Source organism: Symphodus melops, assembly GCF_947650265.1.
Source record: "Symphodus melops genome assembly, chromosome: 23".
Classification (NCBI taxonomy): domain Eukaryota; kingdom Metazoa; phylum Chordata; class Actinopteri; order Labriformes; family Labridae; genus Symphodus; species Symphodus melops.
In genome coordinates, this window is record NC_136713.1 from 9,557,732 (window position 1) to 9,629,442 (window position 71,711).

A 71,711-nucleotide genomic window follows, 5' to 3' on the forward strand; every position below is an offset into this window, starting at 1 on the left:
CCAAGTGAAATATCTGACAAACGATCCTTCAGAGTGTCTACTGTGCTCAACGCGTCATTATTCTGTGGTTGTTGATTGTTATTTCAAACAATCCACAATACTTCATTTTAATGGCTCCACATTCCCACTTTACACTTTAACACTGCATTCCCTACAACATACTGTCACGTCATTTCATTTTCACTTCTCTTTAAAGGAACATTTTGCCCGGTCGCACCGCCTGACATTTATCAGTTTGTCCCACCTGACAACATTTGTAAAAACAAGACAAGATCAGAGAGAATACTTTTTTTTTCAAAACACAATCTACACCAGGGTTTCTTAACCATAGGGCCGCGGCCCTTCAAAGGGCCGTGATCGTTGGCCTGCAGTATACTCTCCCACCACCAGAGGCAGTGTCATCAGTTAAAAGTAGTGGAACTTTACAACGCGACACTCGGCAGTATAACCACTTCCTCCACAACATCCTGTTTAGTGGCTAGCTCTCCCAGGTCTTACCTAAATGCTGCGTATGGTCGCCCTGTGCTCGGGTAAAGGTTCAACTATTTGCTGCAAGTATTCGTTGCTCTTTCGGCGGCGACACACAATGTCTCATATCAAGGTTCTGTTTTAAAAGACGATACAACGCCAATAGCTGCTGAAGCACATAGCCGCCGCCATAATTATTCACATTATGAATTTGGATGAACTGACAACGTCTGTGAAGAAATGGGAATTCCTTAAATACAAAACATGTCAATTTACTATATCTTTCAGTAAAAAACTTCAAAAAGAATTTCAAGAAAAACAATTAAACATTATCAGAGACCTAAATGTCAACTGCAATAAGCCTAACCCTACTGATTATGACAAACAAACAATACTGAATCTGCAATCCAAATTACATGAAATTTATACTCAAAGAGCACAGGGGGCGGGGGGACTACAGAGGGAGAGAAAAATTCGGCATATTTTTGTGGTCTTGAAAAAAGAAGGCAACAAAGAAATAATATAAAATCCTTAATGATCAATGACATCGAGGTCAATGATGAAAAAATAATCTCAAAAAAAGCCTGTGAGGAATTTTTTTAAGGTATTTCTAAATATATTCCAAAGGTAGATGACAAACATGTGAAAGCCCAATCACAGTTGAAGAGCTTGATGCAGTAATTGGTCGCCTCTCTCTGAACAAAGCTCCTGGTTCAAACGGTCTTACAGGAAACTTTTACAAATACTTTTGGGAACATATTAAAGTGTTGCTGCATCAGGTTTTCTCCAAAGTCTTTCAAACATGTTTACTTCCCCCCACAATGAGACAAGGGATAATCGTCTCAATCCCAAAGCCCAACAAAGACCCCAGACAATGACCTATTACTCTCAGAAACTCAGACTACAAACTACTAACCTACATCTTCAATACTCGTCATCAAACAGGGATCTCAGATCTTGTTTCAGAAACACAATCGGGTTTTTTAAAAGGCAGATCCATCCACAACAATATAAGGCTGGTATTAGACATTATTGAATATCGAAACTTCATTGAAGATGACAGATTTATTTTGTTCCTAGACTTTTACAAGGCCTTTGATTCTGTACAACACTTTTTTATTTTTTAAATTTAGAAATCTTATTAAAGAGCATATTGCAGGTTAAAATTTTTTTTGAATTAATATTTTATATAGTCTGTTAATGGCTGTAAAATAAGTAGGTTATTTTTTTAATATGTTCTACAACACACAAGTGCTCTAATTTAGAGGAGAAAGTGGCTGTTTTAGCATAGCCGTTTAGAACGTGCTTTTTTTTCAACAACGCGTCATATGACGTAACATAAGGGACTCCCGTTCTCTGACTCTGCTTTGATCGGCTTCATGCGTCTGTGTATGAATGAATGAATGAAGCCTTTATTGCCCCTGGGGGAACTTGTCTTGCACCGAGAGCATCAAACACTTTACAAACAAACATTTAGAAGGCAGCACAAAAGAATAAAAGCACAAAAAACAGGCTAAAACATGATTAAAGAGGTGTAATGACACGTGGTAGTGAGTGAGAACAGACAGGATGCCTCCCTGCAATAGTTTGTAATTTGCGCTGCGCACATTCAGGTGCACAGTGTAAGTGGCTTGATTATTCAAAGTGTTTTTTGGTGAATTATTCTCACAACCTCAGAAACGATCGAACAGACACGTTGAATATTTCGGCATCAGACGCAAAAACGTTTCCTTATTAATGATTTAAATCTCTGGCTGTTTAACATCAAATATTACATACGCAGACAGAAAGCGTTTAATGATTTGATCTGCTGTTATATTCTCTAGTGTGAGCGTAATAGACACCGGACAGTCTGTTTTAATATATGTAGTCATACTATTTATTATAAATCCAACTCTGTTACAACAGAGCGTGTGTGTGTGTGTGTGTGTGTGTGTGTTTGTGTGCGCGCAGTGGGGAAAGACGGAACGCGCGGTTTGGAAACAAACAGAAACACAAGCTTTACGTCTGTCGGTCCTCTATTCCATTAAAACTTTATACTTTTTGTAGTAGCCTAATATATGTGCACGCATTAAACTGTGGAGTGTGTGCGCTGTTGTGCATGTTTGTGTGGATTACGTGCGCTGTGAACTCACGTCAGGAGAATCCTGCAGCATACACTGTATTTTCTATAACAACGTGAGCACTGGGCTGCATGAGGAATAAACAACAAAGACATGGTGCTGCATTAGCACAGGCCGTGTAATCGGGTTCTATGTCTGTCTGTCTGTCTGTCTGTCTGTCTGTCTCTCTCTCTCTCGCTCTCTCTCTCGCGCGCGCACAGCGCGGCACCGTAATACGTTGTACAGATTTGCCGTTTTTACAAGCAACTCCCATACAATGTAAAGGTGAATGATCGGCACTTGCACCTTCTACAAATAGTTTTTTAATTGATTGAATGTGATTACAAACTTTATATATGCTGATGTGAACACAGCACGAGCCCATATATGGCGAGCTGACACCTGTCACTCAGCAGGACGCCTGCTCCGGGTCTCTCCTCACACCACAACTTCACTTCTCTCCTGAGGCCGTTATTCCTTTAATCCTGCCTGTTTCTGCTCTCTATCACATCTAAAAGGTTCAGAATAATAAGCCAGTGGACCATTATATGTAAAGGAATACATATTTTCTTCCCATTTATTGACGGGAGTGACACTCGGATCCATGCTTTTCTATGTTAAACAGACGGGGATTCAGCGGGACTCCCTCATGTTACGTCACAGCCGAATGCGGAAGTAAAAAGCAAAGACGTGCGAACACGTACTAAAACGTCTCCAGGAGACCCTGTGGGTTATTAATTTCAGATCATAATCATTTTCCTATGATTAGTTAAGTTTTGTCTTTAACCTGCAATATGCTCTTTAAAGGTTTATATCAGCAGCTGTGTCATATTACCTAAAGGCACTACTCCTAGCTTTAAGGTTAAGGTAGGTATCCCTCAAGGTTGCCCAATTTCACCACATTTATTTAAATTAGCTACTGAAATGTTAGCAATTCACATCAAAAACTGTAGTGACATTAAAAAATTAAATGTATTGGGTACAGATATTATTATCAGCCAATTAGCGGATGATACTACAATTTTTCTTCAAAATAGACATCAAATTCCACTAGCTATTGAAAAAGTAAAACTATTCTCCAATGCTTCTGGGTTCACTTTAAACCTGCGAAAATGCCACATTTTTCCAATACATGAAACAATACTTCAGGATATTTGTAACATTCCAATCAAGTCACAAATCAAATATTTGGGAATTCACCTTACAAAAGACCAAAAAATAAATCCATCAATTCTTGTCCACATGTATTTACCCAACTTACTCTATTGCTATCCCAAACAAATTAATTAAATCAATAAACCACATCAATATGAATTTCATTTGGAGGAACAAAGCACACTATATGAAGAAAAGTCATATGGTTAAAGACTTTAGGGATGGAGGCCTGAAAGTTATTGATTTTGACTGTCTTAATGGAACTTTCAAAATAAACTGGATAAAAGCAACTCCTTCTGGTTCTGTATTCCAAATCATTTATTTAGTCAAATTGGAGGGTTCAAATTTCTTCTTGTCACAGATTTTGACATCAACAAACTTCCTATTTCTTTATCAGAGTTCCATAAACAAATATTATTGTATTGGAAATTGTTATATGTCCATAACTTCTCACCCCACTCCACTGTACTCTGGAATAATAGATATGTACTATACAGAAAGAAATCTTGGTTTTTTCAACATTGGTTTAGAAAAGGTATATGGTCCCTGGTTGACTTGATGGATGACAATGGTCACTTATTAAACTATGATCAATTCTGCACAAAACATCACTTCAACCCAATGAAAGCTGATTTTGATAAGCTACAAAAAGCACTTGCTCAAGAATTTGTCTTCCTGACGAAAAATATAAAGACACATCAGACTATTCAACCGCGATTGGCTCCACTTTCAATTCAAGGTATTCTAATATGGGATAAAAAGTGTAATAATTCCTTCATAAGAAAATCATTCACGGACAAATCATTCCCAGGAAAGCAAAACAAAAATAACATCTTCAATAAATTTCATGAAGGTTCTGTTGGCAAACTAAGATCTTTCTATCTCAAACTACCTTTACCCCCTAAAACTAAAGAAATACATTTCTAAATCATGAATGACATCTACCCATCCAAACAATTACTTAGGTTACGCTTCAGTATTGAAGATAACATCTGTTCATTCTGCAAAAGTGACATAGAAACCACGGACCATATCTTTTTCTCATACATTCTGGGTTGAGATCCATAAATGGATCGCAAAGGGAATATCGTCACGTCTGCCTTCCATCTCCAGAGATGATATTACATTTGGAATCTCAAACAATACAAATGAGGAACTTTGTCTTAATTTGATTCTGTGTCTGGCAAAATTCTTTATTCACAAGAATAGATTTTTAAAGTCATCCCCCAATTTTGTCTCTTTTCTGAATGATTTCAAACTTTATCTCAAGTCCTTCAAACTGATTAATGGAAAAAAAGCAAAAATGATATAAGATGTTTTGAAAAACTTTCCCAAAGTATTAGACAACTAACATTACATACCCTTGTATATTTCATTTACTATTTATTTCACCTTAATTTCCTTTTTCTTCTCAGTTCAGACCTCATTTATTATTTCTTAAGATTGTCATTTATTTTCTCGATTTTGAAATAAAGTGCTGGATGTTGACGTTGCAATTCTGATGTACTTGTTTTCTACGTTTGTACTAAAAGAAACGTTCAATAAAGTTTTGGAATGAAAAAAATAAATAAAACATAGCCGCCGCCATTGTTGTTTGTTGTCGACTACTGCGCATGTCCAAATGTTTCTTACTGTCACAGCGTCTCCGTGTAAACGGCGCCTGAATCTGAATGGAAACATAATGGAGAGGTTCTTAAAACAAAAAAATAATGACAGCAACGGGGGCAGCGCTACACAAAACAGAATGCTCTTTTTCATTTCAACAAATCTACCTAACTTCATTGAGCACCTAATTTTATTGCTTTTGTTGCTAACTTTATATTGTGTTATTTATTTGACAAACGTGCACTAAAACATGGTTTTATACGAGCAAAATTCATTAAATGATCTTAACTTGTGCAACGTTTTATGCATAATTAGCCAATGTATAGGTTGATATATTGATTAAAAAACATACAAATGAACAACAGTATTCATTATTACTACATAGTGACACAAATAGCTATTAAATACAAATGACCGCAAAAGTTAAATCAGAACCATTCACTCGATTGGGCCCCAGACTAGCTTGCCCTGAAAATGTTGGGCCCCAAGGTCAAAAAGGTTAAGAAACCCTGATCTACACTGTATTTGACCAAGTACTTTCAGTTAAAATAATACACTGATCAAAGGCAGTCAACGCCTGAGCTTACTTGGCATTTAACAACAACAACAACAATGCAATCCACTTACTGTCTAGCCATTGAACTTACACAGATACCTTTGTGACTGAGGTCACCTTTTAAAATCAACGGCTGAAATCCTCACTAATCTGGCTGATGGAAGTCCAGATTTGTAGTAACGCTCAAAATTTAAGCGGAAAAACAACAGTCCAAATGACTTTTCTTATAATACAACAATTTTCTTCATCAAATGTTGCTGGACCAGCTGACTTGAAAAGTTTCACAACACATGTGACAGTTACAAGTGGCTGTATTTGATCAATATTTCAGACAGATGCACACCTTTTCACTTTGCCAGTTGATAAAACGCTAATTCTTCTGGCTGATGTGACATCCTGTTTGTAGTTAGCGCAACTGCGCTTCAAAATAAAAGTCCCATGATTACACTTCTGCCACCCTGACATTTTAGAACATGCAATTGTTATGTTTTTAAGTCATATTAATGTTTTCACAACAACATTTATTTGTGCAGGCGGCTTCTTTGAGGTTTAAAACAATCAATGATGCCGTCACATTTCAAGTTTCATTTGGTTTTATCAAAGCTAACATTTTAAATGCACTTTAGACCATTCATTTGCTCAGACAGTTGCGCCACCTGACATTTTGGAGGTTTCACAAGATAAAACGTGACAATGCGTTTCATACAATAAAATGATACCCATCGTTAATTGATTCAACTATTTTTATAAGGACATAATCCACTCAGACTCAAAAATATGCACGTGAATTGGATATTTCAAACTGTATTAACAAATAAAAAACGGCGGGCAAAATTATTCAGCCCCTTTACTTTCAGTGCAGCAAACTCTCTCCAAAAGTTCAGTGAGGATCTCTGAACAATCCAATGTTGACCTAAAGGACTAATAATGATAAATAGCATCCACCAGTGTGTAATCAAGTCTGCTCTGTGATAGTCTCAGAGGTCAGTTTAAAGCGCAGAGAGCATCGTGAAGAACAAGGAACACAGCAGGCAGATCCCAGATACTGTTGTGGAGAAGTTTAAAGCCGGATTTAGATACAAAAACATTTCCCAAGCTTTAAACATCCCAAGGAGCACTGTGCAAGCGATAATATTGAAATGGAAGGAGTATCACACCACTGCAAATCTACAAAGACCCGGCCGTCACTCTAAACTTTCAGCTCATACGAGGAGAAAACTGATCAGAGATGCTGCCAAGAGGCCTGTGATCACTCTGGATGAACTGCAGAAATGTACAGCTGCGGTGGGAGACTCTGTCCACAGGACAACAATCAGTCGTATACTGCACAACTCTGGCCTTTATGAAGAGTGGCAAGAAGAAAGCAATTTCTTAAAGATATCCATAAAAAGTGTCGTTTCAAGTTTGCCACAAGCCACCTGGGACACACACCAAACATGTGGAAGAAGGTGCTCTGGTCAGATGAAACCAAAATTGAACTTTTTGCCAACAACGCAACACAGCTCATCACCATGAACACACCATCCCCACTGTCAAACATGGTGGTGGCAGCATCATGGTTTGGGCCTGCTTTTCTTCAGCAGGCTCAGGGAAGCTGGTTCAAATTGATGGGAAGATGGATGGAGCCAAATACAGGACCATTCTGGAAGAAAACCTGATGGAGTCTGCAAAAGACCTGAGACTGGGACGGAGATTTGTCTTCCAACAAGACAATGATCCAAAACGTAAAGCAAAATCTACAATGGAGTGGTTCACAAATAAACATATCCAGGTGCTAGAATGGCCAAGTCAATGTCCGGACCTGAATCCCATCGAGAATCTGTGGCAACAACTGAAAACTGCTGTTCACAAACACTGTCCATCCAACGTCACTGAGCTCGAGCTGTTTTGCAAGGAGGAATGGGCAAATATTCCAGTCTCTCAATGTGCAAAACTGATAGAGACATACCCCAAGCGACTTACAGCAGTAATCGCAGCAAAAGGTGGCGCTACAAAGTATTAACTTAAGGGGGCTGAATAATTTTGCACGCCCAATTTTTCCGTTTTTTTTTTTGTTAAAAATGTTTGAAATATCCTATAAATTTTGTTTCACTTCATGATTGTGTCCCACTTGTTGTCGATTCTTCACAAAAAAATACAGTTTGAAATCTTTATGTTTGAAGCCTGAAATGTGGCAAAAGGTCGAAAAGTTCAAGGGGGCCGAATACTTTCGCAAGGCACTGTATGTCAAAAAAAATCCACACGCATATCCATGTGGAAAAAACAAACATGTATAGCTATATCAAAAAAATATTCCACATGCATACCTATGTCTCTTCATCTATTTCATAAATGTCTTCGTGTTTATGTCTAACGATACGTGTGCTACTGTGTGCGTGTTTCTTTGTGTGTATCTATACATGTATACTTGTATACTTGTGTGCATATAAACATCTCTATCTCGACATGTATCGATATGCATTTAGATATCAATATATACATTTCAAAACACATTACTGAACATGTCCGTGCCTCTCCACAAATCTCCAAAAACCTACATCCATATAAATAAATCAAACACCCCTTTCCAAAAAACAACATGCATACCTATGTCCAAAAAATCCACATTCATACCCATGTCAATACAAAATTCACACACATTGCCATGTCGTCAAAAAATCCACATGCTTACCCATGTCGAAAAATGCATGTCAATAAAACCAACATACACTTAATTCCATACAAAATCCACACGCATACCTATGCCGAAAAAAACAATATACATACCTATAGCCATCAAAATATTCACATGCATACCCGTGTCCAAAAGACAAACAGATACCCATGTCAAAACCCAACATGTGTACCTATGTCCATTAAAAAAATCAGACTCAACCTCAGTAGCTACAGAATATCTTTGTGTGCAAACATCTCATCCTGCATTCAGAAGCTCAAACACAAAACAGACACCTCTGTCTATTAACTAACACAGACTGTCTTCAACTCAAAACCCAAACCGCCACCACGTCCGTCTGTTTACATTCAACAAAGCACACTGAAACCTAACCAAACACTCAACAGGCAGCTAGAAATACAGCTCATTCAAAGCAGCACAAATCACCATCCTTCACCAACATGCCAAACATTTCTCTCACTCTCTCAGTCTTAAACACAGTCAGAGTCTGCACTCACCCTTCGTCCGGTGCTCTCCACACTTCCAGCTGCAGCCCAGCGTCTCCGTGGAGCCCCGCACGTTCAACGCGTCTGAAAAACAGAAAAACACACCCGGCCGTGTCATCGCTCGTACTTTGGCTTCGGCTCTTCATCCTTTAAAGCGTACACCGCAGCCACTGTGGCCCCCTACCCCTACTATGTCTGTCTATTGTTGTCATTACACACCTCACATGTTCCATGCAATCATCTCCTCGCCATCTCTCAGGTCATCTGCTCCGTCTCAGGCCTCTGCAGGTGACGCACAAAGAAACGGCTGTTATGACACACAGAAACACACACACGTACCTGCTGCGTATCAGAGCCCCCAACTCCTCACCTGTGTGACGTGTTGATGCGCAGCAGGAGGACGACCGGGCTGAATCCTCCTTCAGCTCCAACATGCACACACCGAACGACACGCTGCAACCGCCCCAACACACAGACACACACACACACACACACACACACACACACACACACACACACACACACACACACACACACACACACACACACGCACACGCACACACACAGTGAAACTCCAAAACTGCAAACTTCATCAACAACGTACAACTAAATCCAGGTGTAAGAGTGTGTGTACCTGTGCTGCTGCAGGTCGACCGGCACAACTCATGTGTTCTCATTCAAGAGCTTCAGCGGAGACTCGTTCAGTCAGGCTGCGGATCTGCAACACAACAAACACAGTCTGAACACCTTCGATTGGTATCCTCCAGCTGATCGCCGTTAAAGACCAGACGCCGGCTAACATTTCACAAATGCACTTTGGGACAAACGTCATCTTTTCTACCTCATCCTTAAGAACGACCTGCTTCATTTTAACGTACGATCTTTACAACAAAACATTTTTACATCTGTGCAGGTTTACCGGAATAAATCAAAAAACACAAACGCCGGGTGGACTCACCTCAGCAGTCCTCCACAGTCCGTGCACCTGCAGACACCTGTGCACACGTCACACCTGTATCGCGACACAATCCCACGTCTTCTTTTCTCATATTTCCATATGTTTAACACTTTTACTCCTCGACGACGACAACAACAACAACAACAACAACAAAAACAACGTCTTCGCTTCTCCATCTTTTTCCTCTTCGAAACACCTGCGTCGGCGTGAGGAGCGCAGGAGCGGAAGTGACGCTCTGACGTACTTCCGCTTGTCATTCTCAGGTAAACGGCTCGTCGACACAAATCAATCCATATTCTATGTATTTATTTTAGCAAGGATAAAATCGTGCAATCTAAATCATCTAAATCATCCTGACAAAAACGTTTTATATCAAAGTCTCTCATTTACCTGAACTTTGCCTCTCCATGTGTCGCCGTCATCGACTGATCGCGTCACCAGCGCCCTCTGCTGTCCACCAACAATAAAAGCATCACGTTCATCATGTACGACTCAACAACATATCCCTTTATCTGCTATATCTAGCAAATTAAATTGCTACATTTCTATAATGGAGTCTGGTGTGAAGAGGATGAAACAGGGTTTACTTAATTGCAGCAAGGAGGATTCAAATCTGCTGATCTAAAGTGTCCTTATTACACTGTCAATATTCAACAATGTCTACATATTCTGATTCTATATTCTCAAACTCATTCAAAACCATGAACACGCCTCACCTCAGACCCTGACCTGTTCCTGGTCCGGGGTCAGACCTGCTTAGTACTGGATGACCCTCGCACTTCTCTTCACAGGGCGCTGACAACCTGTAAATCAGCCAAACTCATTTTAAGAATAAAGACACTTGTTTATTCGATAACAATCACAGAAAGACTGTGTCCTTCAAATAAATGTCTTTATTTTCTCCTTTGGACAGTTATTAATGTGAGGCTAAAACGTGCAGAATTTGCAGCTACATAACCCTCAGTAGAAGCACGACATGTCGTGTTAACTAACAAAAGCAGTCCAGTGTCTTCATTCGTCTCTTTTCAAGGATTGTACTGCTGCTCAGGTGCATACTGATAGACTGCAGTGCATGAATTTAGAATGGATTCACCCCAACCCTTTGTAATGTACTGTTAGGAGAAAAACTATTTCCCCTCGGGGACAAAAAAAGTCCAAACTTCATTAATACTCTGAACGCTTACTGACTTACACGCGCGTAAACGCCTGCACGCATGTGCTCACATGTCATGCAAACGCTGCTAGATAGTGAAGCTCCTCTGACCAAAGTAGCTTCACTCTCGCCACCCCTGCGTCAACGTGTGACTAATACATTTTATTTTTGTCAGGTGTCATGCAAGTGTGGCGTAGCTGTGGCGTCTGCAAATGTGTTAAGGCGCATCGTGCGTTGTGCCCGTGTGACCATTCAGTCTTTGGAAAAATGTAGATGTGGTGTCAGGCGTTGGTCAGATCGCAGGCGTCTTCGCTGGCGCAGGGTACACGTTGGAATGACTGCGGTGCGTGAATTTAGAATTCATTCACCCCTCATATCCTGAGAGTTCTGATGAGATTAGGCACGCTCGTCCTCGGCTTACCCAACTACCCGGTATGTACCTATTGACTCCACACAATTTGAAGAACCTATACAAAGTTCTGAATAAGCAATACTGCATTTTTTTATCTCTCTTTTCTTTCCTCCGTCATGATGCCTTTGATGTCTTGTGTAAAGCACTTTGCCTTGTTGAAATGTGCTGTATAAATAAACTTGCCTAGGTCTTAAAAAAATAAAGGAAAAAAATGCATACCTTGAAAAAAAGAAAAAAACCACATGCATACCCATCAAAAAGCAAAAAACATCCATACCCATGTCAACATTTAAAAAAAACCCCCAACATGCATACCCACATGGAAACACCTACGTCAAAAAAATAAAATAAATGCATACCCATGTTGAAAAATCCACATGCACCAAACTATTGCCACGGCGCTGCGTGAATGAAAGACAATGAAGCGTCACAAACAGTCAGCTCTCGTATGTTTTATTAAAAGGGTCGCTCGCTCACGTTTACAAAATTGGCATCGTTTTGTGAAATGTCCAACGCAAAGTGCTACACGTACACCGTGAAACTAAAAGCTTCTATCCCCTTAATCCACAAACGCAAAACAAGTGCAAACGTAACACAATCTCAAACTTTATACAAAGTGCAACAACAGTTTCAGTAACGCTCATTTTAAGTGTAAATATGAACCAATTTATGTCGCTATAGTGGCAGTGCTGGAAACATTTTCATCACATTAAAAACTAAATCATATTGCATCGATAAATATAAATACATGTACATTAATAATCGGCTTTCCACATGAATACATACTTTTAATAGTTCACTTGTTAAAAAAACCCAGTTTGAATCAAAATCACACCAAATGTGCCAAAACTCACAAGGACCGATTACATTTTAGCAGCGTCGTTGGCCGGTGCCTCTTCCCGGAGGGAAAACACCCGATTAGTCAAAACGTGTTTAAAATAAATATATAAATAACAGTGTTGAGGCTCAGAAAACTGCCAGCCCTCTTTAACAGGCAAATATTATTGGTAGCCTAAAGTTAGTGGCTTATTGCACAAGAGTGACGGGGAATGACACCCCCTTGGCACGGACCCATGACGTAAAAACAACCCGCCTTCCCCGAAACTAATTCTGCATAGAGCGTGGCCCCCTTTTAATTGACGTTATTTTCTCTTTGCAGAATCTCAGATTTAGGGTCAACTTTTTGGTTCAAACGCCCCCTCGGGAAATTTCCTCCAGTCCAGATGTGGTGCGTTACCCCAGCCGGCGGGGCGCCGCTTGCGCGGCTTCGCCTGTTGGTCAGTAGCAGCCGTCTCGCCAGGCGCTGTCACGAAGAGCACTGAAGGTGGACAAACTCTTTGGAGGCGTCAGTAAACTGCAGGGAGACGATATAGGACCGTATTATTGAAACTTCAAAGTCACTAGCATAGCATTTCTAACAAGAAGGTTCGTCAGTCTGTACTGTTCAAACACTGACACTGGGTAACTCCAGCTCTGCTAATCCTTTTATTGTCACACATTTCACCCACTATAATGAGCTCATTCATAAAGCATCATTATTCTACTTCTACTTCCATTGTTTTTATCCAACTCTAACATCACAATCGGGTTTATTAGCAGCTGGTCCAACAATAAAGTCGCAGCTGGTAATGACATGAATACAACTGACTCAGTGTAGGATTGTACATGCCGTCGTGCGAGTCATAATAATCCGCTCGCAAGGTGACATGACCTAGATTAACTGACTCACTCTCATCAAGTCTACTCAATATTTCCATTTTCTTTCTGTGGAGACGTAAAACTTCTGACAACTTCTCTCACGAACCAAACAATTATTCATTTCTTCCATCTTGTCGTGAACAAGCGTCTTTGTGTTTACCTTCGTGCCGGTTGGCCCATCTTACTGCGCGATGCGGAGCTTGAAGGGCCGATGAGGGAGGCGGGCCGGGGCAGGCCGCTGCGTGGCGAGGTCGAGGTGGAATTGGGCGCGGCTTGTTTACTGAGCAGAGGGATCCCGCTGTTAACCGCCGCGCTCGCACACTGGAGGCTGGTGGAGGCCGGCGTGGACGGGGAGCCCTTGATGGTGGGACTCACGTAGGCCGTGGCTTTTAGCGGTTGCCGTGATAAGGAGGTGAAGTTCCCGACGCTCTGGACCCTGTTCTGCAGCTGACCTGGGGAGGGGACTGGACACGGACAAACCACATGAGCGGACCGTCTTCCTGAACGTCGACCAAGAAGAGGATGGGCGACTTACTCGAGGACTGCAGTCGAGCCAGCCCGCTGGAACAATCGAAACTCTGGCTGTTACGAAGCAAAGTAGGGGAAGCGCATGGAAACGAAACGGGCACGCTTGGCATGCTGGGAGTTCTGACCAGGTTAGGCATGCTCCTCCGCAGCTTATCTAAAACACACACAAAGATAGATTTCAATCAATAACTCCACTTTCAAATCAGACGTACCACACTGATGCAGAATTGTCGGCCCCGCCTCTTCCGTTGGGCCGACTCGCCGTGATCTCCTTTAGCGTTCCCGCCCCCCTCGGTCGCTCCTAACTGCAAATCCCATCAAAGTCCCTCCTCGTCTCAGAGCGCCAGCGCACGGCAGTCTGAGAGCTTAAAGGGTTGTACAAGAGGCTTAGGCAGAGTTATTATTAAGTGTCGAGGACGTGTGCTGCTCACTCTGTGCTCCGTTAGTTACACCGGTACTAAACCAGTTAAACGAGAACATGTACAGCTCTGCTCCATTCGTCTGTCAGCAAACAACCCAGTTAACAGTTCGATGCTTAGTCGTCGTCCACTTACTCTCATGGAGTTTTCCCCCCGGACCAAAATGGACGACGACAACACAGATATAGAAATACAGACGTACGAAACGTGAAAACAGAGAGATCGTCGTCGGCAGCAATTACTGAGGGAAATGTTTAAGATGACATTTTTATATTCACTATTCCACACCAATAAGATACAGTCATTGATTAAGAGGGCCAGTTGCATCATGGGAAATGTAGGCCTTATAGGACTCGCCTGATCCTGCTCTGAAGCCCTGCGACTCGGCCGTGCACAGGCTGCCCGGTCCCGACCCGAGTCCCGGTCCGAGTCCCTGCGGCTCCGTTTGCGGCTGAGCTTGAAAGGCGAACCCGGCGGAAGGGTACGGAGGAGTCGAGGGGGTGGAAGGAGGGGTGCACAGGGAGCTTGTGCTTCTTCGCCAGTCTCGGATGCTGGAGAAGGTGTGGGAGTGCGGGAGGCGGGTGAGGCGGGGCTGCGGCGGCGGCAGGAGGCCGTAGTCTTCGTCGTCCTCCTCCTCGTCTTCCTCCTCCAGGTCGGGCCCGGCGCTGAGCTGGCTGAGCTGGAAGGTGAAGCTCTGGCTGCGGCAGTTGGCGAGGACGCTGGACGTGCTGGCAAAGTCCTGTCTTAGACCTGGGGGAACGAAACATGAGGAAGAGCGTGCAACACACACACACACGCAGAGAGAGAGAGAGAGACACACACACACAGACACATCACCTCCTGGGGTTAATGAAGCTGAAGTAGCGATGAGCTCTGAGATCTGTTGATTGATGTTAAAATATTAGAGGAGGAGGGAACAACAGAGAGAGACGTCAATCAAGACTAAAACACCAATCCACGACAGTCATTTAACGCAACGTCAGCTGTGACAAGTTTGAGGAATAATCACTGGAATCACAAACCCTTCTGCTCAAATGCAGATTGCCAAATAATGCTCAATTTATAATTACATATTCACTCCTTTTTTCCCCCTCAGACACAAGTTCTATAACTTACTCTCCTCCTGCAGTCGGGCCATGACCTGGACGTCCGTCAGGTCCTGCAGTTTGTATCCCAGGGCGATGGAGTCCTCCTCCACCTCGAAGGCGCAGAGGTCGCTGTCTACGGATGACTGAGGACTGAAGGTCATGCGTCGGAGGCTGCGACCTTCAAAAGGAAATCAATAGAAATCAAACAACCTGTACGTGTCCACTGACTCCAGCTTCAATGCTTGACGCTCCCGAAAACTCCTCGTACGTTATTTGAGATTTAAAAAAAAAAACATCCACAAGACCACGTGATCTAACTTTAAATGTCTAAAATCCACTCAAAACTTATTCATCCAAACATGTAGGAAAAAAATTAGATGAAACGACGTCAGCTCTCTACCCGTCCTAATCAAGTCCACAAACCCCTCCCACTCCCACGTCCAATTAACTACTATTTTTTTGGCATCTTAAAATCTAACATGATGAGCAATACGGGTCCTGCAGCTTATTGGCCCTTCAGGAGTCGTTTTTAACTTCATGGTTATCGTCATTCATTGAAGGAAAACTGCATCAAACCACATTACACAATACTTTAAGATCTTCAGTTATCTGGACCGTCTCCGGACTATACATTTTAAATAATAATGTCATATTTGTCAATGTCTCCATTCTCGGCAGGCACAAGAAGTTATTAAAAATCAATAAATCAATTTTTTAAACTTTGCATTCAGAGCAAAGGCAAGAATCAGACGTCTGCGACAAACCTGTTAAATACCTAACAGGGACAATCTGGAGGATCACACACGCGTTCTGATAATTCTAAAAAATTAAATTTCCAGGTCTAACAATGTTGTGACTCACTGACTCTACCTCTGAGTTTGGTCTGTGTAGCACTCCAGATCTGCCGCGGCGTTCATCGCTCGACGGCCGACAGATGGAGACAATCGGCGATCGTGATCATACTGAACCCAGATTAAGGGATTTGTTTAAAGTGCTTTGCAATGAGGGGAATTTTGAGACTTTTTACTCCGTCAAATAGCTGTAAGATGGGTCTACCTCAAACACACAGTGTTGGTTTATACACATTTTGAACACTGGATTAAATGCCCTCAACTAAACACAGCTTTGAGACAGATGGTGCTGATTGACATCACTGATGTTTTACAGTTGAAGCCACATACAGCACCGTCATGGAACTCAGCCTTGAACATAAACCGCAGATTACATGCAGGGCTGCCTTTCTCTCCCTCTCTCTCTCGTTCCCTGCAGCTTCGCCCTCTGCTGAGTCCGGATCATGCATTTCCTTCCATCAAAAAAAAATAAAAACAATCTGTGCCACACTTTCACGTGCGAAAGTGAAGCGCTGCAGAGATCATTTATTCTCTCCCTCCCAGACTTATAATCCTATTTTACAATCTTGACCCACTTCTGCACCGACCGTCTTCACCTGCACGTTCATATTCCTGCATACGTCAACCAGTGTTCACTTGTGCTCTGTGCCAGGGAGGGAGTCTAAGAACAGATACTGAGGCTTACTGCGGCTGTGAGGGAAGAAGGTGGGAGTCCGCTCAGCTACTGGGGAGAGAGAGTCCTTCCCTACAGGACTCAGGGTCCGCTGCGCGACACAGTGGAGCGGGGAAGAGGAGAGGGGAGGAGCTAAAGGGAGGAGAGGAGTTTTTAAAAAGAAAAGCCAAAATCAGTCAAAACTTTACAGACGCGCTGTAAAAGAGTGGACGTTGTGTTTACCAGGTCGGTCTGTCGACTGCGGGGTGGAGCAGGGTCTGGCAGCAGGGGAAGCACTGATGGGGGAAACTCCGGCCACTCGACTCAGAGGAGGCCCGGGAGAGGAAGTGGAGGAGGAAGGGGAGGGGCCGGAGAGGGAGCTACGCCACCGGGACACTGACGAGACAGACAAATCACAAACATTTACACCAAACTGCAGTACAATACACATCTTCAAATAACCCATTAAAAAAACCTACTGAACTGGCTCCTACCCACACACACACACACACACACACACACACACACACACACACACACACACACACACACACACACACACACACACACACACACACACACACACACACACACACACACACACACACACACACACACACACACACACACACACACACACACACACACACACACACACACACACACACACACACACACACACACACACTGCAGCCGTTACCTCACCAACTCTGTGACTGTCACCAAATGCTCTATTCAGCAGCTCCACAACAAAGCTTTGTTAAACGCCACAACAAAGAAGCACACACTTCACACTGCAGCCGTACCTGGCGCTCAGTGACACACACACACACACACACACACAGTTACTATTCATAGGCGCAGTGAAGCAGCAGAACAGAGACGATATGATGGGAACAAAGAGGGACTTCTCTCTGTTACCCGTCAACGCCGTTCAAAACCACTTTGATGCGAGAGGAGGCTGCGTTCCTTTTATGTAAACCGTAACCACGGCAACGGCTCCTCATTTCACTGTACTCGACCTCAGGGGGGGGGGGGGGGAGAACGCGGGGGCCGAGCTGGTGGGAGCATTCCTACGCCGCGTACGCTTTAAGACAGAGAGAGAGAGAGAGAGGGACGTTCAAGCTTGTGATGCAACAAGCTGCACAGCTGCTGGAAGTTCACGGGGCCGAGACAAAGCCAGACGGCGACCGGCTACTTAACCCAGATACATACCGAGTGAGAGCACGGCGTGAAAGCCGCACAAACAATGTGGACAGTCACGATGGAGGTCCTACTTCATCGACTTTGACTCCTTTCATTTCATCTCATTCATCATATTTCACTTTGGATCTTTCTCGCTCTGTCTTCCTGCGAGTGGCCATCTTGTCATGGTAGAATTCAAGATTTTCTCTCTTTTTTTTTTTTAAATCACAGCTCTTTGCTAATTTTACATTCAGACGGAGTTATGTAAAAGAAGATACGTTTATAAATCTAACAGCATGAAAGACATCAATGCACCGGTAATTTCTCATTTTCCTTCAAAAAACAGAACCGCTATTTTTATAATTCCCTCAATAAACATGTCAGGCAGCTCAGCTTGCAGCCCCCTCCACTTGTTCTTCTCCAACGTTTCCCCTGGTTTTTAAAAGTCTTGAAGAGTAATGTTGGAAAACTTTAACCAATGTTTTACCATACATTTACCTTTAACTCCTCAAACTGTTTTCCATTTCATACATGGACTTGGTTCAATATGCTCTGTGAGTAAACTTCCTTCTACACCAGAGAACTCTGACTGGCACCTAAAATGAAGAAGCTTTCATAAAGTGCAAATGACTCGTGTTTCAAAGTGCGACAACAGAAGAAACGCGCCGACGCAGGTTCTCCTCTTATTAAGCTTCAGCGTGATAAGCCGTCTGTTTTGCTCAGCCCGTGGGCGCTGTCACCTCCTTTCACACATAACACACAACTGTATCCTCTACACACCACACACACACACACACAGAGGACACTGAAGCCTACAAAGACACTCATCGATCAGACATCGAGACAGAAACGTGATCTGCTTCTTCCAAGTCGGCTGTCGATTGGCTCAAGATCCAAAATCTATTCTTAAAAAGTCAATTCAGGTGCATGAGGTAACCGTGGCAACGCTGAACACAAACCAAGTCTCAGATACCGAGTCATATGGGTTTTTTTTTTGTTTTTTTTAGATAACTGTGACAGCTGATGTGTTTTAAAGACGCTGCTCGTCCTTCTGGATTTCTTCAAACGTCCGTCTTTGGGTTCATTTGACTGAATGTCTGCCATGATCACGCAGATCATGGCAGACATTCAGAGGTCATGTGACCTCGACCAGATCTGCTTAATGCCATTAGAGATGTACAGATTAGCCCCTGTAAGTTCTATTGTCCTCATTGAGCCACATTAGTCACATTGAAGAGATGAAGGTGATCCAACCTTAAACTGCTTACTTAGGACGCACACTCTCAGGATGCCTGGAGACAACTACGCTCCCTTTGGATCGTCATATCAAATCAACGCTTTACAAAAAGCGCTACAAATACACAAGAAGAAGAAGAATACAAACGGTGGTGACAGACTGAAAGCAAGATGAGACTCAGTCGTGGGTGACTTGTTCCTGGCAGAGATTTGTTTCGTGGCAGTCAGTGAGCTCCTGTGCTTACACTCTGCATCGCTTTAAGATCGCCTGAAGGAGAACGGCCGCCTTCGTCTGTAACACAATCCGAATGTATGTGGCTTGTGAAGTACAGAAGACGACTAACTTATAAACTATGACAGGACAGAGACGAGGATATAAAAGAGCGAGCTCAAAGAAAAACACCAGAGACTGAAGTCCAGCTGAACTCCAGACAGACGTTTCCAGAATCTTCTATTTGACAGTGAAGCCGAGGCTACGAACAGCTCCCCTACTTTGGACCAGAGCAGGACGATCACAGAACTGCTTCTTCCCGACGCCTCAGTTAAACACCACACGTGTCTCTTGTTGTGCAGCGTTTACCTTTCCTGCACAATAAAACAACGTTAAATAAGCGTCAAAAACTAAATCTGTCACGTCATACCTTGTTCCAGTCGGAGAGACAGCGACCTCCTGGCATCCTCCACCTCCGACTTTGGACAGTCTAGAGCTTTCCGGCACCACTGCAGAGTACTCGTGGAGTCTTCCGAGGACCCTGTGGCTTTCGACGACGTGTACAACCTGCAAACACAAACATTAGCATTGAAATGCTAAATGTCCAGAAGATCCCTCTGTGGTGTCGGCTACCCTTCAGGTTTTACGCCACAAAGTGGGAACCTATAAATGTAACATTTATAGCAAGCTTGAACTTCATCAGGCTGCAAAATAGTTTCAAATAAAGCCAAACAAACCATTAAAGCCAGAGCTCCATCCAAATGACCAAACCTAAATCGCTACAACGATTCTTCCAAAAACAACAACAGTGACATTGTGGTCAACTGTGACATAGAGATACACGAAGGCATCGCTGCTGAAAACATGCAAAGCAGAAAATACACTTCAACATGTTATTGAGACGCCATCCTAGAACGAGATGATTTCCACAACCCTCCAAACGCGCACAAAGTCAGTCATTCTCCAACTGTTGAACGCTGCATTACACACTCGTGCTTTATCACTTTTCAAAGTCCCATTCGTACGACAAAGGTTCCCACGAGCGAACCGGCGCTGTTTCAGCTTTTTGCATTTTAAGAGGAAACTTTACGAAATCTGATTCTTTTCTCAATCTGCTTCCTTTGTGCCTCCAGCTCATCTCCTCACGTCACTAACGCATCTCTCTCTCTCTCTCTGTGGCTTAAAGGTTCTGCAAGAGCCTGGAGATGTGACAGACGAGCTGCTGCGGAGAGAGAGAGAGGGAGAGATTATTGTGAACTCTGAGGTTCCAGGCAACATGGAGCGATCTGAATTATAGATTATAAAACGTCCGCGGACATCAGGTGACACACCTCAGATACTATTTTAGACGTGGCTGCAGTGTGAACGCGCCACATGTAAGGTGAGTGAGTGTGCTGCAGTAAAATCAGCATCAGCATCGCTTTGATGTCACAGTGCGCCCTCACTGACATAAAAAGATGTCCCCAACATTAACACTGCACCAACAGGAAGTTCAAAACGCCAAATTATTGCATCCAAACACTTTATGCCAGGTGCGCTGGATCAAACTCATCATTTCAAATATTTTCTGCTGAGCTTCGTCGTCATCACTTTTTCGATACAAACGACCCACTGAGTCTCTGAGCAGGCGTGTTCTCGTCTAAGCCGCCACAATGGACACTTTGTTTCATACCCCGGCGTTTGAACTCTCGTCGTTCAGGGTTGGATCTGTGAAAGACAAATATGATGTTAAAGCAGCCGGTAGCTCTTCCTGCAGAAACAACATCATCAATGAGGCGTTCCTGAGAGACTCTGTGCACACCTCGTGTTGATTTTGCACAGACAGGATTGCTCTGCTGTGATTGGTTGGTTCATCGATACATCTATTGACAGAATAATAACTCAATCGTTCAGTTAGAAGACAAACTCTGGGTTGATTTAGTGGAACGTTTTCATGACACATTTATAACACCGTTTGTGGTGACCCTTTTAAACCACTTTCATTTCCTATTGGTGCGTTTGCACAAGGTTGTTTCCTTCAGATTCATCGTCTCTTAATGAACTTGTGACACCCTGGACAAAGATACGTCACTGAACTTCTCTGCCCCAGTGTGGCTCTGTTGTGTCTCAACCTCCGCATGTAAACAAGTTCAGATTAAAGTGGTTAGTAGGGTCATGGATATGTCTATTAGCTGACAATAACATGATTATTTTACTGCTCATTCATTTCAAACACTGACACTAATTACAGCCCGTTTCTCATCCCCATCGACTGATTACAACACTTTCCTTTGGCTCTATTCACATCACCGATAACATGAAACTTACTGATTATCCGTCAGTCTCTGACTTATAAAACTTTTTTTCTGTCCAGCAAACAGCCAACTAGTTCCTGTTTGGTTGGTGGTTGCTGAAAGCTGCAACGAAAGCAAAATGATTGCACATCTTCACTTTTCAAAGGACTTGAAAGACAAGTTTAAACTAAAGCTTATTCCTCCACATCAACTTTATCACTTTATATTACATACAGAAAAAAACTCAAATATAACTTCACATTTCAGATTGCTTGGTTCACTTATTACACATTCATACCTTGTTGTCCATGTGTTTCTTTGCAATCACCACACAGAAGAGAAAAAAAAACAAGCTTCTTTTCATAGTCTTCCACTGAAAAATGATGGATGCAAAAGTTTTACTGTTTTCTAACAGGATTTTTCTTTTTCTGTCATTTTTATGGGAGAAATCAAGCTGACATATTCATGCCATCTTTTGCACACTTTGTATTTTAAAAACATTAAGGATAATTGCTGTTCCTTGTGTTGCAGTGCGGACAGAGCAATGCAATCTCAATACAGCCTGGAAATGACAGTGAAATTAATGTCTCCTGCATACAGGAAGTTAAAAATGGCAGCTTTACGCAGGCCTGATGACAAGTAGCCTCTCTTTCTCTCATCGTCCAGGTGTGCTGCTTTGTGTTGGAGGATGCAGGACTAACATGCTCAAACCCCACAAACAAGGAGCAGCAGCATCTGTGGCCTCAGTGTGCAACATGTCACGCTCTAAAGGTGGGCAACAAATGGTTGAGACTGAACCCAATAGTACATACTTACCAGGTTTCATCAGACTGATCCGAGCAGGACAGACAGTCCAGGTCCAAAAGTTCCAGCTCGTCCAGAACCGACGGTGGGGATCTTTCGTCCTCTTCCTCCCCCGCTCCATCACCCCCTGTGTGAGGGTACAAGTACTGGAAAGGCTCCTCCGTGGGTGTGAATGAGCCCAAAGACGGCTGACAGAGCAGTGAAGGCAGCGGGCTGGGCCGGTGGCTCTTGTACGCCGGAGCCGGCGGCAGCACATGCGGCCCGCCGCCGCCGCCGCTGCAGCCGCTCGCCCGGGTCCGAAGCTGCTCGTTCTGCCGCTCCAGCTTCCGCACCAGTTCCTGCAGCTTCTTCACCTCCAGTTCGGCGTTCAGGGTGTTGCTGTTGCAGTCCACCTCCGGCATCATCGCAGGATTCAGAACCGCTGCCTCCATTGGAAGAGAAAAATAAACAATGAAATCACGCCGAATTAGCTGCTACCTTCCAAAACCTCCAACGTGGAAGAGAAATGGAGGACAGGTGGCTCCACGCTCATCACACGCCCTCACACTGTTGGCTGTCTGCTGATGGCGGTACTCCTCTGTCTAGTATATCCGTCTAATCTGAACTAATGAGACTGTAAGACTCCACCCATCCTGCACACGCACACGCACACACGCGCGCGCGCCTCCACCCAATTAACCAAGCAGCTTAATTACAGGTACATGTGCGCCTGTCTGGGCTTCCATCAATAAATTCTACTTTACTACAATTTATATCATGTCCAATTTGACCAAAATCATTATTTAATAGCTGTTTTCCCCCATGTGTAGAGTTAATATTGTACAAATAATTTAAACATTTTATCTATAAACTAACAACCAATTCATTGGTAATCTAATTAATTTAAACTCATTAAGGTTAAAAACAGAGCAAAGGTACCGAGGTACGCTCATGCACACTTGGCGACATCTTGTGGCCAACGCTAGTCATTACAGGCAGTGATTAATACCTTTATTTAAAGTTTAGTTTTTTTTGCTCATAACCACACCACGTGGCCGGAAACTTCTCAGGTGTTTAAAAATTGCCATTTACACTTTGCCTACCACATTTATTTATTTTGCAGAAACACTCATTTAAACATCTTTGTCTCCAAAAATATTTCACAACACATCATTATCCAATCAGATTGCGCTCACTTACCCACATCCGACAGCTCGTCATTACTCACAAGGGAAATGTTCCATTTGAAATGAAAATATAAATAAATCAATGTTTGATGGTGATTAAATATTGACTGATGAATAATAAATAAATTGTGTTTCAATGACTACACGTTCTACAAATGAAATGGAATAATTATTTATCCAAAAACGCCAAATTGTTTGTATCAGGTCAATCACATTTTATTTGTAAGCCACCAATCTTTTATGTCAAAAAAACCTTTTAATGATTCATACACTGATCTGCACACACTGCCCTCTGCTGGCCTCCCACGCTCACTGCAGCCTGTACAGTCTAGGCTCCACGTGTGAAGCACGGCTTTGTTCTCCTAAGATTATAAATAAACGGAACGGAAACGGCGAGCCAAAGAGGACGAAAGTGAGGAGTCTGCACGCGTGGACTCCACGAGTCAGTCATAATGTTTCATTTCTGAATTCAGGCGAGACCTTTATTCAGCGTTTCTTCCAGGTGAATTTCTTTCGTGCACCCTCCTGGCCCGGCTTCTTCCGCTCCCTCACTCTGGGGTCTGGAGTCAACAAACCAGCTGGAGGGAAACACAAACAAACTAATGAAAGTCATGAAGTAACAGATTCTATTAAAGTGACTTTTGGAATAATTTATGTTCACATTTTCTTCAGCTGCCTCGTCCGTCTCCGTCGTAAACATCAGGATGAACATCTAAAGCCTTTAGGTTTTAAGTAAATGACCACGTTTACCTCTATGAGACAGACATTAAGAGCTTAATCAGAGGAAGTCAATCAAATGATACAAACTTTTTTTTTTCTGCTTGGAGCGTAAAATACGTTTAATGATTTCCCTACACTTGACATCTTTATCTAGTTTCTGCTCAGACACCCTCTGTGATGCGTTCACGGATATCTCAAATGTTTAGCAGTCCTCACGAGTATTTGATTGAAAGGACAAAATCTCACCCACCTTGTCTCACGCTCTCCACCTCCCCCTCAGACAGGAAGCTGCACATCGCTCTGGAGACCGCCAGCCGCAGCGCCCCCGCCTGGCTCGACCGTCCTCCCCCGCTGACGCGGCACTCCAAGTCAAAGCGTCCCAGCATGCCCATGAACTGCAGCGGAAACATCAGCTGCTCTCTGAGGATGCAAGAAGAGAAGTGAGAAGAAGAGAGTGACGTAGAGATAATGAAACGCGAGCTAACGCGCCAGCTAACAGATCGTCGTATCACAGCGCCAGAGGAGCTCATTTAGTGTGTGCATGAGCGACTTTTCAGACGGGTAGAGACGATCCCGGCGTCGTGAAAAGCTTTTATTCCACAATCTCACTGCCGGATATAACGGAGGAAACTTCTGACTCAGCAGGAGCAGGATAAAACGTGTGTGTGTGTGTGTGCGCGTTGGTGAGAGCGAGAAAGTGTGTGTTCTGGATGGCGTCTCAGCCTGAATGACCTGCGGCTGCTGACAGAGTCAATTGTCACCTCTGTGCTCCAATTACAGCCCGTCTTCAGACTGCGTGACAACACCAGCTCAGGACATTTAGCACACGCACACACTCACACACGCCGTGTCCTCACACACTCACACTCACACACACACACACACACGACCACTGAACTGTGTAATTAACTCACAACAAGGAGATAAATAAAAAAAGAGAGGATGCTGTGAAGAGTGAAAAAGCTGCTTTTTAATTTCTTTTTTTTTTCTCCCCCCCCTAAGAGGACGGAGTGAAACACACGAGGTCGTGCATTTCAAAGGACACTGTTTCTGTGAATGGAGCAGCAGAGAGAGAGAGTACCTGTCCTGAAGGACGGTGAGGTAGTGCAGGTAATCCTGACCGTTGATGCTGATTCGTCCCGAGCCGCAGTCTCGTAAAACAACAGTGGCCTCTGACGTTTTTCTTCGTCCTGAGGGAGAGAGAAAACATTGATTTACTTTATGTGTTTGATTTAACATCTGGGGAGATATCGGTGAGATTTTTTACATCGACTGTTCTGCTTTGTGAATTAGGATTAGTCAGATCTTCTGAACCACCTAAACATGAGCTCATGCTGTTTGATTTGTCACTAGTCCGAGCAGCGGTAAAGTCCCTCACGGATATGAAAGAGGAATTGTGTTGGACATATTGAACGTGACCACATTGACCAAACGTACCCTCAGACGTGCTGAAGGCCACGCCTCTCTCGTCCTCCTCCAGAGGCGGCACCATTTGCTTCCTGGACTGAGCCTCCAGTTGCCGTCGGTAACGTAGGACGAACTCCTCCTCCGTGGCGCAGTACGGCATCGACAGCAGCCGCTCCATCAGCTTAATGAAGCGATCGTACTGAAACCCAAACGAGAAAGCGTTGAACGAGTACTGTAGACGTGTCGGTGGTGATCAGAGGAGAGGACGTCCTTACATCGTGAGGGGAGATGGTCTCGACCAGCAGAGCTTCCAGTTCATCCTTTGTGAGCCACCGACTCGTCCCTAAAGAGCTGATGGAGACGCACACGTCAACATCTTCATTTATCATTTCAAAGACACATTAAAGTGTCGACCTTTCCAAATATGTGCCGTTTAAACCTCCTCTTCGTTTACTCACATTTGCTTGACGTCCAGGCTGAAGAGTCCCTTCGCTCGAAGACGATCCTGGTACTTGTCGATGCTCAGGATTTTGTCGTACATTTCCTATAATGCATGAAATAGAAGGCAGTGTTCGGCATGAGACTGCTGCGGCTCTCTCTTCAACAAACAACCACACCAGTCAAATACAGCACAGAGCAGATAAGACTGACTTTTTCTGGGGGCAAACCCAGAGAGGAAAGGAGAGGACGGGGAAGACGGAGACAGATGGGTGGAGGGATGGATGGATAGAGGGATGGGGTGGGTCATGCTGGTCACATCCCCAAGGAAGAAGACAACCCCCCCCCCCTCCAGCCTCAGCCTCCCAGCAGCCCGGGGCGAGAACTCATTTCCCCGTCAATTATTCACCAGATGTTTGTTTAATTCCTTCTTGATAGAGTGTGCCTAATCTGCTGCCACTCCGACCGGCGACAGAGGGGTACGGGGAGGAGGAGGAGGAGGAGGAGGAGGAGGGGGGTGACGGGGAAAAAAAAGCAAACATGAAGCAAAAACCAATTTTCCTTCAAAGAAAAAAAAGAAAATTAATAGAAAATCTAAATTAAAAAAAAGGACAGGAGGAGAAGGGTCAGGTTTGAGCTTCATGTTTGCTAACACTTTGCACTACAATGGTGAGGAATAAATCGTATGGATGAAAAACAATAAAGAGGGGGATGTGTTCAAGGCAAGGAGAAAGCATGACTCTTTACATTTACGATGCAATACGGGGTCTTTAAACGCACCACGAGGCCTTTCAGTTCTGGTTATCGGTTTTTCGGGGGACGGAGGGGGAAAACGTGTGTCGGTGTCGCATTCAGGTTCCCCGGGTTCAAGAACGCTTAATGTAGCTGCCAACGACGGCAAGAGGAGAGCAGCCAAGCAGAGAGGCTGATTCACGCAACACTGCCCCCTCCTGGACACACTCAGGAGGTGTGTGACATTATTGGTGATAAAATATAAAGAAATTACAAAAATAATTGGTATAGACAGAAGAGAAGGAAGGGGGTAAAACAAGCGGAGAAAGGGGAGAGAAAACTCTGAGACATGTCTGACACGCCCTTTTAAAGAAACAGCAGGGGGTCAGGAGTGTGTCTGCAGGGCGCGTGTGTGTGTGTGCTTTTAAGAAACGCGCCGCTCATACGTCTTTGAACAAGGTCAGCGACAAAAGACAGAGGAAGGGAAGAGGAGGGGCTCAGAGGTGAGGAGGGGTATGCTTGGTGTTGCAGCCCCCTCCACCCCACAGAGGAGTCGCTCCCCGTGGAGGGGACAAAAGCCCGACGTGCCACACCTCAAACAGGATTTGGAACCTCGCACGCAGAATCCCTCGGATGTTTTCATTTTCACCCGTCTCCTGCGACACCTGAATGTTTTGAATGTTTACATTCAACATGCCTTCAAGCGTTTTTTTGTCTATCATGTTCTCACCATGATGAATGACTTTGGTGCCCCCTTCTGGTTATTTGGATTTTTTCTACTAAAACTTCAGTAAAAAAAAAAAATCGTTTTTATTTCTTTTTCCTGTTTTGTTTGCCAACCTTTTCTCCTTTTTATCTCATTAAAGCCCTCAACATCAACACGTCTAATATCCTGTCTCAATAAAGACATTAGAAATAATGTCTTCCTGTTCTTTCCTTCCTGCTGACCCACAAGTGAAGTACACTCAGGCCCTGGCATCGTCCTGGTGGTGTTTTCTGCACGTCAGCTCACCCCGACTTCATCATGCAGAAAATGTAAAAGGAGGGAAAAGTCCTGCGGAAGTTTCAGTTCTTTGATTTCTTTCTCTGTGCGGTGTGTGAAAACAAAAATACAGACTGACGGGTCGACTGTCTGTGAACGTATCAAAGATAATGATGGTGAGTAAATTACATGTTTTTACATGCTGTAATATTTTTGTTTGAGGTAAATAACCCCGTGATGAATCTTCGTGTGTTCTTTGTTCTGGTTGGCTCATTCCCCTGAAACCAAAAACAAAGGTAGGGAAAGGAGAAACATCAGCTGGCTGTGGAGCACAGGTGGATGCAGGTATCTCTCAGGACTACCTCGAACCCTCCCTCTCTTTTATCTCTCCCCTCTCTCTCTCTCTCCGAGTGTGTAAAAGAGGATCTGACGTCTCGTCTCCTCGGGGGACTTCACGCCTCCTCCCGACTCGGTCTGAATCAGATATGACCCGAGGGTGCAGGAGGCCGAGGAGGGGAAACTGGGGTTTTTGAGGTGGATGAAGATTTACCTCCACCTCCTCAGACAAAGAGCTGACAGCCGCCTGCAGTACTCACATGCATCAGGGAGTAGAAGGACTGTTTGCCCGTGTAGAAGAGGAAGTGGAACGGCCGGCCGTCCGCTCCCCACTGCACGGCTCTCTGCTTTGGGAAGATTTCCTCGGGATGCTGGAAAACAGCAGATTTGTTTTTTTTTAATCCAGTCAAACAGACGCACAGAAATGTCAGGAGCTGTGCTCGGGGTTATCTCCCAGATATTTGCACAACTTTGAAAAGAAAACAATGAAAGATGAGACATGAGCGCGCACGGTCGTACCTTCATGATGGGCCGCGCTCTCTTGTCAAACAGGCCGGAGGGGAAGAGGTATTCGATGCTCCTCTGTGTGCGGGGGAAGACGAACAAGAACAAACAAAACAAAAAAGTTAAATGACAGAAAGAGAGAGAACAGTTGGAGAGATGACAGCAGATCATGACGAACGCCGACACGTCCGAACAACAGAGGTCACGTCGACTGACGGCAGCGAAAAGTGACAGAGGAGGAAGCACAAGCTGCTGCCGGGTTCAAGGAAAGGCGAGCGTGACGTGCGTGTGTGTGTGTGTGTGTGTGTGTGTGTGTGTGTGTGTGAAAGACTGTTTTTCGAGGAGAAACCAGCAGTAAAAGGTACAAGCTTCTGGCTCGGCTTGACAGCGAGCAGAGGACACTGTGGACGTCCAACAGTTCACTCCAAGTTCAACCTCGCGGCGTGTGCGTCTGTGAGTTCTTCGCAGAGCTACAGATGGTGCTGGAAACTTGTGTGTACGTGAGAGAAAGGAGAGGGACACAAGAAGTGTGTTGGCCCCGCCACACGCATCGAGACAGTCTGTTCATCTCTTCCTCCTCCTCTCCGTCGGTTCAATTAGCGAGGCAGCAGGTGCAGCCGGAGCGAGCAGGTTTCCGCCTTCAAAACGACAGAGAGCAGAGAGAAAAAGAGCGGTCCAGAGGAGAGTGAGTGTGTGTGTGTGTGTGTGTGTGTGTGTGTGTGTGTGTGTGTGTGTGTAACACAGGAAGAGGTTGACAGTTGTGGGGAAGTTAAAGCGGCTGTGAGAAAAGAGGAGAAGACACAGACAGGCAAGTAACAGATGAAGACACACCTGTGTGTCCCGTGAGCTGCAGCAACGCTGAAGAATAAAAACCTCACATGTACACCCGAGCGCCACAACTATTTTATATTATTCTGATTTCATCGGGTTCAAGCCTTTTTTTGTTGGAAGTTTAAATACAAGAATGTACACCACTGATATGTGTCTTTAAGCCTTTTCTCTACAACATCATTCAATCATTTGGATGACTTTGTAAACAATCGGCTAACTTCTAACAATCCTGCAGAAAAACTCATTAGAAGGACCCGAGATACAAAGCCAGACAACACACGCCCCGGTTCAACGGGCGCTCGAGGAGATCACTTGTTATCTTATTTCTCAAAGTGTACTACAAACAGGAAGTCACACAGAGTTTCAAAATAAACATAGGGTACGAGCAGAAAGGGATTTATAAGAGAAACTGTTGAAGCTGAACAGGAAATATATTTTCTCCGTTGCAGAGTTCGTTTCTCTTCCTCGCTGTCTTTTTTATTTATCAGCTGCCTCACTGCAGTCCTCCCAGATGTTCCTCTTTCTCTCCACCCGTCGGACGTTCGCGCTGCTCGCCGTCACTCTGCCTTTCACAGTCTGACTCTAACAGCTCTCTTCATTATCTGTGAGGGACGCTGGGGACGGGATGAGGGGAGGTGGTTAATCAAACTAAATGGTCACAGCAGAGAGGACTAATGTTTGCCAAAAATCAGTCATCAGTGTGTGTGTGTGTGTGTGTGTGTGTGTGTGTGTGTGTGTGTGTGTGTGTGTGTGTGTGTGTTTGAGGGCCCTGATGCAGTGAATTAACCAGAGGTGGCCCCCACCTGCCTGCTGCTGGCCGAGCACTGAGACTAATAACGACGCTGATGTGACGAGACCACAGACATTTAAAACCCTTTGGCCTCCCCAGTCGGAACTACGGCAACAAATAATTGTTAAGATGCTTTAATTGCTTTTCGCTTTTCAATCCTCGAGCTGCTGGCAGTCCGAAAGTTTTTAAGAGAATACTGGGAAACGTCCTCGCGTTACAAAAAACATTTCTTGGTTTCAAAAGAGGCCAGTCCACTTCTGAGGTCAGAGAACAGATTTTAAAATCCTGCTGCTGCTGCTGTTTTATGAAGCGCTGAATGGTTCAGGGCCAGAATACATAAGAGACCTTTTGATTAACTACAAACCGTCCAGAGCACTCAGGTGGTCTGGTACAGGTCTGCTGTCTGTCCCCAGAATCAGAACCAAACGTGGAGAAGCGGCGTTCAGTTTCTATACTCTGTATATCTGGACCAAACTAAGAAAACTGCAGGTCTGCTGAAACTCTCAGCTCTTTAAATCCAGCTTAAAGAGTCACCTGTTTACAGTGTCAGCCTGTATCTGAACCATTTTAATAAAGATTTTAATCCTTCACTCTGCACTGTAATTTTAATTCTTTTTATATTCTTACTTCAATACATTTTATTTGAATTATTTGGACTTCAACATATTTCAAGCGGTAAAGTACATTTTCTATTGTAATGTTTATTTTCTTTCCACCGTCATGATGCTTCGGATGTCTTGTGTAAAGCACTTTGAATTGCCTTGTTGTTCAAACGTGCAACATAAATAAACCTGCCTTGCCATAGGGAAGACCGTATCTAAAAATAATGTAGTTTATGTCTCAGTATTTTCTATAAAATAAACCTGCTGTATACAGTTACATAAAACGTTTCTTTAACGGTAGATATTAGTACTCAGCACTATTTTAGACCAGGATGAATCCACCTGAATTGCCCGTTTTAAATCCTTAAAATCTAAATAGGCTTTCTTCAAGCTGACAGCAAATGGGAAAATTCACAACACATAAGACGGCTAAAGAACTTGAGCAATAATGTAATAATTACCAACTCAGACATAAAAACAAACAAGCCTGTTCTGCCTGCATCAACCCTGATGAGGCCATGTGGGCAAAATGCTTTCTCTGTCTGAGTCTGTAAGAAGTACACACCAGTATATAAATATTCAGTCCTCCTATGTGTGGTGAAACTTCCCCATTACTTTCTTTCTTTATTTCTCTCAGATTTTTGCTTGAGGGTTGAGGAGTAGCAGTGACAGCGTATCAAACTCAATGCATTGATTTGAATGCATGATCTCCGATCTGAACAGATTCAGCACAAAGCACTGGGTCAATAAGCGACAGATAATGTGCACTTTCATCTTTCCCTGTTTCTTACATCTATGTCCTCCTGGGTGAAGTTCTCCGGGTCTTCTCCCATCATGTTCGCCAGGTGTCGTTTCCCCACATTGTACTCCTCCACCTGCTTCTGGATGAACTCCGCGGTGAACTTTTCCGGCCCTTGAGCCGCCAGATTCTTTTTGTGGAGGGCAGAGCTCACGCATATCTGCCTGCTCAGGACCTGGAGACAACAGGACAGTCGTGAACTTTCATTTGTTTGGAGCTAACCAAACTCTGTGCACATTGTCTGCCGCATTACTCATCCACAGCTACCAAAAGGCAAGCCGAACGAGTGTTAAGAATCTTATCTGCCAAAGGAAATTATCAAACAGTCGTTCAAACACTTTCTAAACTGAATACATCGTCAGTGAAAGTACATTTAAAATATCCGTAAAGCAGGTTTCGGCTAATGTTAGCATGCTAACTCAAGGACGTCTGTGCTCCTGCATTTTAGTACATTAATGTGATTTTTTTTCATCTATTTAAGAAACGCAAATGGTCTCTTTCTAAAAGGCAAACGTAATTTTTACCTGTCGGCTCAACTGCGACGTTACAGTGTTAAAACCCGAGCTGCAATTCCCACATTTCCCGAGAAACGCTCCCACGGTGCGCACACAGGACGCCGCCATGACAGCAGGCAGTGGTGACGTCACGGCGGATGTTGTTTTCCGTCAGATACAAACTGTTAAAAACAAAAGACAATATTTATTAATTTAAATGTATTTTAAACCAAAACACATAATATCGATACCGTAATGGTTCTTTAAATGTATTATTAATGATATAGTGACTGTCCTTTTGTGTATTCATTTAAAAATTGATGAACTTTTACGACCATTTAAATATCAATATCAATACTAAGGGGGAAAAAAACATCTAGCTAATCTAGAGTTACATAAATTATAGATTAAACTGTAAAATATTTCCATAAAGAAACAAATGTTGACATGTAAATACTCTTGAATTCATATTGAAATGTGTTGTAAAGTACATCATTTCTATGGATAATCCAAGCCACATGACTCCACAAAGTTTCATAACCTGTCAGAAATGACACAATGCTTTTCAAACGTGTAAATCCAAACAAGGACTGAACCTTTTAAAACAATGGAGTGTACTGACACACACTTGCTGCTTCAATTACACTTTTTTTTTATTTTTATCTCAGCATCAGAACACATCACATCACATCAGTGTCACGGCTCATTGAAATCTGATGTTGTCAGTGATGTTGTCAGTGCGATCATGCAAACTCCAAACATGAAGGCCACATGCTGCAGCTGAAAGCAAAGTGATTGAGGACATTAAAACTGTTCCTTCTGTCCCTTTGAGAGGCTCTAAAATAACAACAGATATCCCATGGTATTCAAAATGTTAAACACGTTTGAACTGCCTCTACTTTACCAAAACAGGTCATGCGCAAGTTATTTGCGTGCAAAAAATAGTGACTCACACACAACTTTGTGCAGACCCCGGAGACCCTCTCACTTTGCACTCGTAAGGCTCCGATGCCCTGTCCGGTTTGCATGCGAGCACCATCTGTCCTCCATGTAAAATCACTGACAATAGGAGAGGCTGCTGTAAATGTCACGCCACAGGATTTAAGGCAGCCGATCCACATGACTTATCAGAAATAACACAATAAAAAATGCTCAGTCTCAGTCTGCCAAACACGCTGGCAAGGCTACACATAAAACAGATTGTTTCGCATATGTGGTGCAATCGGTGCCGGGCAGTGCAGAAATGGATTAACACAACGTTTTGTGAGGATTTCTTGAATAGATGAGCACAAGCTGCCACCTCAGACAAACTTCATGGAAAGATTAGGACCGTAATCTTTACTTCACATGCAGAAATCACTGAGAGCTTCTTGTTACAGTAGCCTAATATTTTCGTTTTCTTGTTATTCAGCTGCAGGAGGTCAAATGCCAAACTCAACCAATACATGTCTATGAACAGTTTGAAATGACTCAAAGCTTTATTTCCAGGAGTAAATTATTCAGATATGACCCGAGACAAACATCTATAACTAAAGTTTAGTTACGATAAAACTCTCCCAGCAGAAATCAGAGGTATTGATAGAAACAAGTGTATACAAATGGACACTGTGGTCAAGCTTTTTAAAGTAGCAGCACTGTTCCCCGATACTAGCACATTTCAAATGATCTTATTATTTCGCCAAATTTAATCAAAATGGGTTTGCCCTGTTCTCCTCTAATGTTCCCTTTAAATGTGAATCTTTTTTTTTAATTTTATTTTTTTTAAAGCTTGTTCTTACGTTTAATCTGAAGTAAAAACAGATACCTAAATTTTAAATGAAAGTTATATTTGGGTAAAAAAAAAAAAAAGTTAACGGTGGATTTTAATGGATGATACTGTATTGTTAGAGAGCAAATTAGAGCCCTCTGTTTTCTTATCTCAAGGCATCTACCATTTTGGAAAAACATGGTTTACATACTGGGATTTGACTATTTTCTATCTGCTAAAACGTTTGTTTTCATGTTGTTTAGAAAGCACTTTATGACTGAAAACAAAGCAAACTTTTAAAAGCTTGTTCCTTGGTTTAAAATAACTTGAGGTGTAGAGGTAAATGTGGCTTCTTCCCCTCTGAGTGTGTGTGTTTCGGGTACAGTACTATGCTGCGTTTACAGATCAATGCAGTGTGTCTTCACTTAGATCACTTTGATAGAGTTGGAACAGGAACTGGGGGAGATTAATCAAAGTGAAGGGGCACTGACTCCCGGCCCGTGCCAGTCGATACGGCCGCGTGGTTAATTTGCCCCGAGGAGGGCTGTCGTCGGGCGGATGATAAACTGTGTTTGCCCCGTTTTTTAGCCACGAGCGTGCTCCTGCTCACCAAGAAAAATAGTTTCGACCCGTGGCCTCTAATTTACAGTGGGGGGTGATAGGTGGGACATTAATCATGCTTCTGCTGTGGCCCGTCTCTGACATGCGGAGCCACCGTGGGTGTGCAGGGTGGAGATATTCATTTGGTGTTCGACGTGGACTTAGGTAAACCCAGAGACGCAACTTCAAATGTTCTGACTGCAAAGTGGTGCATTAACACACTTCTGACCTCACATATTTCTATAGACGTGTTAAACCTTTCTCAGGGTCCGGGTGAATACTCAAATCCGATTGGCTGCAGGGTGTCAATGAATTCTTGATAATGGACAGCAGCTCTTGTTCGACTGTGAGCTGGGCTAAATGGACGTGGTGTAAGGTCTCTTCAGCTTTTTGTAACCGTGAGAGTCAAACAACAAAACACGATTCATGTCATCAAGACTTCTGAACATTTCAGCCGAGCTTTTCCAGAAAACGACAGCTTTGACTATTTGGATGCAGCAAAAAAGGGAAAGCAAAACATCGACTTTCCGTGCATCAAATTTGGCAAGTACTAACGGATGAATCCCTAAAAACACTCTCACTGTTGGGCCACATGCCTGACTTAATGACTGACAGTTGCTGTGAACATGGTTATTGTAGTGCAAACAGTTGCCGTGACGTGAACGTTAAAGGATTTCATTTGGGGAACCTGATGGGCGTCTGTTTTCGTGTTTGGCATGTGCCATCGGTGCTTCATACGACGCCCGAGCATGGTGCCAAGCATTTAACAACTGCCAAGCTTGAAAAGCACCTTCTCAACAAAATGTATTATTACTATTGTTATTACTGGAGACTTGGCTCTCCTCCAGCTCCTCCAACAGATCTCCGTATGGACTACAAGGATTCCTGCGTCGTCTTGAAAAGGAAACAACCACAATAGGCGACGTTGACCTGCGCTAAATTAGCCCCGTCCCCAGACTGGGTGACTAAAACAGAGATGGAGCAAAGAAATAAAGGAGGATATCACACCGTGGAGCAGTGCCAAGTCCTTCCCCCTCTCCTCCCGAGGATGGAGCTCTGCAGAAATGAGGGCTTATAATACCATCGAGCTGAGGCTTTGCTCCAGTCATCATTTCCATGCTGCTTTACGCTGATTCCCTAATATCCTTAGCGCCGTGCGTAGGGATAAGCCCATCGTGCCGAAACATGGCTGTCATGCCTATAAACCGTTCACGGCTCTAAAGAATCCATTATGGCTGCTCCACAAACATGCAGACTCAAAGGGCCACTTTGCTCAAGCTCATTTACTCTTTTAAAGCGTATTTATTTACCCTTAGTGCTGCTGCGAGGGATCTCCAACACATCACAAAGCATCACAGCGGGCTGCAGAAACGTCTTACTTCAGTGTAAGCGGTCATTTAGGGCACAAATCGCAGTTTTTATATCCTCAGCTGCAGATCCAGCAGAAGTGATCCAGTAAGTCGTACACAGCGGCAGATCTCCTTTTGGGCAGTCTGACTTCTGGCATCCTGTCCTGTACACAATGTCTTTTTCTTCAAAGACGTTGTCCACAAACTTTCTATTCTTTCATTATCGTTCTTCCAATTACTTTAACATCATTTATTCTCTCTCCTCATCTTAAAACCCTAACCCGTCCAGCATCCCTTCACTGTTTTCATTTTATTCTCTTTATTCGATTCTCACCTGTGCGCCGACATGAGTGGCCGCACATTCAGTAGCTCCGTCCCTGTCGTACTCGTCTTAATGCGTTTTAGTTTATTTGGCTCTGTGCCGACTTCTACTTTTATGTACATTTATACTATATAAGTTTAAGTCTAATGCTAATGCTAACTGCACAGGTTTAACCTGTAATTATGTTACTCTTAGTCACATAGAGGCTGCTAAATCTTGTTTGGGGATTATTGTATACAGAGGGGAGGGGGGACAGCGGGTGTGTATTCTAACTAATGTCTTGTGTCCTGCCTGTCTGTATACTGCTACTGGATGCCTTGAATTTCCCTCGGGATCAATAAAGTATCTATCTATCTATCTATCTATCTATCTATCTATCTATCTATCTATCTATCTATCTATCTATCTATCTATCTATCTATCTATCTATCTATCTATCTATCTATCTATCTATCTATCTATCGTCCAGTGTCTATTTCAGTCATTTTCTCTGTCAAAATGTTCCATCTGTTGACTTATTGTTGCACTTTAAACAAAGCAGGGCCCTCTTTGGAGTCTATGCGTCATCATTTAGCGTCATATTGCATCACATGAAGAAAACTTCCAGGCAAAGAAAAACATATTTTTCTCGTCTCAGGGCAAAATGAGGGCTGGACTCACGACCATTCAACACTACGACCATGTTTCTAATGATACACAGCTTCATGCAAATGGGTGAAGTATCCCTTTAATCATTCGTGGTTCTTTGCGTTCTTTTGGTAGAAGTCACCATTCCTTTGTATTAATTCTCTACATCTTCTACCGTGTCTGTTGTTTCTATATTATGTGGTGCTTTTTAGTACCATGCAGCAAAACGGTCCGACGTGTCGTGTCAACACAGCTACATTTATCTTTGTGTGAGGTAAAGCCTGTTATATGCTGCCACACACACACACACACACACACCAATTTGCACATAATCAACAAGTATGGTCACTGAGTGGAAATTAATTTGCCACTCGTAATGGATAGAGACATTTTGCTGAGATGCGTAAAAACAGCTGAACTGCCAGCGATTACCTGCTGGAATCAGCCTTCATCAATATCAGGATAATTACAAAGCACTTCTGGCAGTGCGTGAAATGAACGGAGCGTGCAGCAGATTGGGCGGTGGCCATAGATGTCTGCAGATATTAGTCGTCCTCCACAGAGCGGCTCCACAGGGGAGGAAGATACCTGAACAGACTGGAGCTACTGCTGCTGCTCCAGCAGGTTCAGGAGGCGATCTGAAGCTGATTTATATTCAGACAGAAATCAGACAGACGAAGGCAGAGCTGACTGAACCTAAAAGAATCACACAGGCTTGAATGGAAATCAAAGGAGAACGTATTTGGATAGAAAGCACTCAATAAAAAAAGTGTGACGCAGAGAGAAATGCAGAACAGAACTGACACTGACTCGAGACTGAATCACACATGAAGAGATGAAATAAAAGTTACGTTTACGATGCAGAAGAGCATCAGCGAATAAAAGCAGAGTGCAACGAAGACAGAAAAGAAACTTCAGGGCAGTACTGAAAAGGATCACTGCAAAGTAAAGAGGAAAAAGGAACCCAAACGAAAGCAGCAGAAGACGTAATCTCCGTCAGCGAGAGATAGACAAAGTCTAAAACCGAGGATGGGACTCTGGGGACGGCTGTAAGGTGGTTGGAGCTGGAAAGAGGGCGAGTAAAAGGCGGGGAGTGTTCAGGGTGTTGATCTCTGTCGTTCCCAGACTTCCCTTCCTTCTCTCACATGGAACCACTTTGACTCCCCCCCCCCCCCCATGCCCTCTCCTTTCTGCGCTCTCAGACATCGAGCTGGAGGCAGTATTGGGTTTCCTCTCCAGCTGAAGGGTTACTTCAGTCCATCTCTGGGATGAAAAGATGACTATTTCCCTCTGCTGTCTTCCCTCCAACTCTTTTTTTTTTCAGGTGAGAGGCTCGGGGAGGAAGGAAACTATTACACGCGGGGTGAGAAGGGGGCCTAGAGACGCAACCGCCCGCCTTCCCCGGCCTGTCGAGGGGGGGAGGAAGAGGATCTGAATACAAAACTGGACGGTGGAGAAACTCGAGATCTCTGGAAACGGCTGGGAACGACCCAAAAACAACTTCCGCCGCCCCTCCATCATCCTCGTCGTGTCCTGCGCTGTCCGAAAGTGTTTCCCATAACGACTTCAGTCGATGAAGAATGGCAGGAGGGGGTTCCCTGAAGGCCCATACCTTTAAAACAGACGTGTGAAAGCTTGGAAACACAGAATCCACCTATGGGAACGCAGAAAAAATGAATTAGACTTTTTCTGTTTTTACAACACACTGAGGTTATTCCAAATAAAATATTTTAAACTATGAGCTTATGAGTTCAAAGCAGGAGTAAAGGCTTATGTAAACTTGTCTTGCGGTGTCTTCGACTCCTCAGATTTCTGTTTGGGCTGATCTGACACCTACGAGTTTCCAAAGGCCGATCCAAACCAGGCACAGCTGCTCGGCTGGCGTTAGACGCACATTTACATATCTGGGTGAATTTCTCAAATGCCGACTTCATCCAAGAAGTCAGCAGGGAATTCCATCCTTCACAGAGTGTTTCTCATATTGTTTCCATTTGTCTGGACGAACGCTTCCAGCAACCCTTGCATACTGTCGCGCATCAATCATCGCCTTATTACAGAGTGGGATTTGGCTGAAGATAATGCTTTTTATCCGAGGTCTGGGATTGTATAATTGCTGCTTGTTTGACCTTGAATTGGGATCAGGATGTGGAATGTCGGGCAGTTTGATGACATCTGCAACCTGCTGATTTGTCTGTGATTTGTCGATCTCTATCTGCTGCAGTGGAGCAAACTAACGCAGGGATCTTTCGTCTGTGTGACATTACAAGACTGAAGGAAAAAAAAAGCAAAAAAAAAAAGGATCTCACTTGTTCTTGGAAAAGTGGTTGCAATCAAAATTTCACCACAGACGTCTTTGTAGTTGGTTTGCAAACTATTTTGGTTGATGTTATAATTTGAGATGAGCAAAAAAAAAAAAAGGAATCTAATGATACAAGTGCTGTTTTCTCCACAAAGGATACAATTATATCTATTTCTGCACAATGATTATCTGACAGAGGGGGGTAAAGTACTCAGATTCTTTATCCAAGCAGACGCACAAATACTCAAAGTACTGATTTAACTCCTCGAAGGAAGTGAAGGCAGCACAACTTTACAAAGTAGTCTATAGGGAGACTTTATCCAAAGATGTATTTTGGGGCTTTTTTCCAATTTAGAGAGGACAGTGTATAGAGTAGGAAACTGGAGGGAGAGTTGAATGACAGATTTGGCCGTCGAACATTTCAGTTCAAACCGGTCTTGATTTTAAGGACGGGAGCACGCAATGATGCAAAATAAAAATAATGAATAGTCCTCTCAAAATGAAACGTACGAGTACTCGTTTCATTCTTATAACTGAGCACTTTGTAAATTCCTTTCACAAGGCTCTGAGGATAGACCTGTTTAAGTTGTTGTGTTCCCACCAGGTGACAAATTACTGGCGTGATTGAACAGAGGGACTACTCGCTAGGTTAATATCTACCATTGATCTCTGCATTGATCATTGGTCCTCTCTCTAATGACTGTGACTGGACTGATTTGAAATAATACGTCTCACTTGTAACCTGACATCAGAGGAGGGGATAAGGATCGCAGAACGACTGTTTCTCGGGGAAGGAAACCGCTGCGAAAAATCAGCTCAAAAAGGCCGGAGGAAATTGAGACAATATTGAAAAGAAAAGGGTTCAATCTGCGAGCTTTTTTCCCCCCCTGCTGATCAGAAGGCCTGTGGACTACCGCTGGGCTCCTTCACATCTGGTCGGGCAATTTACCCGGCTCTGACGACTGGAAAGGTTAAACCACTAAAATCTAATATTTGCCCAGAGGGGGTCAAGGCACTGCAATTACAAGGTACAATCGGCAGGGCTAATCAGCTAGTAGCGCGTACCAGGGGCTCGGCTGGGCAAATAAGCCCTGATCAGAAGCACTGTTCTCTGCCTCTCCTGTTTACTTATTAAACCCTGTTCTCATGTTCAAGGGCCCTGTCGCAGCCTCTGGCCCCACACACCCTGAGGCACAGGGGAGTAAATTTAGCTCCTGACGGTTTTTAAATGGGAACACATCACTTGGCTAGAAAGTATCCCCCCGTGTTAATCAGTATCTGCGGCCTTTGTTGCGAAATGATCTCAAATGACTTTCCTCCAATCTGGCAGGCATTAACACCTCGAGAAGGGACGGGGATAGGTCGGGATTTGTACCCTGAGGAGGAAAACAAAGTGCAGAGCCGTGTGAGACAGATGTGTGTGTGTGTGTGTGTGTGTGTGTGTGTGTGTGTGAGGCCACAAGTGATGCCGTCCGTGGAGTCTCAGAAGGACGTGTGTGTTCCTGAATGTTGTTTACATGATGGCTCTTTGACACACATTTCCTAATTGACTGAGTATCAAGTGCAGGATTAGTGTATAATATATCAGAACTGTGTGGCATGCAACACTTTTGAACAAGGCTCGGGGAACAATTACTGGTAATTAAATATGTGCCCGTTACTGGAAAAGATAATTATGTCCTTGGTGTATAACACCAATTAATTACTTTTATTTCAGCGAGCAAAGCTTTTAAACGGCAGCAGAAGCCATTCGATCGACAGCCGTGTTTGAGTGTAAGCAAATCAGCGCAGCGATAGTAAGAATGTAAAGCTTCTCTTTTCCCAGGCATAAGTCTAAAAGCACATTAAACAACACACAGGGATGGCACCCTGTAAGATAAAGATCAGGGTGATGTTTCCTGTTTGTTGCTTCGAATGACGGGTCAATTATACATCGTTTTTAAAAAGAAGCTAATTCATGTCCTTCAATTCCTTGGAAATGGGATTACCCAAATGACTCTAAAGCACATTGGAGTAAATAGCGTAGTGTTTATGGAACTATTTTCTTCAGAGGATGGATACACATTTTGTGACCTTGTGAGTTTCTTTCTCTTCAAATACAAGAAATCCTCAAAAGATGTACCCGTCTCCCGTCTCTCACGTTCATCCTCAATTCTATACAATCAGGTCCCGAACACGAAGAATAAAGTTTCTGATAGCTTACAGACATCGGGGCTATCTTCTTCAACGGATTTTTACATGTTCAGTGTCCTGTGTTTTTTATGGCAGCCGGACTTTAATATGTGTTCATTAACTCTAAACTTGTATCTATGACATATAAAAGGTGAATATATTTTAATGTTCGCTCAACTGTTTCCAATCTGGCGTTTGACTTTGCTGCAAAGCGTGCATGCACAAATAACTGACAAATTGCAGCAGATTCAGATGTTGCTGTCGCCCCAACAAAAAACAACCATGAGAATTAGAAGTGTCAAACATGCTCTGCAGAGGCCACTGTCATCTTATCCCCCCCCCCCCACACACACACAAACACAAACACACACTCTCTTCTTGAGGCATTAAACATTGACATAATAGGTTGAATGAAAACGAGACTTCTCCGAGGGAGGGCAGAGCTCAACTCTCCCACTAAGAGGATTGGTCAGATTGGAGGAATCACGAGCGCGCTGTATATCCTCGCACCTTCTCCTCTGTACCTATGACACTGAGATAGCAGCAGCAGATTAGCTGTAAACCTTCCCCTCCCTTATAGAGCACTCGCCGAGTCCAAACATGTATACTCTGCCTTTACTCATATCAAATGTACGGATTAGCAAATGATCTCATTTTGGGCACCTGCGTCTAATGTCTAACTTGGAAATACCTGTGGTCGATCATTAGTAATCTATTAAATCCACAGCCTAGAAATGGTTACACTGCACCCCCTCCCTTCTGAGGCGAAACGTGGCTGTTGCTGCTTTTCCAATCCCCCTTTTCGCTTTGGTTAATGAGATACAGAGTGAGACGGCCCGAGCGTGCTTTCTCTTCGTTCACCTCGCTCTCTTTCTCTCTGTACCTGCTGCACACACGACTGTAATTTTATTATCTGCAAGCTCGCTCTCCACTCGTGCACCGACGGCTTAATCCGTGCAGCCATGCGGCGTCCTCAAAACGAGAAGCCTGTCAGGCACCTGTGCGTGCATATGTGTGTGTGTGTGTGTTCATGCTATCATGCCAATGTAGAAAGGAGTTTTTATGTTTTTTCAAAAAAAAATCATCTTTTCTCTGAAGGTCTGCATGCAAGAGTAAAGAGAGAGTTTCTAGGCTAATAGATAGAACACACAAGAAGGTGTGTTTGCGGGTGGATCTGTTACACCCACATTGAGAGGATCTCACCTTAAAGGGGACCCTGAAATAAAAACAGGTCCCCACATAATCCCGTTTAGGTTGAACACAGCAGCTGTGACTTTATTTCGCACCACATAATGTAATCTGTCTCAGTATTTTGTTCATGTGCGTTTACAGGTGGACCTGTTACACCTGAGAAGGGCACAAATCTGGAAAGAGTACGAGACACTTTTAGGGGATTTCTTGGAATGACCAGTCCAAAAAACATTGTAGTGTGCAAACACATATTGTGCAAAGTATTCCTTTTCCCGGTGTGAACCCTCAGAGCCTGCTTACATTATGGTATGGAGCGTGGACTTGGGTTGACGGTGAATGTTTGGGGGAAGATTGGAGGGTAAGGGTGGAGTTAGGCATGTAGTGGTTTTGGTTTGGGTTATTGTTGGTCCCTTGGGATGCATTTAAGCGACTGCATGTGGGGAGTCGCATGAATTTCTTAAGTTTCTGTAAAAAAAAAAAAAAAAACTTCAATCTATATAGATGTAAACAAGTCGGTCTCAGTGCACACTGATCATGGCAATCAAAAATGTCTTCCAAACGTTCACATCATTTGTCAGTAAGTAAATCTCTGAGCGGTGAAACGTTACATTACAGTGGTGAAAGTGATATTTTATATCTGAACCATTCTGGGTGCATTCTGCTGCCTGTGTGTGTGTGTGTGTGCGCAACTTCGAAACCTAAAAGCACACACACGTTTCACATATTGGTGCTTATTTCAGCCCTTCTTGTTTGTATTTATGTTTTGTGTGTGCGTGCGTGTGTTTCAGCTCTCTGGAGGGGCCGAGTGTGTGTCACTTCGGGCCCGGCTCCCCCTGGATCTAAGCAGTATTGACAAACCCATCAGAGCTGGTGATGCATCGGGCTCCCTGCTCGCTCACCCTCCCACCCTCATGTGAGCGCTGCGGGGCTGTGCTGACATGCTGTCACCTTGGTAACTGCTGCCAGAGAGAATGGCCTGCTGGGATGGTTGACCCGGGCTGGCGGCCGGCCGACGAGCTGCAGCAGGAGATGTCACTGCGGGACCCCTGGGGACCAAGCGACCCCTGCCTCTGTATCCCCCGGACCATCGATCCGTCTGCTGCTGAGATCCGTCACCACCTGGGACGCTCGCTAGATACACACAGTGAAGGAAACACACAAAAACACACTTTCAAACTCAGGCATAAGCTCGCACATACACAAATCAAACCCAACACGACTCCTTCCAGTTAATCGAAGGGGGGAAAAAACACCATGTGTGCTCAAATACAGAAAACAGTTGCATATTGTCTCATATTGACTGTCTTGTTTCTTTAAGTTCAGGCACACTCATTTTAATACCTTTATGTGAGTACAAAGTGAGCATGTACGGTATGTAAGTAGGTAAGTAAGACCAAAAATTCAAAGCTCAGATGTAGCCACGAAAAACAACTACTTCCTTGGATGGACCTGGAGCGTACCGTCCTGGGTCCTTGCTAGGTCTGTGCGGGGTCCGTGACTGTAATGAGACATTAAGCTGGACTTGTAGAAACTAGTTGCAGCCCATATGTCAACGATGTGAAGTAAGCGTGTGAATAATTAGCATTAAAGATTGTATGTCAGTGTTTGAGCAGTAGTAGAAGTAGGTCGTGGAAGCAATGCTGCGTGTCTTCATCTATCTGTTCTCTAATGAAACACCTGCTTCTACGTCTCTCTCTCATCACGTCAGACGTTTGGTAAACAAACCCTGGCACGTGTTCAGAGTACTTTTTCTTCTTTCCTCCCTTTTTTTCTCGAGGTTAGCCCGTCACTTCTTGGCATCTTCCGAGTCCCCTCTCTCTATGAGCCAACACAAACAGCGGCTGTTGGCTCCGTGGTCGTTTTTGAATGTTCTCGAGTCCTTTGAATCGCTGACCAGCTTTCTGACACGACGCTGTGGAAGCCACTGAGCTCACGCTGCGAGATGCTGAGCCCGGCTGGATGCTGGATGAAATCGGGGGGTTCAATTCTGGAGTTGAGAAGCACTATGGGTAAGGACCGACAAGTTTGACATCATACTCTTACTCTACAGTGGGTTCGAAGATAACTTCATGGTCACCTTTCAATGCTTCTTTTCTCTCTACTGTTTTTAAAGAAATGTAGCATCACATCAACTTTCAATTTCAAAGAAAAAACCTGGATAATTAAAATATAAATCAATCTCTGACACTGAATTATGTGTTTGCAATCATGCAAGCAATTTAAATATAGGACGTTAACCACGATGAAGATTTTCCATCAAAACCAAACAAAGGGACATCACTTCATCTTCAACAAAAGTTCAGCACGCGAGTATTAACAAGACGCTTCCTTATAGCAACACAGCACCCACGGGACTTATTATTGAAAGAAAAAGTCTGACTCCCACGCCTAACCCTCCATAATCCTCAAAATGATGTTATACGTCTCTGAGCGATATGCTCTCCAAACACGTGAAAACCATCTTCCTCTTGCGTGACACACAAAGGAACAGCAACAGATCTCTGACGAGCTGCCTTGTTGCCGCCGCCACAAATGAAGCAGCGCCTGGTTTGACGTGGCTGAAACATGACACTGTACGATTCAGGCAGAAAAGTTGAGCATGACAGAGTCCTGCAGCCAGGAGCACATTTCAGATGTAACGCCACCCCACAATTTACGCATGTGAGACTTCTGAGTTTGGAAAGCGTGCTGTCGCTGTCCAAGGGAAAAAAAACTTTAACTCTAACATATCAACTCTTCAGCTTTTTTCTTCACCATGTGACGGCTATTTCCCCCTCTGGAGAGCTACAAAGACACAGCAATCATTCCCCTGGCGTGTTGACCTGTGGCGTCTAACCATGTATAACATAAGCATTAAGTTTGAACTGAAAGAACTTTGCAGGACTTGACTCACAGCATCACTTTCACGTCCTCGGTCACCTTCACAGAACAAGCCAGGAGAGACACGTCGGTTCCTCCGCCCTCTTCTTCTCTGGATTTAATGTGCTTCCCTTCTCGACAGACACATATAAAGAGAGTGACACACATGTAAGAATGAGCCTTTCTTATAAAACAGAACCAAATGCATTCAGACCAATTGAAAGGATTTACAACAAATTACAATTAGAGATGACTTCAGATGCAAAGAGCAAAGAAAAACAACAAAGTAAGTTTTAATTTGCTCGTTTTTAGGACAAACTGTGAAAAGCATGTATTTCTTTATTTGATTCCTTTCAAGTTTGTTGTATAAGTGCACAGATTACGTGTTTGCAAAAGTGTTTAAAAAACAGCTCAGATGATCTAAAATTGTCATCATGTCTCGGATACATTTCAACAAGAATTATATGGAGCAAAAAAATGTCTAAAAAAAAATCTAAAAATATAGACTCTAAGAGACAGAAGGGAAGCTGCAGTGTTAAGATAAATTGTTTTAAAAGTGCACATGTAAACACAAGTACAATTTCTGATTTTCTTACTTTGTCATGCAGGATTAATAATTTTAAGAAGAAGAAACATCCAGTGTATTTCTACTCAGAAGCTTCAGAGTCTCATATGCTATGATAAAACATTTAAAGTGACTAAACTCAGCTAAAACAGCTGCTTCATAAATATCCTGTGATCGGTAATACAGGGGTTTCAATAATTCTGTCAGGAGTGATAACTTTGTGGAGTCAGCTCAGACGGCCACAGGGGGGCGCTGCAAGGTCAGAGAAGCTGCAGAGGGGAGCCATCTGCATTACGTTAAAAAGGAAACAGGTTTTTATACTGAATGAGGATTATTATCATGGTTAGAACTGGGTATTTTATTTCGTTATTGATATGTTTGAAGAATAATTCTTGAATAAACTAATCGACTTTGCATCGTTTTAGTCTCATTCCTCGAGCTGTTTCTTTTCACACAAGACAGAAAGAAAAACTAATAACACAATAAAGTGACTTGTAAGAAACTCACACCATCATAATGTGAGTTTTCTGCAAGTAATTTAAAATGCACGAGACAACATTCAGAAGGCCTGAGCCTCTGTGAGGGCCTGTTTAATCCTGCTGTAACTTTTCCTCCATAAACAACATAAAAACTTCACTCAACAAGAATTCTAACACCACTAAGACAAATAAAGGATGTCGCTGGACCATGCACGAGCTGCTAAAACACACATTTAATTAAGACCTGATTTTGTTATGCTTGCATTAATCCGTTGAGCAGTAGTGTGTACGTGTGTGGACTGACCTGCAGCACAGACTCACCCGGGATTTTGTCTGCGACCTGAAAACTTCTTTTAAAGAATTTATAGAGAAGCAGCGCGTGCGTTAAAACAGGCGGAAATGCAATGAAAGGTTAATAACGCTGCTTATATATATGTTGATGCATTTAAAGACGGTAGGAGAAATATTATTTATTGAGTAAAGCCAATGTGAACTCAAATAATTGGTATTTTATGAAGAAAAGTCGAATATGTAACGACTTTACGGTTTAGATTATAATGAATTTATCATCCTTCAATTTAATTATTAGACAATTTCAATCATTTTACAATATTTGTATTAATATTGCACATTTATTTTAGGCGAAATGTCATTGCAAATGGAAGCAAGAGTTTAACATATATTTATATATTATTAAATGTAATTTATTGGACTTTACAAGAACAACTTGACCGACGGTTATATAAATATTAAACGGAGTTTCCCAGCCTTTTCGAACAAAGTTTAGACGTCTTGCTGTAAATTGTAGGGGTATGTTCTATGCTAAATATTCAGCTTAATGATCAATTTCTTAATAAAGAGGACTTTTTGTCGTTAAAGTTGCAAATTTAATCCACTGGAATCACTCTTGTTGGTGATTTAAAAGCGTTAAATCCGCGTTTGGATTGAATTGAAAGAACAGACCTTAAAGAGGAGTGCAGCGCGCGTGCACAGGTGTGCTTGACGTGTGTTTAGCAAAGCAGACAGGCGGTACATTACCTTCTTCACAGCGCGTGCATCCACCCCTCCTCTTCCTCTTTTTTACCTTCCACCTTTCCATCCATCCATCCATCCTGCTGCTGCTCACAAAACGATGACCTTCACAATTTATGGAGAGGAAACCCCGGAGAGTCACGTCACGCTTCTTTTCATACTTTATTTTCTGCTGCTACAAAACGATTTTATGTTCTCATTGTCACATGTCAATCCTCGTGTTATTATTATTTTTTTACGTCCTAAAATTGTATATCCTTTTTTTTTATCGTCCAGTAGTTGTATGCATAATAATAATTAAACAATATATAATAATAATTTCCTATTTTTTTTACATTTAACTTATTTGAATGAACAATGTGAGTTTATGCCCCAACTTTTTGACAAAAATAGCGTCAAAATAATACAACGAAAAGAAAACAATTACCAACAATTTAACCGTAAATTAAGCCAATAAATTCAACTAATACATGTATGACGTAAGTGGCGAATAAAATAATGCACATGATGATGTTTGTCTTGGAGTTGAACAAAACGACAAATAAAGGAATGAAAAATAAGCGGTGTTACTCACTGTAAAATATCAGAAACAATAGTGATCAAAAGTCAGCAGCAGACAGGAGGACATTTTCTCCTGCAGCACATAAATCCACGAGGATGAGGATGAAGAAGAAGAAGAAGGAGAAGAAGAAGAAGAGGAAGACTCCCTGTGGAGAGCAGCTCACTATAATCCATATTCATGCGCTCGACACGTGGAGTAAATACAGTATGAGGAGGACAGACCACATGCTAGTGTGTGTGTGTGTGTGTGTGTGTGTGTGTAAGAAGGTGTACGTGTAAAACAGGTATATACAAAGCCTGTGACACCACTCATTAAGCCAAGTCTCAGAGTGCATCTAAAAACTGAGTGCATGTTATACTTCAAGCGTATACATTTAATATTGTATCTTATAAAAAAGCATAGAAATATAATTATTAAAAAATATAAAAGTAAATGTGTTTAAACGTTCACATTTAATCAAAAAGTGAAATGTAGTGTGTGTATTCTGCGAACAAATTTAATAACACACCATGATACTGACAACAAACATAAAACACATGCAAAGCCAATTAGGAGGTAGCCTATAAAAACATTGAACTTAGTGCAAAAGCTCTCAGTGTAATATAACGTGGTGATGTATCAAATATAAATCCGGGTCGGCCTATTTCTTTTAATCAGATTTTTGGTTACAACATGTAAATGTAATCGGCTGATCCTTGTTGAAATTAACGTCAAACATTGACAACAATTTAAGCCTTCAAAGTTCCTTTTTGTGGGACAAAAGTGAGGCTCAAGTCTTTGCTTTAAAGAGCAGCTTTAATGCGCCAGACGAGCCACTGACGTCCTGAATCAATAAGCTATGTATTCCTCAGGCCTGGACGTATCCACACACACACACACACACACACACACACACACACACACACACACACACACACACACACACACACACACACACACACACACACACACACACACACACACACACACACACACACACACACACGTTTGTACTGCCAACATGGTTTTCAAGACCCATGGAAAAGCCAAAGCTGCTGCAGAATAGGCGAACCAAAGCACATTATGAGATTTATACTCTTTTTGTGTCGCCTTTAGTTTGAAAAAAAATCCCCATTTTTCTGCAAGAGCATCCATTTAAGAGGGTGATTTTTTTTTTTTTTTTTGTAGGATGCACATTGTAAGCGTCAACTTATTCTTAGTGTCCCTCTCTGCGGTGAAGGTCTTGTTCTGTTGGGAAGCTTATTTTAGCACGTCATGTGACTTTGCATTGGATTTCATAGCAGAGGAGCACGGGTGCTGCATACATAATGAGCTCGTGCATAAGGTGCACGCAGGCCAGAGAGGAGCCTTTCTGCACACGTGCTTTATTTTTAAATCGTTTATGAACATCTGTCTATTATTTTAGTAAAGTTTTTACAATTATAAGCTTCAAGAGATAAGTCAGTGACGTTCAAAATACCTGCAGCATATGTGTAAATAAATAACGCAATATAAAGTTTTAAAGGCTGCACACAGCGTGTCTGTGCTGCCACTTTTACTAATGGAGACAAAGAAAAATGATGCCCACTCCTCTATATCACTGAATTCAGTTGCTAAGCAACTAGTATGGGAAATCATCCGCGAAATTCAAATCCTGCAGCGCGAGGACACGTTTTGTTGAGTTTTGCTGAATAGGCAAAGAAGAAAAGAAAGTTTTTGGTGGGGGACACGATCGCCTTTTGCAGCCGTGACGAAAAATAGTCCCCTGTTGCAACACAGTTAAAACACTAGATGAATTATTTCAAATTATTATGTTAAAAAAAATGATTACAAACTGAATATTAAAAGCTCTTTGGGAATAGTATCCCTGTTATACACTTCACACACAAAATCCAAATAACCACCATAGTGTTACTCCGCACCCTTGCCCCATGTCACCCAGCATTCCCCGCGTGGAGGCCGCTTAGCTCCTGACAGACACAATCAATAAACCCTCTGACCTACTGCCCCGCATCCTAAAACAACTCAGCAAGGTTTGCACCTAACCTTCCTCTCAATGTGCGCGACACACCTGCAAGAGCTGCAGTGCGCATGCGTGCGTGTTTTTACACTTTGCTTCCATTCATAATCTATGTAAATCAGCCATGCAGCCAGAGAATGTGTACAATTCTGCTGTTGGGGTGAATGCAAATCAATTATTTTGCAGATTAGAGCTTTTGTTGCATTAATCAGGCGCTCATAATGACGGGTTTGTGAGTATTATGGGATGCAGGACTGTGAGCTGCAACGTAAACATTACATAACATACACACGCACACAGACAAACACACGCGCGCACACAGGCACACGAGGCGCGGTGCACACCAACACCACAACATGGACGCCTCTATGAGGGAGATGCATTTTGAACCTCTAATAGTTACAGATTCAGTCTATTTTTGTAGTTTTATATAAAAAAATTATACTACATGCATTCAGGCGTCCGTGCTTTCGCAGGAAGAGGTAAAGGCTGTGTTATTGTTGCCCAAGGCCTCAGGAGGAGCAGATGTAAACAAACAGACGAGCCATTCATGCAGCTGACCGCGATGTTTCAGCAGAAACGGGCAGTACAAACGCTGCTGGACATGTGTTTAAACTGAGCCATAACTCTTGGTAAATGACGATACTTCAACGAAGCTCAGACGACACGGGAAGGCTTACTCTGCTTTTTATGATTCTAAAAAACAATGTTTAGTGTAAAACGGAGAGTTTTCACTCTACACGGAGCCTGCTTTATTCTAATGGAGGTTATTATTAGCGTCTGAAGCTTCATCTGGGACAAACATCCACCATCACGAGATTCTGCAGCTGCAGAAAGAAAGATGTACAAACACCTCCTTTCCAAAAAAATAAAATAAAAAATACATCAGCATCCCCTTTAACCTAAATCTAAAATCCCGATGTAAGAATATAGATGTCAAAAACACAAGGTGATTGCATTTCATTCTAACAAATTTATTGTGTCTCAATCAGCTCGTACGGAACCACTACTGAAATTAAATTACAATCAAATGATCACATCAAAATTGTACCCTTATTACCTAACAACGGTCAGCTTTATGATGATTTGTGCTCCTTTAGAAATACAAAAAAATAACAAAATAAGGGCAACAACCAAAATAGAGGAAAATTATTGAAAGAAGAAAAAAAAGGGAAGCATCTTACACAAGTTTCCTGAAGAGGAAGGAAAAGGGGGAAAATAAATTACCGTTTGGAATAATTCATACGTATTCCGAATAAAATATTAAAACAAGTAATTCTGATGAAAAATATAAAGTAAATAAGTCAGATCAGTATCTGATCTAGTGATCTATATTGCCGGCTTTACAGAGTTTCTTGTTTATTAAAACCTACCAAAGAACACTGCTTAGAAAGGGCAGCATTAATAGAATATCCACAGCACCCACTCAGTCACACTTGGCAACAGATTTTTTTGTTCTTCCTCAAATAAGTGCAGTTTGGAGTCTTTTTGCAAATGTCTTATGCTCTTTTTGTTGAGAAAAAAAGGAGAAGAATCCACTCACGCTGTCAAAGTCCTTTAAATAATAATATAAAAAAAGGGGGTGATCTTTTTAAGATCAGGCGGTTTTTTGAAGGGGAACAGTCCTGTTTTCCCTTTTCTCTCTGGGCCTGGAGATGGGACAAAAAGAAGTATAATCCTCCTCCTTGTGTGTGTGTGTTGGGGGGTGAAAACATGCAGTCCACGTGAGGGTGGTGGTGGGGGGGGGGGAGAAAAATTTGCAGGGGAATGATGGTGGAAGCGTCGTGGATGTCACTCTTGTTCATATTGTTGCCCCCCTTCTGTTATTGTCAGGCGAGGAAGAAGGGGAGGGAAGGCGGTTCAGTCCTAAATATACAAAATGTCTGCTCCTTTGTTTCTTCAATCAAACGGGATAAAGAAGGAGGGAATTTCTTTTTTGTGGGAGACAAAAATATAAAAAAAAAAAACAATGCTTGGTTTCCTCTTGGTGTGGTTTAATGCGCCAAAATTACCTGGTGGAATGAACTTGTGGTTGTCACCCTCTGGTCGCTCGCTTCATCTTTTAAGTAATCTACTAAAAAATGGCCCTGAAAGAAAAAAGCAGAAGGAACCTTTTAGGTTAAGACATTTTTGAGGGCCTGGAAGAAGGTGCGTTTTTTTTCAGAAAAGGGGGGAGTTTTGGGAGGAAAAAGGGTGATTTGTTTCTGGTGAAAAATATAAACACATTTTGCAGTCTCATTCATATTCCCTCACAATCACAGTATCAAAAAAAATGTGTCTATCCTGGAGATAGTCTGTATGTTTTTAAGCAGTTTTAAATTCTTATAAAATATTCTGGTGTGTTGTTCTATGTTTCACTGAACATTCTTTTGCAGTCCATGGAGGGGGGCGGTGTTTCTGCACTCACATTGCCGACCTGAGAGTACACATCCTCCGGCGTCTGAGCCACTCCTGGGGGCGTCATCCGTTTTTCCTTCTGTCTCCTATTGCAAAACCACACTCTAACCACCTCCTTCTCCAGCTGCAAGTTGTCCGCCAGGGAGGTGATCTCCTGCGCCGAAGGTTTGGGGCATTTTAGGAAGTGGCTCTCCAAAGCTCCCTTGACGCTCACCTCGATGGACGTGCGCTTCTTTCGCTTCCTTCCCTGCGCCGCGATCTTGTCGATGCTGGTGGGGCTGCCGGTGGACGAGTCGGCCTCCTCGAGCCACTTGTTTAACAAAGGCTTCAGCTTGCACATGTTCTTGAAGCTGAGCTGCAGAGCCTCGAATCTGCAAATGGTGGTCTGAGAGAAAACGTTCCCGTACAGGGTGCCCAACGCCAAGCCGACGTCCGCCTGCGTAAAGCCCAGTTTGATCCTCCGCTGCTTGAACTGCTTGGCGAACTGCTCCAGGTCGTCCGACGTCGGCGTGTCGTCGTCCGAGTGCGGGTCGTGGCTGTTGACGCCACCGTGGTGCTGGTGGTGCGGATGCTGGTGGTGATGGTGGTGGTGATGGTTGCCGTGGTCCAGATCCGGGGTGTCCCCCCTCACCAAGCCCGGGTGCACCAGGCTCTGGCTCCCCGGGCTCAGCATCCCGTTCACAGTGAACCCTCCGGGCTGGGAGTAGATGAGCGACTGCTGCTGCTGCTGTCCCCCGGATATTGAGTTAATGTGCGCGGCAGTCGTGCTCCCCCAAGCCCCGGCGTGAGTCTGATGGGTGGTTAAGTGAGGGGGCCTGTGGTGCAGCGCGGCTCCCGTGTGCAGATCATCTCTGCCGGAGTTTTTCACGTCCTGCTGCTGCGGGCTGCCTGTCATCCCGACGGGACTCGACGACCACGGCGATCCGGCTTCAGCTGCAGCCACCGCGGCTGCTGCTGCGGCTGCTGCGGCGTGCGGCAGCGATGTCACCCATTGATGGGCATGGCTCAGCATGTGTCCCCCGTTGCTGGCTGCCATTGCGCCTTGCATAAAGTCACTCTGCACCATCTTGACCGAGGGGTCTCCCCTGTAACCCCCAGACCCCGAGGTAACCGCAGCACTGCCCGGCTGCATGCCACCTCCGGAGTCAGAGTGCACGATGGAGCCGGACGATAAGATGCTATTGCTGGCCAGATAAGGATTGGAAGCCGCGGTGGCCATTCCGTCAACCCTTATGAATATGTTTGTGGATAACCCCCCTCCCTTTTACAGTCACTTCTTTCGAGCAGGCAAATTGTATCTCATGAATTATTCAAACTTTAAAAGTATGGGGAGCTTTTTGGCGATACCATCGACGCGCGTAAAAACGCAAAAAAGCTTCAAAAACAGCCGCAGAAAACTGGATAAAATCCGCATGAATCTACAGCTTTCTACTTCAAACTGTGCATGGAAATCGGCGATAAATCCCAGGTTTTTTCAAAAGCCCTTTGAAACCATGTGCAGTCCGTTTGTAAAGTTTTGCACTGGGATGGAATTGGGCGCATTAAAATTAAAATATTCAGCTGAAAAAGCGTCGTCCCAAACAAACTTTTGCTGCTCACCGAAACAAAAAAAGCCTTGCAAATTCTCCACAATGTCCAAAGTCCCAGTTTATGTCCCCTTTGGATGAGAAAAACATTAGCAGAGAGTCCTCACTTCTTTTGTAATTCAGTCGCAGAGATTTCTCCCTCGCTTTATTCTTTTCACTCTCTTCTTTTATAGCTCTGTAGAGCCTCTCTTTGTTCTGTTTTGATGTATATAAACCTGCCAAACCGCAAACTCCCGTTGAAGTACAATCCCAGTATAACAGTGCACGGCGCTGCTCGCGAGCCTCTTCTCTCATTCGCTTGTTCTCTCTCTCCGCCTCTCTCTCTATATCTCTCGCTCTCTCTCTCTCGCTGACAGGCCTGCGTAGTCACGCCCCTCGCCAAAACTCCGTCTTTACGCACGGATGTTCACCAGCGTGCGTCCTCGCTCATTGGCTACCAGAGATTGTGATTGGCAGCCCCTCGCCAGCCCTTGCTCCGGGGCGCACGAGCCCTCCTTCCGGCTGTTCCGATTGGCTGGTTTTTAATTGCAGTCCAAACAAAACGGGGGAACACAACTCGGTAGTAAACAGCGCTGAGGTATTAGTACACAAACAGGGGTGAAGGGGTAAATAAAAAGGTCGATAAAGTGTGACCTCTGCTTTGTGATCATCAAGATAAACTTGCAAAGTTTGTTCACATTGAACTTCAATACGCCCTTTTTTCCTTATTTAATGAAGTTGATCTGTTTCAAAGCATAAACAGGAAGATAAAAACATTTTATTAAGATGACGAAAGATTATAAATCCAAATGAGCAAATTATAATTTTTCAAACTTCATAGTTTGCTATTATGATTTTTGTTATGTCCAGGACTAATTCAAGGCTTGAGAGTTTATGCAAAACATGCACACTCATGGCATTATAAAATGCTTTTGTTGCATCTATGAATGACTGATTTTGTCATAGAATAAAGCCCAGTTTCATTTCTTTGAGCAACCAGTGAAAAACATCTATTTTAAATATATGTATATATTAAAAAACAGGTTGCACACGTTATTCAGTGGTTACATTGTCATCATTAAACTGCTGAGGTGAAATATACAGGTGAAATTAATTATCTATAACTGTTTAAAGGTCGAAAAAAAAGTGTTCCAGAATCATGATTGCTAATAAGAAACCATGACACTGCACCCTGAATTCACCGCAGAGTATACAGCGTATAAATGTGTTAAAGAAAGAGGACGTGCACGTCCTCGGGTCATCCATCCTCGTAGCCCGCATCCCTCCTCAGAGGCTCACGCACAAAGGTTATGGTGACGCTTCCGCGCCTAAACGCCATAAAGAGAAAGTGGCAACCAAAACAAGCGCAAATTGAGCGGTTCCTTTGGGGATTTGCGCGTGAAAACTACAGCCAGAGATACAGCGCAGCATCCCTTTAGATGGCCACATAACCCTGCACATGAATGGGGCCTTTGTCTGGATCCTTTTCGCCTATGTTCACGCACCCATGGGTCTGATTGTGTGTGTCCAAGTGCACCCATAGTTTGAGCTGAGGGTGCCTGCAGCCTGTTGAGACCACCTGGCTAAAACGAGGCCTTCAGCAGGTGATGTTCTGACAGGATTAACTCAGCTGTGGTAAAAGGTTAGAGCTGCATGTCGTGCCTTAACCTAACTCCAAAGATGACGCACAGATTGTAAAAGGAGGATTTCAGGGCAGAGGAGTAGATGCCAGTCCCCCCCCCCCCTCGACTTCTTCTTCTTCTTCTCATCCCAGTAGATTTAATTTGGCTTCAAATCGAGGGAGCCTCGTGGATTTGTTTACATTGAATAAGCAGGCTAGGGGCCAGAAGCATGGGGGCCCTTCTATTCATTAATATACAGTGAGGATTTCGCTCTAAATTACTGCTGTTCAATCCGCGCTGCACGCTTTGAAAGGGCGTCTCAGGCGGCCAGCAGAAACGTGACACCAAGGGTGCAGAGAAGCTAGATAACCCCTGAAAATGAAAAAAATAAAAAATACAACATATATAAAAGGAGAGTCAAAAGGCAGCACAGCAGAGCTCCAAGAAATCACTACGCCGCGTTGAAAAAAACACTGCTCTCTGATATATGATGTGTTTATTATTTATTTGCTTATTATAAAAAAAAAGGTCCCCAAGTTTCCTGCTGGGGGAGTTCATTTATTTTGTATGCAAAAAGGAAAGAAAGAAAGAAAGGGGGAGAGGAAAAAAATCATCCCCAAGTATAACAAGAGACGAACAGTTAGTGCTGATTTTCATTTGCATAAATTTTCATATATTTTAGTGAAAATAATAGCGCGAGCCGAGGAGTGCTCCTGCTCAGTTGAGGCAGAGGAAAGAAAATCTTAGGGAGCACCGAGTCGTAGGAAAAGGAGATAACCATTTACAGGCTGCGGCGTGAACAATGTGAAGCTATTTCCTCTTTTTTCCCCCTGCTCGGACACAAGGTAAGTCAACAATCGTCTGTGCGGATTTTTGCTTTTAAGCGTTAGAAATGTTGCAGTTTATCGACAGAGCTCGCTGCGCCTGTCACGCGCTTCCTTAACGTCTCCTCGCTGCTTTAAATCACATTTCAGCATACGCCTCTAAATGCACTCCTATTCTCTGTAACTTAGTATTAAAAAACAAGAATTGCACATCTCTCCATCTCCACCATAGAATGCGTAAAAATCAATAATGCGCAGTGTGCTTCGGCGCCCAAAACGTCTCCTTTTATTCTCGTGCGTTTTTTTAGATAAAAAAAGTGGGCAGATGGATAAGCTGTGCTGTTTTGTAGTGAATGTCCACCGGAGAAAAGTACAATCAATCACATTTTAAGCAGGCAGAGAGGGAGAGGGAGCGAGAGAGAGAGGGAGAAAGCTAGGGAGAGAGAAAGAGAGAGAGAGACCCCTCGGTTTGAATCCTCCAGAGAGATCGCGTAGGCAAGTGCAATATGAAATCGTTTAATAAAAATCGATCTCCTCGCTGCAAAGTTTGTTTAAAGTTTGCATGCGCTCGCCTGTAGGTCCTAAACTGCACTTATCGACGCCGACGGTTCGTTACATTTGCTAATGAAGAGTCGGATATTTTAATGAATGCAGTTTGGTTTATTTATTGTTTTAGATTTGCAGATGGAAGGAGGAAAAGTCAAGAAAACTAAACAAACGATATATATTTTGTTGAAGAAATCTGCACCAATGCGGTGATATAATACAACTTTCTGCGACCTTTCAACTAATCTATCACACATTAACTGCAATTTTTGCAGAAGTCGCCTAGTTTTTGCAGTTAAGGCTTATTTTTTGGTGCTTTTTTTCTCACGGGTTAACTCCTCTCCCTGCATTGAAGGCAGAGCGCATTTCTGAGCCCAGCACTCGGTAGCCATGGTGAGCCCCATAAAAGGGGGAAACACTAGTCGCATTAAGCTGTATGTTTGTGCACTGGAGTCGAGATGAAAAAAGAGGCTCGGTGTGTCCCGGGCCAGCGAGGAGGCAAGCACTGGTAACGCGTTACAGTAACGAAATCAAACAACAAAACGTGACTTTCACAAAACTGTAGTTATATGATTAAGATAAAGTCAAGTAAAGGTGTTCGTTTGAATCAGACATCATTCGAAAATAAAACCCTCCTAAAAAGTGTTTTGGTCTTTACAGCTTGAGTATTTGACGATTTCCAATTTATCACGATGTTGATCAAAAGCATTTTTTGGTGCATCACTTCAAAATGATGTAACACTGAACTTCCTGTAAACATCGATTCCTATATATTTAAAGCATCTAAATTAAGTGACTCAAGTGAATGAATCACGTCTTTTTCTGTTGAACTTCAATGCCTGGTGTTGACTGAGTCAGGGGTGGAGGTGGAACGTTTAGGCTCCAACAGAGATTTACAAATTCAATCAGACCTACCGCCAGGGGTCGCGCTAATTCATCATGCAAAACTGTTAAGATTGTCCTCCAAAAAAAAAAAAAAATCGTTTTAAGTTTAATTTTAGCTTGAATGGCACGTTTTAGGGAGTCATTTATTCGCATTTTACGCATTCTGATTGGCTCATTCCTTATGAATCCCTCTTTACTGTTGCCACAGATGTCTTTGCAGTCTGTATAGGCCTCCGTGCATTCTTGGAATTTAATGGCCACCGTTTCCTCGGAAAGGCACGACAACAAATGATAGATAGCCTCATGACATGATAAGCAATTAAGATATCAGTGCAGAAAACAGCGTCAGTACGTAAACCCTGCTGATGCACAATAAAGCAGATCAAAGCAACAAACGCCCAATAAAAACAGGGCTCCGACTGTATCCTGGTTCATCCCTCAACCCCAGAGGCAATTAAACCACCTTAATTTAATTATCCACATTTTTAGGACACAAAACCAGATTTTATTGCGGCATAAATGATTATTTTCTTCTAATGAAACAAGCTTGTATTGATCAGCGCGTGCAGGCCTGACAGCCTATCAGTGGCAGCGTTGAAATGCAAATATCCTTGTGTTTAGATTACATAGACCCTGCACGCTTTCAACCAGTCTCTAAGCAGCCCGTAAGTCTGCGCCATGCCGCAGCTCTTCCTGGGGAAACGTATGACTAACGTGAAGAATTATTCAGCAAACGAGTCGTGAATCAGCCCAGGAATGAGTGCACTGCTTGACCCACCAATTGCACTATTTCTTCTTCATCATCCTCATCATCAGAGGCACTAAAACCTGCAGCACTGAGCCCTATTGCTCCGCATTATGCAGTCATTCTGTCATGCTGCACAATGACGCTTATTGGGAGCAGGAGGCCGTTTATTTACTCCTGCGCGAGCAGATTGTCTAATTTATCAAGATGCTTCCATGATCCTGGATGGATTTTCTTACATAAACAATTTTAATAATAAAAAAACAGAACTATTAGAACATGGGAGTGTTTTCAAAGGTGATTCGATGTAAAAAATGTGTTAAAATGTGACTTTTAGAGGAGGATAAAAGCATTCAATGTGCGTAAAGAGCGCCTTCATCGTTCCTCTCTCCCCCATAAAGCATCCTCACAGTCTCATCTCTTTGATTCATGAATTTATGACACCTGACGTGCAGATTTATGTCAGCCTCACAAGGTGTCTAAACCCCGCGTACGGTCTGCCAGGTGACAATATTCAGATTAAATTGGTGCAATTCCTGCCGTTTTAATTATGGCTCTACTTAAGTTGCCTATGGGGCTTTATAATTTATTTTCTCCCCCCCTACACACACACACACACACACACACACACACACACACACACTCCTCCTCCTCCCCCCTATTGGGTCCAGCCGCTAATCCAAGACGACATACGTTGAGTGCGTCTGCACGTCAGGCCAAACGTTGATTTAAAGCCGAATCCAACTCGGAGCACTTAATGATAATGTAGCTACTATAGCGTTAATTAAATGGGCCACACTGAACACCAGTGTAAGCATTAAACATGCCTTCAATTTCAGCGCGTGGATGGCCCTTTTTTTTCTTAACCCATTCAAACGAGACAGAGGCTCTTTATTAATATTCTATTAATAAAAGCCATGTATGGAGTCATATACACAGCTCTTACTGCGGGGTTAGTAATTGGCCTGTATTAGACACAGCGTGTAAATGGGCTGATAAGCAGCGAGGTGATATGTTTAGTGTTCTCACAGGACGCTGAGGTGGACTCATGACTCACACGTGCTGCTATTGATTTTGGATTGGGGATCAATATGGGTGTCATAATTTGGCTTAAATGAAACCACACACACACACACACACACACACACACACACACACACACACACACACACACACACACACACACACACACACACACACACACACACACACACACACACACACACACACACACACACATTAAAGCATAGCTGTTATTTGGCTGTTTATACAGAGATTCTCTTCTGGTTGATATTTTTAAATTAAGATGATACATTTCAGCAGAGACAAAGTGTTTAATGTAGTCCAAAATAATTAGATCTGTATTGTTGAGAAGAGAGCAAAGAGCAACAGATAAAGTAGGGTCACTTTGTGTAAAATACAACCCCAAACCGTATAAAGTTAGGACATGCCATAAAAACAGAATGTGATGATCCGCAAAACACTGAAGCTCCAAATTCATCACAAACAGTTGAAAGTGGTGAATGCCATTGTTTTTGAGTTTTTGAGTTTTTGAGTTTTTAAAGAGTCGGGACAGTGGCAGTGAAAGGCTGGAGAAAGTTGAACCTCATAGCTAATGAGGTGAAAGGGCAACAGGTTAGCAACATGATCAGGGAGGTGGAAAAAAAAACATCCCAGAGAGACGGAGAGCGTCTATCTGAAGTAAAGATGAGGAGGTGTTCACCACTCTGTGAAAGACTGAGCTGCAAAATAGAGAAACACGTTCAAGACATGTTACTCAATGGAAAGCTGCCGAATCTGGTGATTTCATCGACCACAGTAGAAAAACGTTTGAGGCGTGAATTCATTCAAGAATAAAGGTCAAAAGTTGCACAGAGGTTTGTTTCTTAAAGGAGGACAAGATACAAACAACAGTGCGGCCTGGTTAGATACAGGTGCACACAACACACACACACACACACACACACACATAGAAAAAAAAGCCACTAGTGTGTCAGTTGAGGAGGTGAGTGACGTGGCGACAGATCTGCAAAGATAAGATGAAGTGCAGCTTTTCTGAGTCAAAGGAGAAAGAGAGAGAGGAAAAATGTGTGTGTCGTAAAGGGTGAGTGTGTGTGTGTGTGTGTGTGTGTGTGTGTGTGTGTGTGTGCTTTATCTGTCAGTCTTCAGCTTCTCCCCACCCCCATCCTCGTAGGCCACATCCTTCTTTTCCCGTCGCTCACATACATGCATGTGTGCAAACGCATCACCGTGGACACGCAACACCCCCACTTCCTCTTCCAGCAGCGTCAAAACAAACCGTTAGTGTGTGTGCAAATGAGTGGACGGACACGCTGCTATTTTTCGATTGTATTAGCTGGTATTACACATGCTAATCAACACTGATATTATGTTATTAAGCAGAGTAATTAATAAATAAACTAAATCCGCAGGAAATCCAAACAAGTGTGCAGCCGGCTTGGTTTGCATGTCTCCACAAAGTCGCTGCTTTTTTTTTTTGTTTTTGTTTGTTAAACAGTGGCGTTCCCCGAGGATACGGGGGGGGGGGAGGCTTTGCGGCACCTCCCTGCCCAGGATTACATTAATCAAAGTATTTATTTCCCTCGGGGAGCTGGGCGCAAATCACTCCAAATCCCAGTAAAATTGGATAACAGAAGAACGGGCGCATCTAGGGTAACCCTCCCGTGCTTTTTAAACTTAATGGATCTCGTTCTATCTAACTTTGTGGAGCGGCGTGTTGGGAGGGAGGAGGGAGTGCAAAGCTAGAGGTATTGAGGCCTTTGAGAAGACAAACAACATAATTGGATGGAAGCGGGCGCTCAGGTAGAGAAAAAACAACACTAACCACATCCCCGATAGGAGCGACTCTGGGTATAGAGCTGTACAAATAACAGCCATTCTCTGATTCCCTGTCGAGGCTCTATAGCAGGCACGTCTGGGTCCCAGCCAGCAGCGAGGGGGGTGGTGGGGTGGGGGGAGAAAAAACTAGCCCTCTAAGATCCTCCATCTGCAACAGCAAAGCTGCCTGCTTTTCTCTCCGCTAAGTCTGGTCAATCCATCGCAAAACCCACAACACGACAAAAACTCCCGATTCCATCTTTGCTCTATTTGCAGAGTAATTACGTGTGATGTTTGGGCAAAAGCCTGGGCGCCTAATAAATCAGCTAATGTTTACAGCAGAGCCGCTGCCGATAAGGCAATAAATACAGCGCCCAATGTGCGGCCTATTACAGGTAATGCAAATAAAATAATAGGGCTGTAATTTTTCCTTATGTGGCGATGTGCCCTCATCTTTGATATTCATGAGGGGAAACGGGGACGAAACGTCGTCTCTCCGCCTTCACCGGCGCAAATGCACCGCTGCTGCCTGCGCCACAATCAGGGACAAATGATTGCCTCGTTGTGCAGCGTTGGGGGCAACCAAGCCAGCCCACACAAACCACACACACACACACACACACACACTAACACACACACACAGGTTCTGAGATGCATGTTTGTAGACACATGCTTCCACACACACGCTGTGGCTGCCATGTTCGCTCGGGGATATGAGGGGGCATGGAGTCGCCTTTGGGGTCCTGACGCTGAGCCAGGCCTCTCGGGGAGCCCTCCGTGGCGTTCAAAACACACGCGCTATGTGTGCATGTTTGGGAACGTTCCACTTGTGGAGCGCAGAAAAGCTGCACATTTTGGCCTCTTTGAGCCTTACGCGCCGCTACGTCCCGATTTGTGGGTGTATGTTTGTATGTGACGTTTGCTGAGGGGGTGACAGCATACATGGTTTGTTAGCACATACAGGAGTCAGTCTGATGATCCATGACATTCAGCAAACGAGCATAAAATGTACAGCAGCTTTAATGGGACCAGTACAGGCTGAATGGAGGGGGAAGTAGAGGATGTAAATGGTAACAAATAATACACTAAGACAATTGTAATAACATCGTCTTGGGTAACATGGCTATTGTTTCTCATGAGACGATCATCAAGGTGATCATTTGGACTCTTTGACCTTTTAACCTGATTTTTTTTTTTTGTTAAAGAACCTGTGGGATGTGTCGTTTGAGCCGCTCTGAAACCATTAACATCCAGTCATTTCTGAGCTGCATTTCATATTTTTGCTAAATATCAGGCAAAACTTACATTTTCAGTCTATGTTAAAAGTATAACACGCAGTGCAAAGATCTGAGCGTGGATTTTCCGTTTGCCGACAGGACAGCCGTTGACCTCCGTTCGCTTTTCAGACCCGCGATGTTTCGTCGAAGCTTCTCTTCACGCAGAAAAGAAGTGCGAATGTTTCAGGATTCTCCTGAAGCTCACAGCGATGAGAAGATGACGAAACACCGAATTCAAATGACTTCATGGAAATCAATGGCTGCTTTGCGATTGAAATGGAATTATGATTTTCAGATCGTTAAAGTAGATTTTAAACTGTCAAAGAATTCCAAATTCAGTCAGGTCACTGCATTCACAATAGCATAGCGTAATATGATTTGTACCCAAAATCCACCCATCTTTCATTTTTGTAGAAGTGAACCCAAGTACAGTATCTGGACCTTTAAAAGCCTTGCTGGTCCTCAGGCCCCTGCATTGAGGTGTATTGGCTTTACATGTATCCTACTGTCTCCGTCAAACAGTGAGCACATATGACTGGCTTAGCGTTGCTCGCTAGCAGCAGCTCGAAGGCGTCTATAATAATGATCAGTGGCTCTAAACTCCAGAATGGGACTTTGCCGTCGGGGTCGGGCGACTGTTGTTGATGATATGCGGCCGCGGGTGACATGTGCTATTCATACGCAAGCTTGTGTGGTCACGTTCTGCAGCCGGGGAAGTCTTGATTCATGCGGGCATTATGCAAGCTGGACGCTTATGGCACCTCTCTCTGTTGCCGTGCAGTCAGGCCCATTTGTTTGGAAATAGGTTTACATACATCTTCTTCCAAATGACTCCCCCTCTCCCTCCCTCCCTCCCTCCCTCCCTCCCTCCCAGGGCTTACAGCTCTCACACACACACACACACACACACACACACACACACACAAACAAACTGGAAGCTACAAACACGCAGCTGCCCAAGGGGGGCCTTAAGGTGACGCAATCCAACCTCTGTCCGCCATGTTGGAGGATTTTAAGCATGTTGGACTCCAGCTACTAAACAAGATCCATTTTATTCTCTCATGTGAAGAACACAGATCCTTTTGGGTATTCAGAAAAACGTTTTGGTGTTTTTAATCGCTGATTCGTTGTAGGCAAGGTTTGAAGGTGAAATGTGATGTCACGTACTTTGGTTCACCAATCAGGATTGAGCAGAATTTGTTTTGACGTATATCCACTAAACGTCACGTAATGTAGAGGCGAAACTTTATTAGTGAAGCAGCTGCTTTCTGGATGGACAACTGTAAACCCTCTGCAGCTGTATGATCGTCCACACTTATAGGCCCTCTGTCTCTCTCTCTCCTGCTTCACAGAGCTGCCCCCCCCCCCCCCCCCCCCCCCCCCCCCCACACACACACACACACACACACATCTCCCTCTTTCTTCGCTCGGGCCTGGTCTGAGCGTTCAAGCCAAGCAGCATCACAAAAGCTGCTTTCAGGGGGGATTGCACGCTGCCCGCCGACCCCTCCGAGCTCACAGCCGCTGCACAAAAAACGCACAAAAAACCCTGAGCTCTGACTGCTAGGAAGCAGCAGAGCTCCAGGCTAAAGCCCTTCCTCTGTTTTTGTTGCAGAGTTAGTTCGGAGGGGAATCTCTAGCTTTAAACGTCGAGTTGTTAAACAATGCAGCACAGAGTCGAGCACAATAGAACTTTGTTGGTCAACCATGTTGGTAAATTGCCTCAGCATGGACTGTCAAGTCAAATATCCCTCTTGGTTTCTGGCGTTCTGACGAGCACAGTCTGCTTGTTGTTCAAGGAGGTGATGTTGAGTGTGTGCAGCAACGTGTACCGACTGTGTTTTTGAAAGTATGCGGAGGATAGAATTTAAAAGAGTTTTTTTTGTGTGCTTTGAAATGAAGATCGATTGATCGCTTAATGTGTCGTGGAAAAAATTGCCAGATTTTGTTACTTTGCGAAGCTGAACGTGACGGAACATGGCCGTTAACGTTGACGTCTTCATTGTCAAAGTATTAAAAAAAAAAATGTCTGAGAGGTTGTGTCCCCCCCCCCCCCCCCCCCTTTAACCTCCAAATGGAGGTCTCCCAGGAACGCCACCTTCGTACGACTGAACGCGAGATAATTCAGGGTGTCACGTGAAATGAAATGCCATGCGGAGCGTCGTTCTCTCCTCGGCACCGCGCTGTTCTCAGACTGTAACCTTCATATTGTAGGTGTGAGACGAAAGCTTAGCAAAGCATGGCCAATTCTCAGCGGTTACGCCTCATGTCTGCAGTGTGTGTGTGTGTGTGTGTGTGTGTGTGTGTGTGTGTGTGTGTAGACCTCTTGGATTAGCAGTCAACAACAATGACAAGCGCACGTCTTCGGTATCAGCCACAGAAACTCTCTTTAGCATTCACACAACCTGTGAGCTGAAACTCTCAATGACACAGTTATGTAACGGCGCTCTCAGTAATCTCACTGTACGTCTTTGAGTCTTCAACGCAGGAAAAAGCTACACCCAAAGGAGTCCGTATTAGAGCTGTGATCCGTATTCTGATGTTTAAACGACACCTTATGTGGAGAATATTTGAGGGAACAGCTGAGCTCAAGGTGAGGCAGCTGTCAGCTTCCCTTTCGCTTAAGTTGAGCTTTTGTTTTTACTCGATTGGGACCAGATGAGTCAAGATCTGATCATAGAGTTTATATAAGAAGTGTGACTTCACAGACTTTAATTTTGAAGGCCTACATTTTGCACGGTTGCCATCTTGTTTTTCAGTGTCCCTTTCTTGGTTTGCACATCATGGTGGTAGCGACCTCTCTCTCTCACAGGTTAGATACACTGATATATGCATAGAGGACGAGTGACTAAGAAGACAATTATGAGAGGAAAATACTTGTGTGGGAATTAATTAGAAGAAGCCACATTCTCTCGGACTCCTTAACAATCTAATATTCAGAGTCTCCCCCTAGTGTCCATTCAAAGTATTTTCGTAAACACCCTTCTAGCTGTATCCTTACGCAACCTAGATTCTGGTTTGTTCACTTTTATTTTTCTTTCTCGGCAGAAAAAGAGTTCCACTTGTCCCTGATCGGCCAAGACTTGTTCCAGAAAGTTTCTAGAAAATAAACGGCTTCAATCAGAAAACAAATCTACTCCTCAACAAAGCTGTCAGTTAAAAAAAAAAAAAAAAATCATCATAATGTATTTATTTTAAACGGGTGTCGCCGTCTCTCATGGCTCACTGCTGTGCACTCTCCAGGAACCACCTGTCAATCAAAGCGTGTGGGCGGCTCTGCTTGGTCCTTTCACGTACATTTCCTCTCATTGACATTTGAGTTTCTCTTCACTGTCCCCCCCCCCCCCCCCCCCCCCCACACACACACACACACACACACACACAGACACACACACCCCACCTCCTCTCAGTTAGCAGGGGCAGTGCTGCTTATGCTAACTAGCCTGTTCTCCTTCTTCTGCTTACTCCAAACAAACTGAAAACACATCATGTTCCCAGTGAAGAGCTGCCAGACACAAACTGTTCAGAGCTGCAGAAAGTGAACGCTTTCATGGACTTGCTAGAGGCCGGCGGATGTCAGCAAATATTTGCACAAATCGGTTTTGGGGGACAAATCGAAGCTCGTATAAAGCGTGTGGAAAATCAGAGCTGACGAGTTAAGGTGTTGGAAGTGAGTTTGTGTGTAGTTTTGTACAGTGGGAGAGAAACTTTCCTTTAATATAAGTAGCTCAACAACAGGGTTCATTGTCCTGTTTTCAATCCTCTGCTGTGCTGAATACAATGTTCAGCATGCAAAGTGATTCGCTTATGAAGGATATGCCTTTTTGGAAGATGTATTTTCTTGATTTTAATTTTCTTCAGTAGAAAAAAATCCCTTTGTATAAAAGGCAGTGCATTTTTCTTTCTTTTGTGTTTGCATGTTTTTATTAAATTCGTTTTTAGTGTCAGTTTTTGGGTCAAGTTCACACTTTAGAGCAGATTTTTGATGTGTTCGTAAATGTGCTGAAATGTGAAACAAAGGTCGACAGAAGCAGGATCAGAAAACACAGAACTCAGATACATAAAACGGCAACAGTCTTCACGACACAGACATAAACACAAGACGCCACTCAGGCCTTGATTGAGAATCAATTTGCTGCGGGAAGGACCAATCAGAGAGCAGGGATCTTCTACTCTCTGTGCTTCTGCGATAAACACAGGATTGTTATTCTTCAAGACGATGACTGCTGAGTCATGTGAAGAAAAACAAAAACAAACCATGGGGAGCATGAGCTCCACATGATCTGTAGAGGTATACTGCAGATTTAAAAACAGGAAGTGGGAAGGAAAACCACACGTGATGTGGAGGCTGGGACACTGAACAGGACTTGATATCAATAATTCATATTTGAGTTAAAGTTAGTGTTGTCAAACGTTGCTGTTTTTAAATTCATTTGACGCAGAGGCGACGATTCCAATTGCCCATAATTAGGATTCACAAAGTTGTTTGAATGTGACTCATCCGAAGGAGAACACATTTCTATTTTTTTTTTTCTTTTTGCGTGTAAATTGTTGAACTTCTCAGGTGAGCAGGTATACAAAGAGTGAAATGGTGTTTCCATGAAGTAAGCGTTTCTGGAACAAGTACTTAGATCCATTATACAAACACAAGTACGAAATCAAACTCTTAAGTACATCAAGTGCATCAAATGGAGATACTTGTTGTTGTAGCTCACTGCTGCTCTCTCTCTGCACAACAGTAAATATATGTTGTGACTTTCCTCTGCTGGTTTGGTGTATTTCAATTATTTTACTTTTTAAGAGTGCACCGATCAGATTCTAATGTCTGTTTTTCTCTTTGTCTCTTCTTCTTCTTCCAGGAGAGCCACAGTCCCCTTGCATGACAACACACACACACACACACACTCACACACACACACACACACACACACACACACACACACACACACACGACACAAACAGACACACACACACTCAAAACTTTGGTCGTTCAACGACTCCCCTCCTTGTCCTCCCTTTCCTCCCCCCGATGCACAACCTCTAGAGGTAAGGGCCTGAGCTTGTGTACTCTAAGTGTGTGTGTGTGTGTGTGTGTGTGTGTGTGTGTGTGTGCGTGTGTGTGTACTTGCACGGTCTCTCTCTATCCCCCAGCAAAAGCGGACGCTCCGTCTCCCCAGCTTCCGTTTTTCCTCTGCACGCCCGCTGCTGGAGTATTCACGCTCCGGGCTGTTTTCTTTGAGAGAGCGAGAGAGAGAGAGACAGAGTATAAAAATATGCAAATGCTTTTGTTGAAGCACAGAACGAAGAGAGGGGTAGGGAGTGGGGGGATTGACTCCTTTTTTTTTTTTTTTTTTTTACAACCCCTCACCTCCCTGCTGCCACCTCCAACCATCCATCCCTCCTCTCTACGTGGAGAGAAACACACCAGGAGAGAGAGACAGACGTGCAGCCGCTGAGATTATAAAATCCGTCACACAAACCACAAGACTGGATCTACAGCTGTTCCTAAATCGAGGTGGAAAAAGCGTGGAATAGTCCTTTATTTTTGCACCCTGTCTTGCACATATTGTTTGTAAACTGTTATTGCATTATGTTTCTGCAGCTCCACAAGAAAAAGTTTATCCGAGGAGACGCAAAACCGTGAAGGAAAGAGGAACAAACTATCATATTACGAAGCTGTTTTCTTAAAGGGCCAGTACACCAAAACAGGTGTGTTCTGCCTGATTAGACCTCTGCTCAGTTCGAAGGAGGAATTTAATTCATACAGTTTTATGACTTTTGATCAAAGAATAAGTTGTAATATCCCTCCTGTGAACAAATAAACGTTTTCAAATCAGAGGAAGCGCAGCTGTTTAAAATAACATTCATCGTGGCTAAGCTCCATTTAGCTGCGTCAAGTTTGCATCAGAGTTAACTTGTATTTATTTACCACGTGCTATTTTCTCACATTTTCAGATTGCTTTTGAAGGTGGAAGTCAGGGCGTCGAAGCTTAAAAATACAAAATGTCCAGTCAACGTTCCATCTTTTAACTTTAACGTGTGAAAACTAGAGTATCATCAGCAAAACGGAGCAGTCATGGTTTAACAGTCCGCCCTTAGTGTTTTATAATCATTCAAATGTCCTTACTGGCGTATGATTAAAGAGGCTTCATATGTAAGCAGCAAACATGTGGAAGTGTTTTATTCAAAACTTTGTATGTTACCACGACAACTAAAGCAGCAGGGAAAAGTAGAGGAGGAAAAGAACAAGATTTCTCTGAGGGAAAGAAGAGAGCACGACAAAATACAATGAAATAATCAAGCAAAGTACACATATCTGATAAAAGTGTTTCCTGAGAAGAGGGCCAATCAGCTGCTTTAAAACCCTGTTGTTTACCTGCGTTGCATCACAAAAGAACGCACTTTCCCACAATGCAACAGCCACAAACTCAAAGGTCACAGAGGACAGCATCAATCAGCATCATATTGGCTTTAAAAGACGCTTTTTGATCATGAATGTGTGTCATCATTAACAGCTGCAGCGTTTTCACATGTCTCCAGAGCTGCACGTTGCATTGTGGGATTTTGAGTAGGAAGTGTGAAGTACGTCTTTGTTCCATTGTGAGAAATCTTTTGACCTCACAATGGAGATTAATTTTCTGACAAACAAAGATGTTAAATAAGATGCTTTACTTACAGAAAGGATTAAGATTATGTTGTCTAAAACAAAACAAAAACCAAAACAATGAATCAATCACTGAAATGACGTCTGTTGTTGCGAGCTATTTCCAATGAATTAAACGGCTTCAAACCAACACTTGCTGTAACAAATGGACTTTAAATTGATGGACACAAAGATCCTTTTCACTCTGAAGTGATCGATCATCAGTCGAACTTGCACCCCGAATAACATACCAAAAATAAAATCTATATTTCAGGTAAATAAGTCCATATGTGGATATTTTAAAATACATTTCCTGACTTTTGTCCCAAATATGAGTGGTTTCAGTTGAGCAGATAAGTGTTAAAATCACTGAAACACACAAACACACACACACACACACACACACACACACACACACACACACACACACACACACACACATATCAGTACACACAGTAAGAGTGTCGGTCCGTGATAGTGAACAGCCCATTTGTAAAGCCCTCACGCTCTCTGGAAGACTTTTTGAAGTGATTATGAAGACAGTTCAGATCAAAGGATTTGACAAGTCTGAGTGTGCGCCAAATACGCGGCCGGGTAATCACACTCGAGCCCCTCCGTACACGATGGCACTGGTCCCCCCCAGCTGCTTTGCAAATGTAATGTGACACTTACGGATAAACAGATTATCAAGGGGAGAAAAAAAAGAAAAAGAAAAAAAAAGAGGGGTGGGGCCGTGTGAAAATCTCCACAACTTGTAGATTATTATTTAATGAACTTTGTGGACAGCCAGTGTCAGGAGAGGATGATTAATTTCTCCGACGTCTAAACGCTATGATTGGGGAATATTAGTGGGACATTAGATGATGAGGCACTGTTTCTCGTCGACTCCAGGCTCTGCACACTGCTTCCTTCCTGTCCCTTTCTCTTTTCCTTCACTAGTTATTATAGATTAATCCATAATCCTCACCACCTAAAGACATTTTTGTCAGTGAAGCTCAGGGATAGAGCCGGTAGAATTTCTTCTTCAGTTTTTTTTTTTTTTTTTTTGGAGGGGGGGGGGGGGATATATCTCTGCTCGCGCTCATTTCCCCTCAGCATGATGTCACATTGTCAAGTCTCCTACTGAAAATACTCTATCGCCAGCTCCTCGCAGATATACGGTTTCATAAGGTCTTTTGGCAGAGCTGAGGTTGGACTTTATCACTTTATGTAACCAGGGATTTTTCTACAACGTTTACACCGTTCCATATTTGTAACCTGAGCTACTCATACAGCAGAGTGCTGTAACGTGTTTCTAATGAATAAAATTAGGTGGGGATGTAGAACGCAAACATGCTTCAGTGAGAGAGTTAATATCTACACACCTGGACTGCATTGAAGGATTTCTGACAGCTGAGACATGTTGAGTTTTTTTAATATCAAACCTCATTAAGAAAAGCATCTTTCACTGTTTTTTCATTTGTCTTGAAAGTATTATATTTACCCTTTGTTAACACTAAACTGAATAAAGGCAAACTGCTGATTTGAATGACACAATGCTATTTTTGTCCTGGGGAAAACCATGTATCTCCACCACGTATGGTGTTCATAATATGTGTCCCAAAAAGTGTAGAGAACATTCAGTTCTTATTAAGAACAGAAAAGCTCAAATATTTCATGTTCTTTTTTTGTCTTGATGGATGGATTGGTTTTTCACTGTATGTTTTTTTTCACTGCTCTAATGTAATCAACTGGTCAATAAAGAGTGAAAGTCTGAAGCTTTCTCCTGCGTCTCATTCCTCCTTTAAGTGTCTCGAAAGTCTCGACGATCATTAAAGCGATCCTGAAGTGCCTCGCTCAGAGTCAGCGAGTGTCCATTTGTCCGGTCACAAGAGCGTGTGCGTCCTTGTGTCTTTATCTGCATGCTCGTGTGTGTGTGTGTGTGTGTGTGTTCTGAATGACCCTTGTGGAGGGAGGAAGGACAAATGTCCCTTTGAGAGCGCGCGGACAGATGGACGAACGGGGCGACTCAGCGACAGACACCGAGGACTGAGGCTCCAGTGTCACCGCCGCCGCCACGCGGGCCTGTTCCCCCTTTCATATCCCAAACTTCTGCCACTTCCCTCCCATTTTCAACTCGCCTAAAACGGCACAGATTTAAGAGACAGGATTGGCGACAAGATTTCAAACAGCTCCTGGACTTCTTTACCGAGAAATAGTTTTGATATTTTCAGTTTTGGCTTATTTGCAAATGCCAAAATATGACAGGAGCG

At 43.4% G+C, this 71,711-nt stretch overlaps 3 protein-coding genes and 2 long non-coding RNA genes across 7 annotated transcripts; 1 reads left to right on the plus strand and 4 right to left on the minus strand.

Annotated features, from left to right (window-relative positions):
* Positions 1–9,264: 9,264 nt before the first annotated feature.
* LOC306818755 lies at positions 9,265–9,765 on the minus strand. The gene is made up of 3 exons (XR_013778361.1): positions 9,680–9,765; positions 9,416–9,498; positions 9,265–9,327 (listed from the first exon to the last, which is right to left on the minus strand). It is a non-coding gene; the product is annotated as an uncharacterized lncRNA (long non-coding RNA).
* Positions 9,766–12,839: 3,074 nt separating this feature from the next.
* On the minus strand, positions 12,840–23,374 carry LOC306818520 (SLAIN motif-containing protein 1-like). Of its 2 annotated transcripts, XM_079336147.1 has the most exons (9): positions 22,526–23,332; positions 19,867–20,003; positions 17,048–17,200; positions 16,838–16,957; positions 15,330–15,479; positions 14,571–14,963; positions 13,802–13,948; positions 13,427–13,730; positions 12,840–12,922 (listed from the first exon to the last, which is right to left on the minus strand). In XM_079336147.1, the coding sequence occupies exons 1-9, from the start codon at positions 22,942–22,944 to the stop codon at positions 12,847–12,849; spliced, it is 1,899 nt and encodes a 632-aa protein (XP_079192273.1). In that variant the 5' UTR covers positions 22,945–23,332; the 3' UTR covers positions 12,840–12,846. The 2 variants fall into 2 exon arrangements, with proteins under 2 accessions (XP_079192273.1, XP_079192274.1); XM_079336148.1 differs by lacking the exons at positions 16,838–16,957; positions 17,048–17,200 and having other exon boundaries at positions 22,526–23,374.
* Positions 23,375–23,579: 205 nt separating this feature from the next.
* On the minus strand, positions 23,580–43,738 carry mrps9 (mitochondrial ribosomal protein S9). Its single transcript, XM_079336468.1, has 11 exons — positions 43,570–43,738; positions 32,345–32,496; positions 31,813–31,995; positions 28,814–28,876; positions 28,555–28,665; positions 26,265–26,350; positions 26,082–26,157; positions 25,837–26,005; positions 25,481–25,589; positions 24,650–24,819; positions 23,580–24,257 (listed from the first exon to the last, which is right to left on the minus strand). Exons 2-11 carry the CDS (start codon positions 32,441–32,443, stop codon positions 24,166–24,168), a joined length of 1,158 nt encoding a protein of 385 aa, XP_079192594.1. The 5' UTR covers positions 32,444–32,496; positions 43,570–43,738; the 3' UTR covers positions 23,580–24,165.
* A 7,337-nt stretch (positions 43,739–51,075) lies between these two features.
* On the minus strand, positions 51,076–55,035 carry pou3f3b (POU class 3 homeobox 3b). Of its 2 annotated transcripts, none has more exons than XM_079336467.1 (2): positions 52,534–55,035; positions 51,076–52,204 (listed from the first exon to the last, which is right to left on the minus strand). In XM_079336467.1, the coding sequence occupies exons 1-2, from the start codon at positions 53,731–53,733 to the stop codon at positions 52,112–52,114; spliced, it is 1,293 nt and encodes a 430-aa protein (XP_079192593.1). In that variant the 5' UTR covers positions 53,734–55,035; the 3' UTR covers positions 51,076–52,111. The 2 variants fall into 2 exon arrangements, with proteins under 2 accessions (XP_079192593.1, XP_079192592.1); XM_079336466.1 differs by having other exon boundaries at positions 52,525–54,787.
* A 76-nt stretch (positions 55,036–55,111) lies between these two features.
* Positions 55,112–67,766, plus strand: LOC306818750. The gene is made up of 2 exons (XR_013778359.1): positions 55,112–56,546; positions 67,676–67,766. It is a non-coding gene; the product is annotated as an uncharacterized lncRNA (long non-coding RNA).
* The last annotated feature ends 3,945 nt before the right edge of the window (positions 67,767–71,711 follow it).

Excerpts from the sequence above, each read along its gene's own strand:
- LOC306818520 (XM_079336147.1), bottom strand. The coding sequence starts at position 22,944 with ATGGAGGCAGCGGTTCTGAATCCTGCGATGATGCCGGAGGTGGACTGC. Across the intron at positions 20,004-22,525 it reads GATCAGTCTGATGAAACCTG|GTTGTACACGTCGTCGAAAG; the intron begins GTAAGTATGTAC and ends TTGTGTTTGCAG. Across the intron at positions 16,958-17,047 it reads GCAGTCGACAGACCGACCTG|CTCCTCCCCTCTCCTCTTCC; the intron begins GTAAACACAACG and ends TCCTCCCTTTAG.
- mrps9 (XM_079336468.1), bottom strand. The coding sequence starts at position 32,443 with ATGGCGGCGTCCTGTGTGCGCACCGTGGGAGCGTTTCTCGGGAAATGT. Across the intron at positions 25,590-25,836 it reads GGCCTTCAGCACGTCTGAGG|GACGAAGAAAAACGTCAGAG; the intron begins GTACGTTTGGTC and ends TCTCTCCCTCAG. Across the intron at positions 24,820-25,480 it reads CTCACCGTCCTTCAGGACAG|AGAGCAGCTGATGTTTCCGC; the intron begins GTACTCTCTCTC and ends TTGCATCCTCAG.
- pou3f3b (XM_079336466.1), bottom strand. The coding sequence starts at position 53,733 with ATGGCCACCGCGGCTTCCAATCCTTATCTGGCCAGCAATAGCATCTTA. Across the intron at positions 52,205-52,524 it reads TGTACTCTCAGGTCGGCAAT|GGCCATTTTTTAGTAGATTA; the intron begins GTGAGTGCAGAA and ends TTTTTCTTTCAG.